This window comes from Schistocerca piceifrons, chromosome 8 (assembly GCF_021461385.2).
Source record: "Schistocerca piceifrons isolate TAMUIC-IGC-003096 chromosome 8, iqSchPice1.1, whole genome shotgun sequence".
NCBI lineage: Eukaryota > Metazoa > Arthropoda > Insecta > Orthoptera > Acrididae > Schistocerca > Schistocerca piceifrons.
Genome location: NC_060145.1, coordinates 249,719,029 through 249,791,117, shown reverse-complemented (window position 1 = coordinate 249,791,117; position 72,089 = coordinate 249,719,029). Strand labels below are relative to the sequence as shown.

Below are 72,089 nucleotides of genomic sequence, written 5' to 3'. Positions count from 1 at the left end.
TCTGCTACCTTCTGAGTGGGCTACTGAGTCTTAATCGAAACCTGTTTCTTATGTCATAAGATGCAATCTCTCTGAAACTACATTTTGGACTTACCTCGGTTTTCATGGAGATCTTTTGTTCATTTAATATCATCGGAATGCCTGATAAGTACATGTAGTGACATAAGGTTTCCAAATTCTACCAGCTGTTCAAATGGTCTTTATAGGCAGGCGGCTTATAATCTTATTTCAGTTTCTTTTGCCGAAAGGCAAAGCTTGATGGCATCACCCCACACATCCTGGAGAACAGTACAGCATACTAGATAAGCTTTGCCATTGATCAAAGACTCATTAGTAGTAGTTACTTGTGCCTACAGTTGCCATAATAATTAACCTTGCCATTACCCGTTGATTCACCATTTGATTCTGTAAATAACGGATTTACTTTTGACTAACCTGCATGCCTCAGACAGATAACAATTTAAAAAGTCTTCACCTGAAATTAGTGCGCCTTTGATCGGCCTGTGCACGGCTGCATGGTTTTTGGACTTACTGCAGAAAGCTCGTGTGCACAAAATACATGTGGCAGCATTTACAGGACACTACTTTAGGGTATTTTGCCGTAGATGACTCCTACACAGTATGAGACGTGCCACTGCATAATTAGCTATCAGTCAGTCGATGGTTATGAAAGGAACTGATAATGAGTTTTACGTGTCCTATTTATAGTGCTACACATTTTAAAGTGACCAACGGATTAATGCAACACCACTTTTGCTTAGCCCGGACCACCGACGGAAGGTTTGAAAGACGAACCAGAGCTGGTGCCCAGACAAAATGTGCGAATCGATTAATTGCTTTTGCAAAAGATTTTAACTGGGCTGAAATTAACATTCAGCTAATAGTACCATTTGTAAGCACACCGTTCGAACTCTACCCGCAAAAACAATCACCCTCATTCGGATTTTACGTGCAAAAACAGACACCGGACTGGAGCGAGATTAATTGTTCAAATTTGGTCCACTGATATATGTGGCCTGCGTCTAAGACAACAGCTTGAAGAAAATCTTGTTTGGATTATACATGCACGAAACACATTTTTCTGGGCGGTTTTTCAAGCGGGCCACTTCTATATTTAACAAGGGTACGATTCGGTTCAAACTTTGCATGAAGTCAAAAGAAAAGAAATTTTTTTCTCTAGTAATCTTTATCCGTCATCGAGATACACTGATTTAAAGTCGAGCTAAATGTAGCATGTAAACTTCGTTCTGACTTGAATTGAATGCGTGAAAACGTATCTGGCAGCTTCAAAGACATTCAAGTCAAAACATCTCGACACATTCGCGCTTTTTTACGAGTTTTTCGCACTTCTCCAGCGCACTGAACTCTCTTAGCTGCTAAGTGTTGGCATTCCTACATCTTGCAATTCATAGGCTAAAAGTCCCCGATTTTGTTCACGAAATCCAGGAGATTCTCCAAGCGTTGTAAACAATATATAATATCGTATGTCTGAAGAGCACGCACGTATAATAGCTAAAAACTTCTTTTAAGGGGATAAAATTTCCTGGGAGTGTATTTGTTAGAGGTGGGGGGGGGGGGGGGGGTCACGCTAGAACCATCTCTTTATTCCTGGGTGGAGAGGGCTGGTTTTTTCGCCGAGGGGACCACTTTTTCCCCAGGTGCACCCACTGTTACATTTATAGTGAGAGGTGTAAAAGCAAATAGACATACATATATGTGTGGCTCGAGAGTGGGATGTATCTGCAGTAGAAAGCATCCGAGAGTGGCGAAACATCTATAAAGTCCCAGAGTAGGGATCATTCATCCTAAACTTTCATAACAGTGTTGGTTAACGTGATGGCATGTTTCATGTTATACGACATGGCATAATGTATCATTTTACCTTTTATGACACTATGCATTATATTACTGACAAGTAAACAAGCGCTAAATGACAAGTTATTTTGATTTAAATGTCTTTGAAGCTGCCAGATAAGTGGAAAAGCTAGTTCCATTCTTTCATACCCCTTACTCTGCACAGGACTTATTCCACTTTTTTGCGCTGTGATAGGAGGATTTTTTCATCCTGATAGTTACTTATACACAAACTCATTTGGAGCTGCTAACCCGCTTGTTAGACATCGGAAGTGTCAGCATTAGTGTTAAATTATACGGTGAACTATATTGGTAGGGTGGTTGTCCACTCTTGAATGACTTGTGCACAGGGCTAAAAACATAAATACTCAAAACATCATTGCGAAATTCTTTCATTTATGTAAGTAGACGTAGTATTAACTATGATAATCATTAATTTCTAAGTATAACTTCCAATTCATTCTGACGTAAATAAATCGCATTACCAAAAGGAGTTGTGAGACATAGCCGAAAGATGGTAGGCATGATTCTACATCTGAAAGGTCTCTGCATATCTTCATCGCACGACCGTTTGATCCTTTTTACTGCAGTGAAGCCTTGGTCCTCCTCTAAACTCCCCCCTCTCCTTTCTGTCTTCAGAGTTACCTTCACCACCAACTTAACTGTTCCATGATGTCATCTGATAAGTAGTATCAATCTGCCTCTTCGTTTCATTAAGTTATAGCCTAAGGCTAATTTCTTCCAGATTCAATGAGGTAGACCTACTTCTTGAAACTTACTGGCAGATTACAGCTATGCGTAGGACAGTGCCTTAGACATGGAACTTTTGTTTTCACGAGCCCGTTTGGTAGGTATAAGATGGGGTACTGGCCGAAGTACAGCTGTGAGGGCGGCTGGGTGTCCACGCTTGGGTAGCTCTGTCGGTATACCAGTTTCGAACCACAATCCCACATACAGTTTTAATCTGCCAGGACGTTTCAGACCGGTCCACAGTCCACTACAGAGTTCCAATTCATTGTGTGGATAGTATTCTTCATTCGTTACTTGAATACCCATTTAATTTGCATTTTTTTTGTACTGTCACATATCAAAATTTTCTTTATTTACGTACACATAAAGGCGAGGAAAATTAGCTCCTAAATAATCGTTGAAATTCATTGTGAGAACTTTCAGCTGCTTACTTTGCACAGTGCGACCAGTTTCTGTCATAGACTATTTTCAAGCTTTGACTCAACGAGGAAATACAAAACGTTAGAGACTGTACAATTTCGTAGGTTAGTGTAAGATTATGAACATCGTACTTACAGGGATCAGTTGCAGGAATGTTATACAGTGATGTAAATGGCTGGAAGGGCTGTTACGGGCCATCCATGGTCAATAAAATTGTCAGCAGTACAATAACTGCAAAGAGCAATGGCCACCAGAAAGCTTATTCACATCGAACGTCAATAACACACTACAGACGAAAACAGATCAAGCAGTACATGGAAAACAGGCTTAATAGTGGCATGTTAAAGAGAAAACAGTACAACATATGCTAACAAGTGAAACTATAACCGAACAAAAAAGTAGTACAATGTAGCCTTTGGTTGAAAGTAAACAACGTACATCTGTGAAACAGTGCCTAGTATTAACTGTACAACACAAATAAAAACAAAGAAAGGCAAACTGGCCAAAATGTTTAGTAACAAATTTGTAATGACTGTAGTATATTAAATTGAACTGAGTGCTTATAAAAATATTGTAATTTTAACCAGCATAACTAAAGAAGATGGGCGATTTCCTTAAAATGAAATTTTAATGATCCGTTATGAGGATAGGCAAATTTAAAAAAAAAGGGAAGGCAACAGGTGAACAGGGTAGAAGAATCGAAGGTATGGGCATGGAGAAAAAAAAAACCGAAAACCAGAAAGGAAGGCGACGCAAATTAGCAGTCATATATGACTTATACATTAATTAAGTAGATAAATATACTTGTACTCCCGGCAAAATCACCGTGGGGTTAAAGTTGGACCGGGAGGGGGGGGGGGGGGCAACGGAGGGTGACAAATAAAAAAAATTTATTAACCAAGTGACTGTGTCTATAGAACCATGCAGAGAACGAATAAACAGTAAAAAGATAAGAAGATGAGGGCGGTGAGTGGTGTGCTTAGAAGGAACGACAAGAGGGTAGAAATATAAATTACGAGAGATATCTTCAGTCTCAATACGGTAGACGCCTTGACATTCATCAGTGTTGTAACTTTGTTGGTATCGAGTTCCCCGTCAAGACCCAGGACATACCTAAATTTGGTGTGCAGAATACAGGAATATCGGTTCATGTTTATGGCCTGAAGGAGAAAAGCAAGGCAGACGAGCAGGACAAGCATATAGTCGTCGGCCCCCTCCATTTCTCAAAATCTGCCCGTGAGTTGAAGTTGCATGTAAACGTGCTCTTATTTTCTGATAAGAAAAATGAGTAGAAAGGCTATTATTATTATGTTTGGATCAAAGGTGTGTCCTGACTTCTGTTCTGTCAACTGAGTAACCACAGGTGTAGAAAGCATATTTGCTTAGGTGCCTCATTGCCTTTCTCTCAGTAGAGTGCACTTCCAAGGATCCGGTAGATGTTATCATGTTTACTGTGGAAAACAAATTCATTAAGTCTAAAGGTACCCACCACCAGGAGCGACGCATGTTTCTAATGTACGCCGACTTTGAATGCCTGCTGGCTCCAGGAACCCATTTTGAAGGTGACCCTACAGCCTTGTATATTACCTTTGTAGAAAAACACATAGCTGGCTGCTGCGGCCAAGCGGTTCTAGGCTCTTCAGTCTGCTATGGTCGCAGTTTCGAATCCTGCCTTTGGTATGGATGTGTGTGATGACCTTAGGTTATTTTGGTTTAAGTAGTTCTAAGTCTATGGGACTGATGGCTCAAATGGTTCAAATGGCTCTGAGCACTATGGGACTTAAATTCTGAGGTCATCAGTCCCCTAGAACTTAGAACTACTTAAACCTAACTAACCTAAGGACATCACACACATCCATGCCGGAACAAACTGCAGTGCCTAGAACCGCTCGGCCACGCCGCCCGGGTATGGGACTGATGACCTCAGATGTTAAGTCCCATAGTGCGTAGAGCCATTGGAACCATTTTTTGAAAAACACATACCATACCTGGTAATGTACCAGATTGTATCGTCCTATGATTCAAAACTTAACCTCTATAAATGTTATGTCGGGGGATAATTCTGTGGTTTTCCTGACACACTACATTTTATGCAGGTGCCAGTCCAGAAACCTGTTGAAACGGTACCTCACGAGGAAATGCATATCACGTGAGCTGCATTTCCCAACGAGGAAAAGTTTCAACTTGTGACTAGCAAGGGGTTTTCCCATATGAGTAACTGGATAGAATGGCAAGACTCAACGAAATCAGGCTACCTGACATAACTGCGTTCTCCCACAACCTTATGGCTGATGCCATAATGTATGCAGAGTATGAGCATGCCGTAAATGTCTGGCGGAAGTTTAAAATCATCACTTTAGGAGAGTACACTCGTCTTTATATGGACGCAGACGTGTGTTTGCATGTGGACGTTTTCGAGATATCCAGAGTCTATGCATGGCCATATATTATCGGGATCTCGCTTTTTATTACACGGCATCTGGGATGTCTTTGGATGCAATGCTGAAGAAAATGAAAAGTGCAGTATTGAATTATTGACTGATGCTGACATGCTCCTTTTCTTTGAGCGAGAGATCTGTGGAGGATTTTGTCAGTGCGTCCGTTGGCGTGCCAAGGCAAATACCACATGGATAGGTGACAGATTCAACGCGTCGCTTGATTCGAGTTACATCATGTAAAAAAAATGGTTCAAATAGCTCTGAGCACTATGGGACTTAACATCTATGGTCATCAGTCCCCTAGAACTTAGAACTACTTAAACCTAACTAACCTAAGGACATTACATCATGTACTTAGACGTAAACAACCTATACAGGTATGCCATGCTACAACCAATCTCGTTTGGTGAGTTTCGATGGGTGCCCGAAGGCGAATGGAGGGATTTATGTAAAAAAAATCAAGAGTATGGTGGCTGATTCTGATTTAGGGTATGCGGTGGAGGCAGAATTCACATACCCTATTAGTTTTCATGATGCGCATGCCAGTTTGCTGCTATGTCCAGAGTAACTACTTCCACGAGGAGGCTTCACCCCAAAACTGATAACTATGCTGGGGAACAAGCAGAGACACATTATTTATCATCTTAATCTTTGGTTCGGGATGAAGCTGGTTAGAAACACGCAGGCTGTCCCCTTCAAGATGTTCTCTGGCTGACTATGAAGCAGAGAACTTCCGCTAAGTGTGACTTTGAGAAAGACTTTTATAAATTAATGAATAATTCAAATATTGGCAAAAAAGGAGAATTTGAGGGAACAGCGTGAAATTTTGATTAGAACCGAATAGGGTTTGCCAGACCAAATTTTAAGTGGGTCACCATATTCAATAAGATCTTCGTTGGTCCGGAGATGGCGAAGACTGCAGTAGAGTTTGACGTGGTAATGTGCTTACTAGTCCTATCAAATTTCTACAAGTACTGCTTTCATAGGAGTTTACCAAAACTCATTTTGCAGATCCTAAACTGCTTTATACAGACACAGATAGCTCCATCAGTTTATTGAAGTAATGACGTACCACGGTAATCAATTGGACACGTCCTCATAAACGGCCAATAATCCTTATGGTACTGATCCACAGAACAAGACTGTTATCGGCCTTATGAAAGACGAAGCGAATGTATCGCTGGCTGTGGAGTTTCTAGTTCTGCGATAAAGAAATATGCGTATCGAACGCTGGAACATCCCTCCTGTAGGATGTGCGTCGTTTCACACAGAGAGACCTCTCTATTGGAGACTATTTGCAGTGCCTATACAGTGGTGTTCGTGTTACTGCACCACAGTTGCCACATATGGTACAGCAGATTAGTAAACGATATAGAGGACGCGAAGTGTACTCTGTGCTGCAGTTTAGAAATTAGGCTATCGCTTTATAACGATAAAAGGGGTATTTGTGATGATGAAACTGAAACTCTCCTGCACTCACAATATTCAGTTGTAGTGAGAGAAGTGTTGGGGCTCTGACCGGGTGAGAGGAAGAGAATAAGTGAGAGAGACGGTGTGTGTGTGTGTGTGTGTGTGTGTGTGTGTGTGTGTGTCTGTCATGTTGAAACGGTACAGTAGTTACCACTCCAGAAGCAGCAAGTTTTATTGCTCGCTCACTTTGGGAATACAAACTGAGGCAGCTCCGCCTTCAATTTATTGCATGACACAGCCGGTCGTGGGTGCAGTTTGTCCGTTATCCTCCTCTCATATAGTGGGTTTTCTGTGTAAAGTAATGGTAGAATTTGGTGGTACACATTTGGCCAAAAGCAGTTCCGTCTTACCCATAAAACAATAATGTGCATGCAGATTAGCATACAAGACAGCCAAACTATAAGTTGTAAAAAGAAATGGAATCTCTGTAAATTGGAATAATTCCTGTAAGGGCTGTAAAGTTGAATGATTATGTTTAAAATAAATAGGTTACGAATGATCATCAATTTTTAACATACCCTGAAATCACAATGAAGCCAATTTAAGAGAATTCATTTAGAGAAGGAACAGAGTTTTAAAAATAACAAAAATATGTAGAACGAAGGGACGCACACATCAGCGTGTGAATCCTTCAGCCCCTTGCTTAGTAAGTGCAAAATAGGACACGTCTTGTTCTCTAGGTAATGCACTCACGTATCCCTCCCCCAGTTGTTGCGCCATTTCCATTCAGGGCTAGTTGCAATGTCTAGCTCTTTTATTAATGCCGATGTCAGGTGTCGGTTTCCGCCTGGTTGTGGACCAGTATAGAAAGAAGAAATCCTCAAAAACCGCGAGGGCTATGTTGTCAGAGGGGTTTAAGAAAGAACAGGTAAAAGCGTAGTTTCCTCTCCTCCCCAGTAATTTCCACAGGATGGTAATCTTTCATCTGGCGTCCCTTTGCCATGATTCCCACAAAGCAGACGGTAATCTTTCAATGTAAAGATTTAATTATTATATGTAACATGTACACATGTTTATATACACACACCGTGTGTGGAAATATATGTAGACAACATGTGCGGAAAAAAGCAATAAAGTTTAACAATTGTAAACAAAAGCATAAACAAAAAGTATTTGTATATTTATTATTCACACATAGCGTATGTGTTCGTGTATAGATAAATATATATGGATCTATACACCACGTTTGCCATTAAATAAAACATCTTTTGTAAGTTTCACCTGCTGATAGCTATCCAAGAATGATTAGTTTTTAAATGTACACGGTCCACCTATGCTAATGGGAGTGTGGAATTTAGTTGTAGGATAAAAAAGAATGTCAGCATTATACACTCCTGGAAATGGAAAAAAGAACACATTGACACCGGTGTGTCAGACCCACCATACTTGCTCCGGACACTGCGAGAGGGCTGTACAAGCAATGATCACACGCACGGCACAGCGGACACACCAGGAACCGCGGTGTTGGCCGTCGAATGGCGCTAGCTGCGCAGCATTTGTGCACCGCCGCCGTCAGTGTCAGCCAGTTTGCCTTGGCATACGGAGCTCCATCGCAGTCTTTAACACTGGTAGCATGCCGCGACAGCGTGGACGTGAACCGTATGTGCAGTCGACGGACTTTGAGCGAGGGCGTATAGTGGGCATGCGGGAGGCCGGGTGGACGTACAGCCGAATTGCTCAACACGTGGGGCGTGAGGTCTCCACAGTACATCGATGTTGTCGCCAGTGGTCGGCGGAAGGTGCACGTGCCCGTCGACCTGGGACCGGACCGCAGCGACGCACGGATGCACGCCAAGACCGTAGGATCCTACGCAGTGCCGTAGGGGACCGCACCGCCACATCCCAGCAAATTAGGGACACTGTTGCTCCTGGGGTATCGGCGAGGACCATTCGCAACCGTCTCCATGAAGCTGGGCTACGGTCCCGCACACCGTTAGGCCGTCTTCCGCTCACGCCCCAACATCGTGCAGCCCGCCTCCAGTGGTGTCGCGACAGGCGTGAATGGAGGGACGAATGGAGACGTGTCGTCTTCAGCGATGAGAGTCGCTTCTGCCTTGGTGCCAATGATGGTCGTATGCGTGTTTGGCGCCGTGCAGGTGAGCACCACAATCAGGACTGCATACGACCGAGGCACACAGGGCCAACACCCAGCATCATGGTGTGGGGAGCGATCTCCTACACTGGCCGTACACCACTGGTGATCGTCGAGGGGACACTGAATAGTGCACGGTACATCCAAACCGTCATCGAACCCATCGTTCTACCATTCCTAGACCGGCAAGGGAACTTGCTGTTCCAACAGGACAATGCACGTCCGCATGTATCCCGTGCCACCCAACGTGCTCTAGAAGGTGTAAGTCAACTACCCTGGCCAGCAAGATCTCCGGATCTGTCCCCCATTGAGCATGTTTGGGACTGGATGAAGCGTCGTCTCACGCGGTCTGCACGTCCAGCACGAACGCTGGTCCAACTGAGGCGCCAGGTGGAAATGGCATGGCAAGCCGTTCCACAGGACTACATCCAGCATCTCTACGATCGTCTCCATGGGAGAATAGCAGCCTGCATTGCTGCGAAAGGTGGATATACACTGTACTAGTGCCGACATTGTGCATGCTCTGTTGCCTGTGTCTATGTGCCTGTGGTTCTGTCAGTGTGATCATGTGATGTATCTGACCCCAGGAATGTGTCAGTAACGTTTCCCCTTCCTGGAACAATGAATTCACGGTGTTCTTATTTCAATTTCCAGGAGTGTATTTTAGCCCAGATTTGAAAAAAATTGTAAATATTCTCATCCAGTGTTAGAGAAAAAAAACTGTAAAAATATTCTCAACCAGTATTACTGTTGTAGCGTGTAACTCAAAAGTATCTCTGGATTGAAATATTGAGTCAGATTGTATCTCAAGAACTGAAATGTACTTCAAGAACTGAACTGTATCTCAAGAAATGAACTGTATCTCAAAAATCAAACTGTGTCTCTATTATTCTGGCGTCCTCTGTGTACACTTCGCATGCAGCACCTTTAAATAGAACTGTCGACGTTCGTCATCATACAAACCCTGAGCGTCTGCAACGATGTTCACACCTTGAGATACCATTGTGGTATGCTCTGGATACGGATGGAGCAAAATTTGTTCATTCATACAGCTCGTTGCACAACACCGGTGGCCATGTAGTAGTTAATCACATGCTCATGTAGAACTAGAGCACACATTGCAGTGAGTTCTGGGAAATTTGCTGAAGATTCAAGTTCAAATCGTACACTTGTAGGTCCAGATTTAATTGTATCATTCTGTTTTCAGCAGTCTATTATGATGATTGGCGCCAGCTCTTTGAATTCCTGTGGACTGAGTCGACATCCTTCGCCTTCATCGTTTGAAGCATGTAACCACACATACATGTCATACGCTAGACTGTACAGATTTTCAGCGCACTGCAGGTGTAAATTATTATACCTCTAAAATTCATAGTTCAGGTAGACTCTGCCATTAGTGAACTTGCAAATACCAAACTTGATGGAATCATTTGCTATATTCCCTCTTCCATTGGTCTGAAATGGAAGTATGATAAACCTGGGCGTCTCCAGATGAGAGGAGGTTTCAATAGACTGTATTTGTCTACTTGCAGTCGGTCACACTGGGAACTCGAAAACCTCTCATGAAGGAAAAGAGTTTGTAAAAGATTCAAACACTGCTCATCCAATACTGTGATGTGTGGCGCCTCCAATATTACTTTATCGATGGTGATCTCGTCCTCCTTTTGAGCTCCTAGAATGTATAAATTGTTATCTGTTGCACTCAGTACCAGAATAAGTTCCAGTCTGGTTCAGAACAATTCGCCTCATCTCCTCAGAGGATCATATCAGCAGTTTTAAAGGTATATACGCTGTAAATCTCTTGTACTCTTCCACTATTCTATCTGCTGGTTCGTCAATGAACCATCCAGCATTTGCTGGATAAAGTCAACCGTTGCACTCGTTGTTTTTAGCTTAGATTTATGTGTATTGACGTTCGCACATTGCGAAGTTATTTCTACAGGCTGTTTTAAAACTTGATTTAAACCGTCAGTGTAGTATGCATCACGTTCTTTTTCCACAATTCCTTTTCCACCCATAATTTCCAGACAGAGTTTATTGTTAGCCTCTGTGATACTTGGAATGCTGTTGTAAGTCTCTAGTCCAATCAGCACAATACTCCTCTCCCCAGTGCTTAAATCAATCGGTGGAAAGTAATTTTCGCGTAATTCTGAGGATCGTTCTTTTAAAGGCACAGTATATGAAAACCCATCTGAACCTCAGCTAAAACCTCGACTGACGGGTGGATACTTAGTGCATCTCCTACTATATACGCTTCTTCCTAAACGTTAAGAGGAACATGATGCGCAGATGTCCGCATAAGTAAGTATCAAAGTCCCAGTAGAAATGAAAATTGTATAACACTCATCTTCTGTCGGTGAAGTATTGTTGTAACTCTTCTGGTTGCTGCAAGTCTCCAAATGAGTAGAAATATTAGACGTTATTTGTATTTTTCTTAACTTACGCCACCCAGTAGGTTCCTGGTCCTCCAGAAACATCTAAATTCACAATCCCACATTCTCCAGATTTACAAATAGTCTTTGGGAAGGTATCCCGCATGGAAACACCATGGAATTTGGGAATTCGGAATATTTTTCTGACAAATTTGAGCAGATCTGTATTTGTAAGCGGTCTCTGCGGTAGAATAGCTAATAGGCCATTTTTTATTTACGAAGAGATCTAATCCTTTCTTGTACGGTTTCAGGTATAGTCCTTTTCCGATAGTTGCTGCTTCATCATGCCGTTATGTCTTCTTGCTTTATCTAGCTACTCGTGCGAGTTATGAGCGTTCTTGTCTGTTTTGGCAATACCTGCGGCATCACCAGCTAGTGAACCCATCGCTGATACACCTGCTAGCGTAGGAATGAGGAAGGGAATAATTCCATTTTATGTTTTGGGGACAGCCCTGGGTGCTTCAATGGGTCCTTTATGCTTCAGGGCGCTTTTAGTTGCATACATCGCTGTCCGGATGTAGTTTCTTTCTTTAACACCTAGTCTTCTTCTTCATCGTTATCTTCTTCTTCCTTAGTGCACGACCTGCATCATTCATAACTTGCTTGAAATTCATCATCCCTAAGGCCGACTTAATTTTACCAAGCATTTTATCAACTACAAATGCTGCAATGCGCTGTCCTACACAAATATTCTATCTCGTTCTTATTGCCTTGGCTTTATCAGCTAAAATTCGATCGGCAGCGTGACGTGCTGGGAGATCTTTATGTTTTGCACACGCATTGTCGTGTGTTAAACACTCGTTGTCAAGCAGGTTAATCCCCATACCACCATGAGACAGACGTTTTTGAAGCTTTGTGCGAGGTCAACAGCAGTTGTACCATGGAATGTGCAATTTGATGGGAATTTGTCTAGAATACCACCGCCTCCCCGCCTCCTATAAGCGTCACCTATTACGCCTGTTATGCTATTGTGCTGGTTGTACTCTGTGTACCCCATATATAGCAAATCATCAGCATCAATCAAGCTGGTTTGTGTTGCGGGAAAATCAGGCCATTTAACTAGTGTCATATTCCCTTGACGTCTGATGACGTATGAGGAATAAATGTGGTTCTAAGCTATTCTGCATTTCCTCGGTGTGAAAGCATCCTGTAATTTCAGTGGCATTGGTACCCTTTAAGACGTAAATTCTGGAATTTGTTCTCTGTACTTTGGAAAATGTGAATATCTCACTCGCCCAGTTTGGGAGGTATGACTTCTTAAATGCTATCTTGTGTTTTGAGATACGTACCAGATTACCCATATTAAATTTCTGTTTACATGGATCGAGCACTTTAATACGATAGTATATAGTATCCATCAATCCACTATCAACAACATCGATTGATCTCATTTTTATTGTGCTGAGTTTGGTTCGATTACTGTGCAGTTATTTATGGAATGATCTATTTGTATGAGCTGTCAAGATTAAAATGCAGCCGTATTTAACCTTTTATGGTCCTGTTCAGACATTCTATGTTACCCGTTTTCATGCGGGAGGTGTATTCCATAGCTTTGCATACGGTCTTGAAATAGCTGTTTTTCGGTTTGGAAGTTGTCCGAGCATCGATTCGTCCTTCTCTACAACAAATGCTCAAATACATCCGCGACATTTGACCCTACTTTCGTTTTAACGGGTAATGCCCAGGAAGGTTTGGAGTATGTAGCAATAACATTTAAAATACGTTTCAATACATTATTCTAATGTTAATGCTCCCTCATATCTACAAGCTTAGCCTGCCATAAGTCATCCAAACCTTTAATCATAACATGCTGACGAGATAAGTTTTGTATGTTGGTTTTTGTAGTTCTCTCGCCATACTCATTCGATTATACCTCGCTCCTTATCCTATGAAATTACTGAGACAACCTCATTGGAATGAGATGTGCTGCCCGCAGCAGCTTATGCCATGAGCAGCCATAGTTGATCTGTTGTTGGTGTCAGTAAAGCGTATATACTGAGGCTGATTCCTGACTCTTTTAGGCCGGATGAGAATACCTTCAATACTGATCATCTAATTATAAAGGTTTTATAATGTCTCTGTATTTCGCACGGCGTTGGTTTCCTGCATTCCTGTGTGCACTTGTCAGTTGTAGCATTTCACTATAAATCTCAAGATCTTTGGGTAAAAATTTTACTGTTATTGAGAGTTTTAGGAAAATGAAGTTCAGCAGACCTTGTGTCCTTTATGGTTTTTCGTCATTGACACCGAATGATTTGTCTATTCTAGCATTGCTGTGATGACTAATGAAACTTGGAACAGCATCGTCGTCATTGTGTAATTTCACTAAGAGTTCATCGAGAGATTCAGTAACTGGTTTAAACTTTCTTTCAGCGTCTGCTATCAGTCCAAATGTCCTAACCTTTTCTCGAACGGCCTTCTGTGCGGAGATGGCCTTAAGTTTAGTAGACATATTGCTATATATTAATAAGCGTGCTGCTTCACAGGAATACATTTCGCTCAACATTTATAGTTAAGTCATGTAATTTCTTTTCAATTACATCAGCTTTTCTAGCTCAGTTGTATATCTTCTATCTCAGAATGGTGCGGGTGTATGTCTCCAGTTCCTTAACGTAGCCTCTAATTCATTGATCGGTCTTACAAGGGTCTGGACATAAGTCTCTAGGTCCTTACATTTACGTTAAAGAGACTGAAATTTTCCATGTATTTACAGACGCCTTCTCTTTCTGTCCTCTCGGGCTGATTGTCTCACATACGTGCGAAATTGTCTATGGTGTGATGTATAATGACATGCCCATTAATTTCTTTCATAGCTATGTACATAGAAACTCCTGAAAGTTCAGTCTGCACCTGCCGTCATTCAGTTTTCTTGATTTATTTAGAACAACAAATCCATACTGTGTATGATTCTAGCAATCTGCACACATTTTTACAAAATCATTGCATGACATGTCACTTCCAACAAGTGCCTGGTAAATATGCTTTAGATTAAAAAATGGTTAAAATGGCTCTGAGCACTATGGGACGTAACTGCTGAGGTCATCAGTCCCCTAGAACTTAGAACTACTCAAACCTAACTAACCTAAGGGCATCACACACATCCATACCCGCGGCAGGATTCGAACCTGTGGCCGTAGCGGTCGCGCGGTTCCAGTAGCGTCTGGAACCGCTCGGCCACATCGGCCGGCTTTAGATTCAAATTGACTTAATGCTTAAGCTTAATACGATTTGCAGTATCCCTCACCAACTTCATCAGGATCCTGGAGTATGTCTGAACAAAATACATCAATACCCGTACGACGACCAAAACAGAAATATCGTAGAAATTAAAACTGGTGTTCCACAGAAACATTGTCAAATAAGAAAACAGTGCTTGGCTTTACTATTTCTGGTGTGGTAATATGACTGCTTGACTGCTTTGGCTGAATGTCGTGTATGTCTCACCATCAACACTCTGCAGTATCTTTTGCAGTAGCTAGTACTTGGGTTGAATCATGTTTTTGAAACTACATTACATGCTCAAAGCGGGCCCTATCTGGATGTGTTAGTAGTGAAATGAGAACATATGTCTCCCCGTAATTGGATGGACTCACTATCATAGTTCTTATGTTATCAGGAAGAAGGATCCCATTCTTCTTCTTCTTCCAGTCTTCTTCCACACCATCACAGGACCAGTCACCTACAACAAAGTCTTGATGCTTCACTCACAATGCCATGATACCAACTACATCAGATCATGATGTGGAATTCTTTTTATGGAAAAATGAACGCTTATAATAATAGGTAATATGTGTAGCTGTTGTAGCACAATCATTCCACCCACAGAGCTACGATGGGTTATAAAGTAAAAAATAATACGCAGGACTTGTGATTATACTGTATGTATGTACATAAATTATTCAAAAATCGCACATTGGCTGGAATACATCTAAGAAATGAACAGGTTCTTTTTCCACCTTCATTCTTGAACAGAATTTTCCAAATAATGGTTTCTTTTATGTGTGGAATTCAGCTTGAATTTCTCTGCAACTTATTGGTCGTCCTTTAGTTTCTTACGGTACTGTGTTGTGACATAGGTGTAAATCATCAGCACACTCAGAGGTAACCTATAGTCTCTTTATACACACGTTTATCACACGGGAGCTCATGACTCAGTGTCTCCAGCACAACGTTTAGCACTGCCCATAATCTGAACAGGCTTGTGACAGTGAGGTGTCACAGATAAATGGATCGTCATAAAGATCTCACCATGCTTGTCACTCCATCGTACAACGATGTCATAGATAGCATCAGTCGGCACAGTAAACGTCCAGAGATGGAGAACACATGGCAGTTATCTGTTGGATGATGTAGTGTTCTGTTCTTTCACTCTTAATAATACCACCTACACTTTTAATTTCACCGGTTATTCTGAATTTCACATATGCTAAGTCAGTCATTCCAACAACCATTTCTTTTTCGATTACTACACATTTTTCATGCAGCCAATTCGTCTTGAAAGGCGACTCTGGTGGGACTATTTAAATGATTGAGAATGTAGGCAAAAACTAGTGTACTAACAACATTTATTTTCCCAAAACAGACATAAATTATGCTAAACAAGTAATTGATTGAATACTGTAAACAACTAGCAGGTAGCTTAAGACTACGTTGGGTGGATCCTGGGTGGCAGAGACAGTTTGACTAGATGAACAGTAAGTCAAGTACTCTGGCCCTAGAAATGTCGTTAACGCAAGCTGAATTGATTTGACGCTGAGAAGACATTGACTGATCAACTCTAGTGAAGTTCCGTTACACAGGTGCAGCTGAGAGCAAGTGGCGATTGAGATCTGTACGCCCTGACAATGCCAGAGGTGGCAGTATGATACCCTGTTTACTTCATGCGGCGATGTAACTTACCGCTGGCGAGATTTGTGTGGTGGAGGTGAGACGTGGAGGCGGCACCTGTGAATCGATCGCGGCCACGAAAGAAAAGCAAAAATCTCATGGTCTAGTGATCAGGCAGACGGATCGCAATTACTCTCTATAAGAGCCCTGAAATCATTGTAGATTTCAGTGTGACACACACCTGTTTGCTGGTCGTACCAAGGACCAATTTGGCTCACTTATACGACAGAGCGCACAAGCATACCAAACGTCAAGACTGGTAAACAACAAACGAATAAGTGTGCCCTCAGGAAACGAGGCCGGCCGTTGTGGCCGAGCGGTTCTAGGAACTTCAGTGCTCAACCGCGCTGCTGCTACGGTCGCAGGTTCGAAACCTGCCTCGAACATGGCTGTGTGTGATGTCCTTAGGTTGGTTATGTTTAAGTAGTTCTAAGTTTAGGGGACTGATGACCTCAGATGCTATGTCCCATAGTCCTTAGAGCCATTTTAAACGGCAAAGAGCAGTCCAAGACGTTTGAAGCCACACTGTCGGTACAGTAAGACCTTCACTACGGGCTCCCCAGTCCAAACTACTCGCAATTTAAGTCAGTCTCAGGAAATGTCCCAAGTACCAGCCACACATGCCAGAGCCTCTACTAGAAGTGCTTATCAGACCAAAGTCCTGCACCTGAGAGCTTCACACCTTGCCAGAGACAACAAAATCCGTTTTCCCGCAAAGTGCACAAACGACACAACCTTCACAACGTCTTGACCCAATCGCAGGGCTCTACAGTCGCTAAATATACTCTCCCACATGACAGCACAAACTCATGTGGTACCAGGGCAAGAGTTAAGAAAGCTATGTCTCAAAAGAAAAAAAAAATTAATTGCTTAATAAATAAATAAATAAAAATAAAAAGAAACCGCCAATTACTGGATTTTTTAAAGTTTCTGTGGAGGGGGAAGAGATGATTCTCTCTGAAGTCTTGTCTCTTCCCTCTGTAACAAGCGAACCGATACAATCACATAGATCTTTATCTAAATCGCCTGTGCCTCGGAGTTTGTTAGTTCTAGCTATGAGGTGTAATAAGGATTCAATCTCCAAACATTTCTCAGACGCCGGATTTTTCTTATGCAACCAAGGTGGCCAGGGAAGCGGTTCACTGGCCTATTTGCACTATTGGTGAACACAAAAACTTGTGAATTTTTATTACCTGTTGCTCCACACACACGCTGCAAAGTTTACAACTCCATTGTGCAGATGTGTTCCTTTAGACCGTCACCCCAATCCTGGCTTCTACTGGCACCATGGCAGGTAGCATGACATTGTTCTGTTGGAGTCCTGTATCGATGAGGGGCTGCTCTGTCTGCCCTGTATGGCTGTGGGCCTGTCTGGAAAGATTCACTAAGAGATGGGCTCGTCGCCAATTGCTTTCAACTCCCAATGAGCCGTTTCTACGAGCTAAGAATCATAAAACTACCTCATGCTTTTAGCAACCCACCAGGCTCCATCAGTGTCTGCTGAGGCTGTGAACTTTGTAGAGCCTCGCTCAAGGTGCGTCAGGTTGTAATGAAATTTATAATAATTTTCTGTATGTGAAAAATAGGTGACAGAGTAACTTGTCCTCTCTCAGTGCTTCCATGCACTTCCTGTTTATGAAGGGGTATAGTTGTCCAATGTGATACAGGAGTCGATTTAGAAGAGATATGGGATCCAGTGTTAAAATTAGAAATTAAGAGAGCTTTGGAGAACTTAAGATCAGATAAAATAGAAGGGATAATTAACATTCTATTTCTAAAATCCTTGGCGGAAGTGGCAAGAAAACGACTATTCTCATTGGTGTGTAGAATGTATGAGTCTGGTGACATATCATCATCATTTCAGAGAAATATCATTCATGCAACTCCAAAGACTGCAAGAGATCACAAGTGCCAGAACTATCAAACAGTCAGTTTAACAGCTCATGGATCCAAGTCGCTGACTAGAATAACGTACAGAAGTACCGAAAGGAAAATTGAGAATGTATTGGATGACTATCAGTTTGTCTTTAATAAATATAACGGTACCAAAGGGGTAATTCTGACATTGTAGTTGGTAATGGAAACAAAGCTAAATAAAAATAAAGACACTTTCATGGGATATGTCAGCCTGTAAAAGGCGTTTAATAATGTAAAATGGTGCAAGATGTTCGAAATTCTGAGAAAAATTGGGGTAAGCTATAGGAGCAGACAGATAATATATAATATATACAAGAGCCAAGAAGGAATAATAAGAGTGGACGGTTAACAACGAAGTGATCGGATTAAAAATGGTTTAAGACAGGAATGTCTTTCACCCTACTATTCAATCTGTCCATCGAAGAAGCAGTTATGGGGATGAAAGAAAGGATCAGGATTGGAATTGAAATTCAAGGTGGAAGGATATCAATGAGACGATTCACTGATGGCATCGCTGTCCTGAGTGAAAGTGAAGAACAATTACGTGATCTTGTGAATGGAGTGAACTGTCTAATGAGTTCAGAATATGGATTGAAAGTAAATCAAAGAAAGACGAAAGTAATGAGAAGTAGCAGAATAGAGAACAGCCAGAAACTTAACATGAAGGTTTATGGACATGGAGTAGATGAAGCAATGATGGATGGAGAAAGGAGGACGTCAAAAGCAGACTAGCACTGGCAAAAAAGGGATTTGCTGGCCAAGAGAAGTCTACTAGTATCAGACATCGGTCTTATTTTGAGGAATAACTTTCTGAGAGTGTATGGTTGGAGCACAGCAACTGATGGTAATGAAACATGGACTGTGGGAAAACTGGGACAGAGAGGATCAAAGCATTGGAATGTGGTGCTGCAGATCAATGTTAAAAATTAAGTGGTCTGATGAGGTAAAGAATGAGGACGTTGTGTGCAGAGTCAGAGAGGAAGGGAATATGTGGAAAATACTGACAAGAAGAAGAGACAGGATGATAGAAAATCTCTATTAAGGCACCAGGGAATGATTGCCTTGGTACTAGTGGGAACTGTAGAGAAAAAAAATTTATAGAGGGAGACAGAGACTGGAATGCATCCAGCAAATAACAGAGAACGTAGGTTACAAGTGCTACTCTGAGATGAAGAGATTTTCGCAGCATCAAACCAGTCAGAAGACTCATGATTCAAAATAAAAAAAAGAAGGGTTCTGTATGACACAATTCATCCTATTCCAACTGTGTAAACCGCACTTTAACACTTCTCAGCAGATTTTCCATCTCTAACTCAACATGCCAGGCACTATCCATTGATGATTTTATACCAATATTTAAGCGCTTTGAACCAGTAGCTATTAAAATGTAAGTTGAAGTGAAAAACAGTAGAGCACTAGGTGGGACTTAGAGCTTCTCAACTACAATGTCTACGCCTTGTTCTTCTAACAATGCCATCGGAATCTTCTGAGATGGCTTGTATGTTGGCAGCCATTACTGACCTATACCATGTAGGATAGGATTACCTGCACACTTCTGTGATACATGGACAGGCTAGGTGTATTCATCATTCAGTGCTATAGACAACAACACATCATTGTCCTGTTCCAGCATGCTGACTAGGTGCGCTACAGTATCCTATGGTACAGATGTTAGTGCTTGTCCTGACATGTTGAAGGTCACTGCAGACCCTGACAAGTTGGTGGTTGTTACTGTTCCTAGTCTGGACATGTCCGAGGTCATCACTGAACAAGGAAGAAGAAGGAGTAAGTATAGACACAGACAAAGACAATGGAGTTGAACAAAGGAAATTGCAGTGGAGCTAAATTAATACAAATACTTAATCCTACTGTTTTTCATATTATGGTGAGGCAATGTGCCCCACAATCTCGACTGCAGCTAGGGACATTTAATGATCCTTCTTCATACAGTGACTTACTGAGACTTCTTCTCTGCAATAGACAGACTACAACAGCCATCACGCTAACTGTCTGCCCTATATAGCCAATGTAGTGATCACATGATTGGATATAGTGTTCCTGCGCTCATATTGGCTCCTGAGGGATTTGGTGGGGGTGGACAACAGCGCCTTCTGGTGGTGATATTATAAACTAATTCAACAGAGACCAGAACACTCTGGAAATTTCAAAAAGGTAGCCAGTTCCAGCATGTGCATGAGTTGTGAAATGCATCTTGATCCCCTGTGTTGCTATTATTCGTTAAAAAGGTATTCATCCTACATTCATCCATTACCTTATCTTTCCAGTCTTCATTTAGGAGGTCGTGCGAGCAGTTCTCAGTTGCATTCTTGCATGTAATGTATTTATAAAGTCCTGTCTGTTTGTAAACAATATCTCCTCAAGTGAACACATTGCACAAACATGGGTGTTTCTGCCAGAGTGGGTGAAAGTCTTGCCTCTTGTGCTTCAAAAGACTCACTCGGCTTTTCTCAAATAATCTACAGTTCCATCACAGACATTTATCCACATGAGTTGCGAAGTGTAACTTAGCCCCATCCTGCTGCATCTTCATTATTTGATTAAGCATATTCATGTTCTTCATACACTCATTCAGTATTATCACTTTCCAAGCAGTTTGTAGGGAACTATGAACAGTCATCAGCTGTATGACTACAGCTTATATACCTGTTAAACTCCTTCTTCTTCAGCATACTCATCTCATTCACTTACATCTGTCCTCTCAGGAAGTTTGACACAAACTGAAGCTCAAGTGGATGAGGGGGGAAGTGCAGTAGTGGGGGGAAGGGTTGGTGGTGGTTGTATGGAGGGCCAACAGCATCCTCTGATGGTGGTGTAGTGAAGAAGATGAGCTGGTCTCCAGAACTTATGGTAGACATACAAAATTGGTTATCCCCACCAATGAATTTCAATTTCCTGTAATTTTATGAACTTACCACCAAAATTCCAATATTCTACCGTTTCCAGGAGTGGGGATGGGGAGGGGAGGAGGGAACGGGGAAAGAACCCATGTCTCATCTGGACAAAACCCATGATGTCATAGGAGGTGGGGGGGGGGGGACACCTAAATGTATGCATCCTGCACTAACAAAGTGTGCTGATTCCCCCTTTGCCCTACTACTAACTTGTGATATGAGGTAGTGAACCATCAGCTCATAGGCCAGTTTTTCATAGACAGAACACTGAATGTGCACAAGTATCACAGCCCCTGCAGACCAGGGAGAACCTGTGGTATCAGTATGATGGCTCTCCAACCTATACTGCACGAAGCACTACAGCATTCCTTCACCAAATTGTTTCTACATAGTTGTCTACTGATTATATACTGAAAAATGTTGGCATATTGCACTGATACAAACTGCAACTGATTCTTATAGGGAACTCTTTGATGCTACAAGATGGATCTAAAATCTGCTTCAGGCAGAAACAACGATGTATTTTACTATGTAGGTTTGTCAGCTGAGAACTATGCTTTGTGTCACAGAGTCTGCTTACAGATAACTTCCCACAACGGTGACATTATTGCAACCATCTAAACGAAGTTTGGTTGGTTGTGACAAGGACGCTCTTCTGCCTGTACCCAGCATTTGACGGTCATGGACAAATTTTTTTTTTTGGGGGGGGGAGGGGGAGGGGAAGCTGAAAGAAGCTGTTGGCCAGGACATACTAACCACACCTTTTGAAATCCACAGCTTATTACTTCAGCATGCTCGAACATTCCCGCTGATATGCTAGCAGGTATGCAGCAGTCGTTCCATATCAGACTGGAAACATGTATTGCTGCTGCTGGCGGTCAATTTGGACAAAACCTATGATGATCAATTGTCTAGTTACTAGTCAGAATCTACATAACTAATCTATGCACTTGTGTTGCTTCTTACATTGTGCTATCACAGGTATTGTATAAGTGTCGGTATGGGATCTTTTCAGAATACGATATCTCTTAAACGTCTTGTGCTAGAAGCCTCCTACAACCACTGCTGACATTCTAACTTACCCTAAGTTTAGTTTGTTAATGCTAACAGCCATTCTTTGTTTTGAAAATGTATGTTTGAACAAAAAACACTCTTTCCAAGGATTCTTACAATCCGCTGATTGCCGGCCGCAGTTCTGGGCGCTTCAGTCTGGAACCATGCGGCTGCTACGGTCGCAGATTCGAATCCTGCCTTGGGCATGGATGTGTGCGATGTCCTTAAATTAGTTAGGTTTAAGGAGTTTTAAGTCTAGGGGACTGATGACCCCAGATTTTAAGTCCCATAGTGCTTAGAGCTGTTTGAATCCGTTGATTGGCTAACAGCACGAGTCCCTGACTGTTAATCCATTCTGTGTTTCAATTTCCACAGTGTTTGCAGGGCAAGTTTTAGGTTTGTCAGCCTCCATACATGTATACTGGTGATCTTTTACTTAGCATGACAATGCATCTTATGCACATTGCATGTAACATATACTGATTCACAGGTATGAACAATATTTAATTTTATGTTTACTCTAAAACGTGCTTTTTCAATTGCAAAGGACACTATATTCAAATTATATGATTGTAATTTTTTTTTTATGTTTACCATCGTGGTTTTGAAAGATAGGCGACGTCGGCCGAAACCAGTCATAAAAAATTTGTGTCTCTGTCAGACAGAAGGTAAAGCAATGTCAAACAGTCAATAACGATTCTCGGTAAACGAAATGTTTCTTCGAAGAAGTGACAATTTTCTTCTGCGGATTTTTCCTAAAAAACAGTTCGTCCCGGATTTGGACTAGCAAAGTAAAATTACTTACATTTTTGCTTGTTTCGAAACAGCCTATAAGCATCGTCGGCATTTCAGTTTCAGAATTAAGAAAGTATCAATTCCATTTCGTAGATTTTAATTTACATACATTGTACAACACTAGGCTTATGAAGTTACTCAAGTTCTTGGAGGTAAGAGCTGCTCTCAAGCAAGCTGTGACGTCTCCAGCTCCTTCGTATTTTATTTACTATTTTTCCAGCATTTCATCTACACTCCTGGAAATTGAAATAAGAACACCGTGAATTCATTGTCCCAGGAAGGGGAAACTTTATTGACACTTTCCTGGGGTCAGATACATCACATGATCACACTGACAGAACCACAGGCACATAGACACAGGCAACAGAGCATGCACAATGTCGGCACTAGTACAGTGTATATCCACCTTTCGCAGCAATGCAGGCTGCTATTCTCCCACGGAGACGATCGTAGAGATGCTGGATGTAGTCCTGTGGAACGGCTTGCCATGCCATTTCCACCTGGCGCCTCAGTTGGACCAGCGTTCGTGCTGGACGTGCAGACCGCGTGAGACGACGCTTCATCCAGTCCCAAACATGCTCAATGGGGGACAGATCCGGAGATCTTGCTGGCCAGGGTAGTTGACTTACACCTTCTAGAGCACGTTGGGTGGCACGGGATACATGCGGACGTGCATTGTCCTGTTGGAACAGCAAGTTCCCTTGCCGGTCTAGGAATGGTAGAACGATGGGTTCGATGACGGTTTGGATGTACCGTGCACTATTCAGTGTCCCCTCGACGATCACCAGTGGTGTACGGCCAGTGTAAGAGATCGCTCCCCACACCATGATGCCGGGTGTTGGCCCTGTGTGCCTCGGTCGTATGCAGTCCTGATTGTGGCGCTCACCTGCACGGCGCCAAACACGCATACGACCATCATTGGCACCAAGGCAGAAGCGACTCTCATCGCTGAAGACGACACGTCTCCATTCGTCCCTCCATTCACGCCTGTCGCGACACCACTGGAGGCGGGCTGCACGATGTTGGGGCGTGAGCGGAAGACGGCCTAACGGTGTGCGGGACCGTAGCCCAGCTTCATGGAGACGGTTGCGAATGGTCCTCGCCGATACCCCAGGAGCAACAGTGTCCCTAATTTGCTGGGAAGTGGCGGTGCGGTCCCCTACGGCACTGCGTAGGATCCTACGGTCTTGGCGTGCATCCGTGCGTCGCTGCGGTCCGGTCCCAGTTCGACGGGCACGTGCACCTTCCGCCGACCACTGGCGACAACATCGATGTACTGTGGAGACCTCACGCCCCACGTGTTGAGCAATTCGGCGGTACGTCCACCCGGCCTCCCGCATGCCCACTATACGCCCTCGGTCAAAGTCCGTAAACTGCACATACGGTTCACGTCCACGCTGTCGCGGCATGCTACCAGTGTTAAAGACTGCGATGGAGCTCCGTAGGCCACGGCAAACTGGCTGACACTGACGGCGGCGGTGCACAAATGCTGCGCAGCTAGCGCCATTCGACGGCCAACACCGCGGTTCCTGGTGTGTCCGCTGTGCCGTGCGTGTGATCATTGCTTGTACAGCCCTCTCGCAGTGTCCGGAGCAAGTATGGTGGGTCTGACACACCGGTGTCAATGTGTTTTTTTTTCCATTTCCAGGAGTGTAGTTTCATCATCTGATTCAGCGCTTTATGTACAGGGTGGGCACAAAGTCTTGCCATGATTATAAAAATTTATAACAGAATAACCGTTTGACATAGTAAGTTACATTTGATGCCGTTACATAGATTAGTGTTACTAGTTGTTGTGACCAATAGATGGCGATAGTGCTCCACAACACCGAAGAGGCCTGTTAGGTCACGTTAGTTGCTGGCGAAATGGCGTCGAAGCAGAAGAAAGCGCAATGTGTACTTTGCTTTCACGAAACGAAATCGACAATTTGTTCAGCGTAAATTTCGGACTTCTTATGGACCCAGCGCTCCTGACGTTAAATCAATAAAGCGATGGTATGCATAGTTTAACGAAACAGGCAGCGTTGAAGATCGTCCTCGAAGAGGCAGGCCTCGTGTGAGTGATGTAACTGTTGATCGTGTTCGGAGTCAAAAAATATTCAGATGTGTGTGAAATCTTATGGAACTTAACTGCTAAGGTCATCAGTCCTTAAGCATATACACTTCTTAACCTAAATTATCCTAAGGACACACACACACCCATGCCCGAGGGAGGACTCGAACCTCCGCCGGGACAAGCCGTGTTCGGAGTCCGTCTAAATCAATTCCTCAAGCATCACGGGAACTTCAAATACCGCAAGCAAGTGTGGTGAAGATTCTTCATAAAAGGCTTAGGTTGCATGCTTACAAAGTGCAAATCGTGCAGGCCGAATGATTTGATGACACGTGCTGAATTTGCAAATGAGATTCTCAACTGGATTGACGGCGCTAACGATTACTTAAATCGCATATGCTTTACCGATGAATCCACCTCTCATGTCAGTGGAATGGTAAATAGGCATAATGTCCGCATATGGGAATCAGAGTCTCCACATGCTACTGTGCAGTTACAGCGAGACAGCGAAAAAGTGAATGTTCGGTGCGGCCTCCTGCATAACAGGGTTTTGGACCGTTTTTCTTAGGGGAAAATCCGTTACCGCTAACATTTAATTAGACGTTCTGCAACAGTTCATTGTCCCACAGTTAGAAGAATATCAACCATGGATACTTTTCCAGCAAGATGGAGTACCTCTCCACTCCGCTTTGATGGTGCGTGATTTCCTGGATGAAACATTTCCGGATCGGTGGATTGGAAGAAACGGTCCAACACCATGGCCACCCCGCTCTCCAGACATTACACCCCTTGACTTTTTTTTCTGGGGCTATGTTAAGGACAGAGTCTTCGTCACACGAGTTGCTGACTTCGGCGAACTGAAGGCTAGGATACAAGCTGCTGTGGGCACTGTGACAGAACACATGTTACAAAACGCTGGGTAGGAACTAGAATACCACCTCGACATTCTCCGAGCTACCAAGGCAGTACACGTTGAGGTTAACTATGCGGGCTTAGCAAAAGCTAGTAACACTAACCTATGTAGCTGCATCAAATGTATATTGTTATGTCAAATGGTTATTCTGTTATAAATTGTTATAATTCGGGGCAAGACTTTGTGCTCACCCTGTGCTTCTACGTATTATATGGTGCTCCACATTGATGCTCATTCGAACTGAGCACCTTACGGTCATTGCTCCTAATCATTCCTTGATTTCCATCTTGAACATTGCCAAATCATAGTCGTCGTACTTCTGTTCCCTTTATGATATCTGAGGATAGTGATCACATGGCTTAACGCGGTTGACTGGTGACATTTCCGTATCGAACCCATAAGCACACAAGCACACAAGGCGCAGGAATTGTGTACTATCCAGAGTTCCTCGTACTAAGGGTGGACGTCGGTGATTACAATCAGATCACACATAAATGCAATCATTTTCATATTAAGTCACTTCATTCACATATTTACCAATACGAACACAAACGCAAACACACACACACACACACACACACACACACACACATACACACACACTTCTAAAGGTCATGCCATGGCCCACACAGCGTATACGACTGTATACAAATGTGTACAGCGAACTAATTTGTACCTCACAACAGAATGAAGTTGAGTGTTGCCACTGACAAACGAAACATGAGCCAGAAACAAGGACAGAAGCGAGAGATTCGATAGGTATGCCTCGTTCTGCTTGGTTGCCAGTTCATTAACAGAGTTGTCGGTTCAAATGGCTCTGAGCACTATGGAACTCAACATCTGAGATCACCAGTCCCCTACACCACACACATCCATGCCCGAGGCATGATTCCAACCTGCGACCGTAGCAGTCACGTGGTTCCGGACTGAAGCGCCTAGAACTGCAGGGCCACCTCGGCCGGCAACCGAGTTGTGGTGAGTTACTTGGGATCCGATACTATTTTTGGATGTGCATACATCCTTATTAAAGAACAATTTTCTGTAGGTAAAATTTAGTCGACCATTTCATAAATCCTGTTGTAATTACGAGATCTGAAAATTAGTTAAGCCAATTCACAACCTCTGAAGTAATATAACCATTTATAAATTGTTTTCTCAAGCAGATAATAGCTACCAGTCGCAAAATGTCACAAAAATATTAAATTCCTTGATTAACAAGGCATCCATTAGAGTAAGCAGTACCCTGCACAGCATTATAGAAGAAACAAAGATGCTACTGGATGATTTATAAGGGGGCCAACGACTGTGTGCTTAAGACAAAAACTGGACTATGAAACAGCTGTAAGAAGTCAGTGAGTGAATCAGTAGCATCTGAAGGAGAAAGGATCTGTGTGCTGAGTTCTTCATGAAAGTAAGAATAATGAAAATAATTTAAGCCTTTCAGATATACAGTGTTCCGTCACTGTTGCAGAAAGTAGCAGAATCCCTTAGAGTACTTGTGTAATTTCATGTGCCGACAGTTGTAAACGAGGCTTTGGCGAACCTGTTTGAAAGGAGAAATACACAGCAAGAACCAGTCGCTTCTGTCGCGCATCATTACAGATTACACATGCAGTAGAAGCTCGTCCGAAGTGAACGGCTTTCGTTTGAAAATTTCACGCAATTCTTCCATTAATTAATGCGGCAATCTTTTCCTTATTTAGAGTGGGTACTCGTCTGCTAAAGGCCAAATAACAGTGAGCACTTTTTTATGTATCGTAGATCAATTTTGTAATAGTTTTCAGTGCTTCTGCGTGCTTTGTAACTCTTGTTTTTTGTTATCGTTTCAGCAATGTGTCGGCAAAACCAGATACTTCAAAGGAAGCAGTGAATTAATATCGTTTCACGCTCTCTTACCTAACGCATAGTTAAGAGCCGAATTATTATGGCTCAGTATCCTTGGTCGTAAAGGGAATTTTACAGGTATCTTCCACTATTCAGCTTCGGTGCAATTGACGTTTTCAGACAGAACTACGATCACGTAAGATACATTCTACTGAATAGCACAACCACTCAGCAGAGAAATAAATCAACTCGCTGGTTTAAAAGGTTGCTATGTGTTTGAGAAGATTATAGTACTTCATCTACAGCCTGAAGAACTGCACCGTCTCTGCTACGCTTACAAGGCACTATAATGTAAAAAGAAACTAACCTTGCGAGCATAAAAATTTGTATAAAATGTAAGTATAACATTGGTGCGTTTTAGAATGTTTATTGGTGTGGTTTTTGAGTGAAATTAAAAATATTTCCAGTAATTAACTCTGCATTCTGAAGAAATATTTGTGAAAGCTCTTGTCGAATATCATACTGAATTTATTGTTTTCTTCGCAAAGCGCAGTTAGTTCAAAGAAATGGTTCAAATGGCTCTGAGCACTATGGGACTTAACATCTATTGTCATCAGGCCCCTAGAACTTAGAACTACTTAAACCTAACTAACCTAAGGACAGCACACAACACCCAGCCATCACGAGGCAGAGAAAATCCCTTACCCCGCCGGGAATCGAACCCGGGAACCCGGGCGTGGGAAGCGAGAACGCTACCGCACGACCACGAGATGCGGGCAAAGCGCAGTTAGTGCGAGGTACAGTCTAGTCATCAACATTTGCTACTCTAAAAGAGCGTCTGGAACATTTTTAGATCCTCGAGCGCTATTCAGCATTCCGCGATTGTTTCATATAGCGATGGAAGTTATAATGTTAATTTGATAAAAAAATTCACAAATACGAAGAAATGAATAGCAAAAAAAAGATATTCTCCCTACACATAACTACACTAACTTTGGCATTTCTATCATCCTTATTGAGAATGTATACTTTTATGAGTGAACTGTGCCGCAAAAGGTATTAGTTTTATTTTTAAAAATAAAGGTAATATTAAATCGCTTAACATATAGAGTTTGTGATGTTAGTCGAATATCTCTTTGCGCAATATATAGTGTGTTCCTGGAGCCACTCTGTATTAATTATGGACGTGTGGGCTATCGCATTGTCCTGCTGGAATTGGTCAGGTTCGTCGGAATGAACATCGGACATGAATGAATGCAGAAGATCAGACAGGATGCTTACGTATGTGTCACCAATCAGAGTCTTATCCAGAAGTATCAGAGGTCCCATATCATTCCAGCTGCACACGCCCCATACCATGACACAGCTTCCACCAGATTGAACTGTCCCCTGCTGACATGGACGATCCATGGATTCATGAGGTTTTCTCCATACCCGTAAACGTCCATCCGCTCGACCAATTTCAAACGAGACTCGTCCAACAAGTCAGCATGTTTCCACTCGTCAATGTCGGTGTTGACGCGCTCAAGCGACGCGTAAAGCTTTGTATCATGCTGTCATCAAGGATACACAAGAGGGCCTTCGGCTCCGAAAGCCCATATCGATGATGTTTCATTGAATGGTTCGCACGCTAACCCTTGTTGATGGCCCAGCATTGAAATCTGCAGGAATTTGCGGAAGGATTGCACATCTGTCACGTTGAACGTTTCTCTTCTGTCTTCGTTGGTCCCATTGTTTCAGGATTTATTTCCGGTCGCAGTGATGTCGGAGATTTGATGTTTTACCGGATTCCTGATGTTCACGATATACTTTGAAATAGTCGTACGGGAATATCCCCACTTTATCGCTACCTCTGAGATGCTGTGTCCCATCGCTCGTGCGGCGACTGTAACAGACTCACTTAAATCTTGATAACATGTCATTGTAGAGGCAGTAACCACTCTAACAACGCGCCAGACACTTGTTGTGTTATACGGGCATTGTCGACCTCAGCGCCGTATTCCGCCTGTTTACATATCTCTCTATTTGAACACGCATGCCTAGACCAGTTTCTTTGGCGCTTCAGAGTGTTTTCAAATGTGACCCACCCCTCAGGCCTACTTTTACTTCATTGTAAAAATACGTACAGTTCGTTCAAACCAATGTCATCCACTAATGGTAGATGGTGCTGTAATCGACGTATACCAAGTGTGCCAGTTTTCGCAGTTAAGGATCGACGAATTTGGTACTTGGTTTCATTTACGTTGTAAGTATAAATCTTCGTGTTCGAACTGTTGATGTTTAAGTTCGAAATTTAGTTCACAGTTACAAATTTGGTTGTACAGCACGATATGGTTAGCCGTTTCAGTGTCTAATTAGAGACTACATTTATCGTGATCCAGCAACAATGACGTCAGTGTAATAGTTTTTCTCCCATCGGGATGCGTGGTATCAGTGAGTCCTTTTGCCTCTCACCTTTGGGGGCCTTGATTTCGGCGAGTCCCCTTGCCTTTCACCACTGGAGTGCCTGATTTCGGCGAGTCCCCTTCAATTTTCCCACTGGGGTGCTTTATTTCCGCGAGTTCCCTTGCCTCTCAACTATGGGGTACTTAGTCCCCTTGCCTCTCACCATTGCAGTACTTGATTTCAGCGAGTTCCCCAGCCTTTCATCTTTGAGGTGCTAGATTTTGTCGAGTCCCCTTACCTCTCACCATTGCAGTACTTGATTTCAGCGAGTTCCCCAGCCTTTCATCTTGGAGGTGCTTGATTTTGTCGAGTCCCCTTGCCTCTCACCATTGCAGTACTTGATTTCAGCGAGTTCCCCAGCCTTTCACCTTGGAGGTGCTTCATTTTGTCGAGTCCCCTTGCCTCTCACCATTGCAGTACTTGATTTCATCGAGTTCCCCAGCCTTTCATCTTGGAGGTGCTTGATTTTGTCGAGTCCCCTTGCCTCTCACCATTGCAATACTTGATTTCAGCGAGTTCCCCAGCCTTTCATCTTGGAGGTGCTTGGTTTTGTCGAGTCCCCTTACCTCTCACCATTGTAATGCTTGAATTCGGTGAGTCACCTCGTCTCTCACCATTGGGGTGCTTCTTGCAGCATCGCCATAATTAAAAATATAATGCCCTTCTCTGCAATAGACAGACTACAACAGCCATCACGCTAACTGTTCCAGAGGGGAATGACGCCGAGGCGTTCCGTGTTCGTGCTTATAAGGGATCCGTGATTGCAATGGGACGCAGCGTGGTGGAGCGCTGAGCGATGGCTCTGGCTCTGCGCACTATGGGACTTAACATCTATGGTCATCAGTCCCCTAGAACTTAGAACTACTTAAACCTAACTAACCTAAGGACAGCACACAACACCCAGTCATCACGAGGCAGAGAAAATCCTGACCCCCGCCGGGAATCGAACCCGGGAACCCGGGCGTGGGAAGCGAGAACGCTACCGCACGAGCTGAGCGATGGAGCGATATTTATATACCCGTGGCAGGTGCACATGTCCCTATCACTTCATGGAGATTTTACCTCATTACAGTGGTTCTACTTTGTATTCCGACGTTAGCCGCTTAGCGACCAGCACAAGAGTTACCTCGTTGGACGGAAACACACACCAAAATTAGTCACGCTGATGGTTGCCTCCGAAATCGAGCATTCCGATGGTTTGAGGACTCACCGCAATCAACCCCATACGAAACATAAAACTGCCTTACCATACAAGTAGCTTATTTGCGAGAAATGTGAATGTCTAGTCTTATTATTTGTACTGTTCAGTCACATTTGCAAAACTCAAGTAGTATTTGAACTTCAGTATGAACCGTTTAAACAAAAACGTTTACATTTGCGTCGTAAATGAGCTGCAGAATCAAATGCGTTGATTGTTAATTTCAAAAACAGCACACTTAATATTTATCTAACAGCACCATTTACAACCAGTGGAAAACAATGGTTTGAGTAAATCAAACATGTTTTGTGGCGCAGGATCAAAATGTCCAATAACAAGGGGACAGGGGGTGCTCCCACTTTGAAATGCAAAGTTAACCCTAGCCACGCAATTTGAATGGTTAGGAGATGACCAGTTGTAGCACACACGAACATTTCTTTAGTACGATGCGTCGTTTTTTCAAATATGAAGGTGTCTCAAGTTAAAACAAACATAAGTCACAGAACAAATAAATAATTATCTATGGTTGCTACTAGTGTAGACGTCTTTCTTGACACTACACGTGGGTTTTGGACCTGCCTGCGCCGCTGCTGACTTCAATGGTAGTACGGTTACAGTTCTGACGCGTTACACATTCTTGAAACCGTACACGCTTCACATAGCAATGGCGTCTTGAATGTCGTCGCTGGCTTTATTCAGAGGCAAAATGGTCTTTCAGATGCCTACCACTTCGCCCTGAGGTGACCGTTGGAATCATCGTCGATGTTACGATGATTATTGGTTTCTTTTTGCTTGCTTTACTGAACGACATTTATGATAGTTTCGACCACTAGAGGGCACATCTAATTTAGACCATAATGTACAGTATGAAGAGCGGCCGCTGTGTCAGAGAAGAGTCTGTCACACCTTCTGGCAACCCTAAATGAAATGCGTCACTGAGAAACATTGGTGAGAAACTGGCATGCCGTCTTCGAACATCCGCTGCCGTTACCAAGTGCAGAGGTATTCCTCAGGAATAGATCGAGGCTCTCTTATTTCAGGTCACGGGGTTTAAGGCTCTGATATCAATGTATTTCACACAAAACTGAATCTCTAAGTGAAGGCCCATGTGCGGTTTGGTAATGTCAATCAGTTGAGTTTTCCCATGGATTTAGTCTGTGATATAAAGTCTCATGTATCCGTAATGGTGCCGCAATATTCACAAGCGCTGGTGTACTATCATTGCTGCGAGTCCTGTCTGTATGTTGTTTGCAGACAAGGCACCTTACCTTGAACGCGTTCCTTCATTCACCTTCTCCAACACCTAGAAAATTTTCCGTATATATTTATACAAGCCTGTACGTCATTGCTCGGAACGTGTTAGTCTGATAGCGAGAACGGGTTACAATCTCTTCGTCTTTCAAATGCTCACAATCCTAATATTTGTGTTGTAAGCGTTAATTCCGAATTTTGTTGTCAAATGGCAATTTCAAAACCAAATTTTCTTTGTTTTCAGAGTAGTCATGGCCTATCTCGACTTCCTATTCTTTGTCAGTCTCTTCAATGGACGTCACAGTAGCCCTTACATCCAATATGCTCCATTATTTGATGGGTATATTTTGTCTTCTCATGCAATTTTTGCCCCCTACAGTCCTGTAAACTCTTAATAGATATCCTATTATCCTACTCTTCTACTGGTCAGGGTTTTCCAAATATTCCTTTCCGCTTATTCTGAGGAGAACCTCATTTATTACCTTCCCATTCCAGTCAATTTTCACTATTCCTTCCTAACACCACATCTCAAACACTTCAGTTCTTATATCTTCTGCTCCACTTACGATCTACGATTCACTTCCACGAAATGCTTTGCTCCACACGTATGTTCTCCTAATTTTCTTCTTAAAGTTATTGCTTACGTCTGAATCTAAGAAGCTTTTCGTGAAGAATTCTCTGTTCGGCTTTTTTTTCTTGTTATACACACCTTGCTTTATCTGTCATTCTTTACTTTGCATCAAAGGTAGGAGAATTCCTACGCTTCATCTATTATGTGGTTCAAAGATTGATATTAAGTTTATCGCCAATCTTGTTTCTGCTACTCTCATTACTACCGTCTTTCTTTCATTTACCAGTTAGACCACTCCTTTCAGCAACTCCTGTAGTCTTCCCCACTTTCACTGGGGATTGTAAAGGTACCAGCAAATCTGATCACTGATATTCTTCACCCTGAATCTTTCTTTTATTTCCGTCATTGTTTCTTAGATTTACAGGTGGGGTGGAGAGAGTCCACCCTTGCTTGCACACCTTTGAATCCAACACTTCTCTCTCAACGAAATGTGGCCTAATGAAAGTGTAGCACAGCGATGCGGAGCATAAAATTTGTAAATTAAAAAAAATTCTTGGTCTTGAGTTATTATTATTACCTCCTTTGGTTCTTGTACATACCATATATTACCCCTACAGCTTGTTTGCTTTGCTACAGTGATTCTCCCCCCCCCCCCCCCACCCCAGCTGTAGTATCGACAAGTAAAGGAAGCTTCAGCAGCCTTACCTCATTATTTTAAAGAGAAGAAAGCATACCAACTGGACATCAGCCCGAGAAATCGATCCCACGCTATAATTTTGCTTATAATTCTGATTGATAGTCAGCAGCTATGGCCTGCTGAGTGTATAGCTTTTAAACTTCGCGTGCGTCAGGTGTTTGTCACTCAATACTACCTCCCCCCCCCCCCCCGTCCCGCCCCCGCACACCACCACCCCTGCCCCCCGTCCCCCTCCCTCCTCTGTACTGTGACAATTCGAGCCGTCCTACTCGCTGGATGTTGAAGGCAGGAAAGAGGAAGGGGCAGGGAATGATTTCTGCCCAACACGTTTTGAAAGCTTATAGTGGAACACATGTTGTTTTTCGCGAAATACACTTAAGTACTATGACTACGTAATAGCTCAACTTCACGTATATGCAGGGTGGGTCATTTTAATTCATAAAAGGGAATAACTCGGGAAAGAGATCAGATACAGCAAAATCCTTTAGACGGTAATGACGGTCACGCACTGCTGCTAATGGCCATGGCCTTGACCGTTATTTTCAAAGTGATTTGGTTCAAATGGTTCAAATGGCTCTGAGCACTATGGGACTTAACATCTGTGGTCATCAGTCCCCAAGAACTTAGAACTAGTTAAACCTAACTAACCTAAGGACATCACACACATCCATGCCCGAGGCAGGATTCGAACCTGCGACCGTAGCAATCGCGCGGTTCCGGACTGAGCGCCTAGAACCGCTAGACCACCGCGGCCGGCAAAGTGATTTGGAGCTTAAAGTGCGTTTTAAAATAAGAACCCTAACAATTGGTTTAAGAGTGAAACGCGCGGCAAATTTTACGTAATGTGATAGATTATTCAAGATTCAATAAGGTCAAAATGCAGTGTTAGATTCTATTTGGAAGGGGCGATGTAATGTACTTATTTCTGCCAGTAAACACGTTAACTAAAGCTTACAGTTCAAATCTCTCTACGTTCTTTCCAAATCCAACGTCACAAATGGTTTCCATGAAACAGAAGTCAACCTTCGAATGACCTTCGATAATTACCCACCACTTTCGTATCTAATATTCTGTTTTGCTGTATCCCTCCTCTTTTGCAAGTTAATCCCTACTAGAACTAAAAATATATTTGCTTATTTGACCTTCACTAAACATTGCCATAACCTTTTACAATGTATCTTTTTATACATAAAATTTCCCGTGCATTTAAAATCTTAAATAAATTATTATGGTTTCTATTTTTAAAAAATCGCTTTACCTTCCAAATCACCTCGTAAATTACGTTCAAGGTCACGGCCATTAGTGCCAATGCGTGACCCTCATTGCCACCTACAAGTTTTAATCAAAACATTTTGCTGTATCTCATCCCCATCTTGAGTTATTCCCCATTATGCATTAAAATGGTCCACACGCTCGCGCACTCACGAGCGCCTGTTTGTGTTTGTGTGTGTGTGTGTGTGTGTGTGTGTGTGTGTGTGTTCGTAATTAGATAGTGTTATGTTATTTCTTTACTGACATACTGATTCGTTTAATTCATCTACACTCCATTTCTAAATCGCTTTATAAACGTTTCCAAAGCAAAGAGATCTCTGTCATCAAACACAGATTAGAAAACTCTACTCTGACACAAGAAACAGAGCACGTTGGCAATGCCAAAACAGTATTTCACTGTATGTTTCTAGTCATCTTGCTGGTCACTGCTGTAGCCACTTCGAAACCAAGTGTACTGGAACATCGGTCGAAAGATTGGTACATATGACTGCCTAATGAGAAGAGACTGCATTTGAAGGATGTTGTTACATTCAGCGACGTTTTCTCGATGACAAGAAGTTGTGCCGACATGTTAAATCCGTGGACCAAATCTCTGAATGTACGTAAGACAAATATATCTTCCGGTTGACAACTTCTAGTTCCGGGCTTGTGGCATCGGTAATACAGAAAATACAGTGCCATCAGATCAGTGTTTTAATAATTTACAGTTCTTCTTGACGGTGCTAAAATACAGATTTCCCTTCTTTCCATCCTTTGACAAGGCGACAGCTCATTTCGTATACTCCTCTATTACGGGCAGTGAAATTGCTATTGAACGCAGTGAAATTGCTATTGAAATATATTGTGTTTTCACAGCAGGCTTCATTATAACTCACTTTCTTTTCTTTACATCCCTGCCCCTTTGTACCAATGAATCTGTTCGACGAATGTGGTATTGTGAAACGGCAACCTCATTATCGTCATCGTGATCATCACGTAAAGAAGTATCGAATGTCAGAACAATATTTTTCTCAATATCGAGCACGTCTCCATTCATAAAGTTGTCTATGATTGTTGCAACGAAAGTGAAAGGTGGAAATAACAGCTCAAAGCCCCGCATTCTTTCATTTGCGTTTGCAAGTTAGTCGCAAAGCCGTATACAACGATGCTTACCAGTCACCACTTTCAGGGCCAGTCGTTCTTTGTTGCACTATCGCACTATAAACAAAAACTTCGCACCCAAATCAATGAACATTACTTTGCTGCGTGCATTTAGCGACTACGGTGAAGTGCAGCGCGTGAAAACAATCAGTGGGCACAAAGTTTAAAGCTGCACATTCACCAGATCATAGCCGCGTACTAGTAGAATTGTGGTCAAGATTTCGGTGCAGGCTCGATTGCTGGGGCTGACAACTTGTACGTGTGCTCTCTTCTCCTTCAAATACGAGGTCAAGTTGATTATGTTCCCTTGTTTGTAACTTCGTAGCAGGGTAGGACTTACGCTAATGTATACTCTGAACCGTCAGAACAAACTGTGGTATCCGATGGCTCTAATTACAGTCCAACTACTTACGAAAGTCCAGAGTGGGCTGTATGACAGTGAAACTTGGTAGATACTGTGATGTGAGGTGTCTGTGGATGTGGCAGTACATATCACTAACAAGGGAACCTCCCCATCGCTCCCCCCTCAGATTTAGTTATAAGTTGCCACAGTGGATAGACCTTGAAAAACTGAACACAGATCAATAGAGAAAACAGGAAGAAGTTGTGTGGAACTATGAAAAAATAAGCAAAATATACAAAATGATTAGTCCATGCACAACATATGCAACATCAAGGTTACAGGGAGCCCACGAGCGCCGTGGTCCCGTGGTTAGCGTGAGCAGCTGCGGAAGGAGAGGTGCTTGGATCAAGTCTTCCTTCGAGCGAAAATTTTAATTTTTTATTTTCAGACAATTATCAAAGTTCAGGCACTCACACATAATCAGCTTCGCTCTCCAAAATTCTAGGACATTTTCAGATTTGCTTGAACATACGCAGGATTTGACGATCTACACTCGGAAAAATTTGAAAATGTGAAAACATATGTTTTGACAGAGCACAGGGAAAAGTGTGCGACTGTGAGACTTTTGGATTCATTTGTTGCAGTTTATGTGACAAACACTTATGTTTTCATCACTTTTTTGGGAGTAATTATCACATCCACAAGAAAACCTAAATCGGGCAACGTAGAAGAATCTTTTTACCCATTCGCCAAGTGTACAAGTTAGGTGGGTCGACAACATATTCCTGTCATGTGACGCACATGCCGTCACCAGTGTCGTATAGAATATATCAGACGTGTTATCCTGTGGAGGAATCGGTTGACCTATGACCTTGCGATCAAATGTTTTCGGTTCCCATTGGAGAGGCACGTCCTTTCGTCTACGAATCGCACGGTTTTGCGGTGCGGTCGCAAAACACAGACACTAAACTAATTACAGTGAATAGAGACGTCAATGAACGAACGGACAGGTCATAACTTTGCGAAAATAAAGAAAGATTTTTTCACTCGTGGGGAGATTTGAAGCAAGGACCTCGCGTTCCGCAGCTGCTCATGCTAACCAGGAGACCACGGCGCTCCTGAGATCGCACTGTCCTTGATGTTGCTTATCTTCGCGTGGACTATTCAGTTTGTATATTTTGCTTATTTTTTTCATAGTTTCACACAACTTCTTCCTGTTTCCTCGATTGATCTGAGTTCAGTTTTTCAAGGCCTATCCACTGTGCCAACTTAAAATTAAATCTGAGGGGGGTGCGATGGGGAGGTTCCCTTGTAAGATGAGAAATGAAAGCCCTCGTGATCAGAAAACTGATTGAAGCTCCCTACGCAATCATACGATTTTAGTTTCGAAAGGTAATGAAAGAAGTCGCGCAGTGGATAACATCCTACTGAATCTAAATTTAGCAGGTGTAGACCAATCTCCAAAGATTAATAGTCATGCATGAAATACACAGGTCAACCACCATATGACACTATATTTTTGTTGAGGGAGGCATCTAAGTGTTGTTGTTGTTGTTGTTGTTGTGGTGTTAGTCCAGAGACTGGTTTGATGCAGCTCTCCTTGCTACTCTATCTTGAACTAGCCTCTTCATCTCCGAATAAGTACATCCTTCTGAATCTGCTTAGTGTATTCATCCCTCTACGATTTTTACCCTCCACTCTTCCCTCAAATAGTAAATTGGTGATCCTTTGATGCCACAGAACGTGCCCTATCAACCGAACCCTCCTGCTAGTCAAGTTGTGCCACAAATTCCTCTTGTCCTCAATTCTACTCAGTATCTCCACATTACTTAGATGCTCTACCCATCTAATCTTCAGCATTCTTCTGTAGCATAACATTTCGAAAGCTTCTATTCTCTTCTTGTCTGCACTGTCCGTGTTTCACTTCCATACAAGGCTACACTCCATACAAATACTTTCGTAAAAGATTTCCTAAACTTCTATCTATACTCGATATTAAAAAATTTATCTTCATCGGAAACGCTTTCCTTGCCATAGCCAGTCTATATTTTATATCCCCTCTACTTCGACCACCACCAGTTATTTTGCTTCCCAAATAAAAAAAAAACCCTAATTTACTGCTTTCAGTGTCTCATTTCCTATCTAATTCCTTTAGCATCACTTATTTAATTTGACTACATTCCATTATGTTTGCTTATCTTTTGTTGATGTTTGTCTCGTATCTTCCTTTCAAGACACTGTCCACTCCGTTCAGTTGCTCTTCCAGGTCCGTTGCTGCCTCTTACAGAATTACAATGTCGTTGACTAACCTCAAAGTTTTTATTTCTTCTCTATGGCTTTTAATTCGTACTCCAAATATTCCTTTTGTTTCCTTTACTGCTTTGTCAGTATAGTGATTGAATAACATCAGGGATAGGTTACAATCCTGTCTCACTTCCTTCTTAACCACTTCTTCCCTTTCATGCCCCTCGACTCTTATAACTGCCATCCGGTTTCTGTACAAATTGTAAATAGCCTTTCGCTTCTTGTATTTTACGTCTGCCACCTTCAGAATTTTAAAGCGCGTATTCCAGTCAACATTGTCAAAAGGTTTTTCTAAGCCCACAAATGCTAGAAACGTAGGTTCGTAGCTTTCTCTTTCCTTAACCTATCTCCTAAGACCAGTCATAGAGTCAGTGTTGCCTCGCGTGTTCCAACATTTCTACGGAATCCAAAGTGATCTTCCCCGATGTCGGCTTCTACCAGTTTTTCCATTCGTTTGTGAAGAATTCGTAGAATTTGTATTAGTATTTTGCTACCGTGACTTATTATACTGATACTTCGGTAACTTTCCCATCTATTAACACCTACTTTCTTTGGGCTTGGAATTATTATATTCTTCCTTAAGTCTGAAGGTATTTCGGCTGTCTCATACATCTTGCTCAACTTCAGTCTGGAACCGCGCGACCGTTACGGTCGCTGGTTCGAATCCTGTCTCGGGTATGGATGTGTGTGATGTCCTTAGGTTAATTAGGTTTAAGTAGTTCTAAGTTCTAGGGGACTGATGACGTCCGATGTTAAGTCCCATAGTGCTCAGAGCCATTTGAACCATCTTGCTCACCATATGGAAGAGTTTTGTTACGGCTGGCTCAGCCAAGGCTATCAGTAGGTCTTTCAAGGCTACACATTCTTCTTCTACCGTATTTCTTTCCCTTGTTCTTTTTAACCGTTCCCTAATGCTCAGTCTGAAACTTTCTACAACCTCTGGTCCTTTCAGTTTATCCAGGACCAATCTGCTTCAGATTCTACCTTTTTGGAGTTTCTTCAGTTTCAATCTACAGTTCATAACCAATAGATTGTGGTCAGTGTCCACATCTGCCCCTAGAAATCTTCTACAGTTTAAAACCTGGCTCCTAAATCTCTGTCTTACCATTGTATAATCTATCTGGATCCTTCCAGTGACTCTAGGTCTGTTCCACGTATACAACCTTCTTTCATGATTATTACGCCAAGTGTTAGCAATGATTAAGTTATGCTCTGTGCAAAATCTACCAGGAGCCTCCCTCTTTCATTCCTTACCTACCACTTTTCTTTCTCTTCCTTTTCCTATAATCGAATTCCAGTCCCCTATGACTGTTAAATTTTCGTCTCCCTTAACTATCTGAATAATTTCTTTTATTGGATCATACAGTTCTTCAGCTTCTTCATCTTCTGCGGAGCTAGTTGGTATATAAACTTTTACTACTGTCGTAGGCGTGGTCTTCGTTTCTATCTTGGCTACAATAACGCGTTCACTATGCTGTTCGTAGTAGCTTATCCGCGTTCCTGTTTTGTTATTCACTATTATTTTGTATGTATAACCGTGGATTCACCTGATCAGAAGTCTTGCTCCTCCTGTCACCCAACTTCACTAATTCATAATATAATTTTAACCTATCCATTTCCCTTTTTAAATTTTCTAGCCTACCTGCCCGATTAAAGGATCTGACATTCCATGCTGCGATCCGTAGAACGCCGGTTATGTTTCTCCTCATAACGTCGTCTTCCTACGTCTTCCTGAGTAGTCCCCGCGCGGAGATGCGAAAGGGAGACTGTTTCACCTCCGAAATATTTTACCCAAGAGGATGCAATCATCATTCAACCGTTCAGTAAAGCTGCATGCCATCGGGGAGAATTAAGTACTGAATGAAAATGCGTGCTCCTAATACTTATAAAAGAAACCATTTATTTCCCTTAATGCTCATTCAAGGGGGAAAACCTTCAACAAGAAGGCAATGAATCAAAGCTAAAGAGAAAGTAATGTTCAATTTTGAGTTCTGGTAATGAATATTGCCAATGGCCAAACAGAAAGCATATCATACAGTGATAATTATAAGTGGACGTAGAAGAACAAACACTGTTCAAATATGCAAAGTGCATCCTGAAAATCAAACAACTAACTTGAGTCATCACTTACCGAACCGACTAACTCCGCAGAATTAACACGTACCACGTCCTCTCAACTATACCACGGAAAAGCGTTTCTGCCTGAGCCGCACCAAATAACTTCCAGTGCACGTGACTGCGTGCACGCCGGCCGTGTGCGACAGTTAACAGCGTTCGTGCCTCATTTGCGTGTGTACTTCCCGAGTGGCTGCACCAAGACAGTAGTTCTTGGAGGCAGAAGGCAGAGTGTGTCTATACCAAAAATTCTAACTTCCCTCTAGTTTTGGAGAAGCTCCAATTCATCGATCAATGACAGTAATAATTGCGAGCACTTTCCGACTTCTAGCCCAGCTTTGCCCAGAATACAACCACAATCCCAATGAAATTTCAAGATATCGACAGCGCTCCTGCAAGTGGAAAATGTTTTGTTTTATTCTTTATGGGGTGGCAGGAAGAAGCTGATCATCTTTCTAGCCACGTTCTACAACATCCATTGAGACGCGGTGTCTTTCAGTTCCCACGACAGGTTCCCAAGTGCCGCTTTTTTAAGTGAATAAGACATTCCTTCACGAAACCCTCACATCTTCGTTCCAGCGCATGCTAGTTAGAGAAGGCGCGTCCTCCCATCGTGTTAACAGGGCCAGCCCAGATCCGGAGGGTACAGCGAGGGTGGGGGCAGCTTCGGCTTCCTCTGCCGTCTCTCTCTGCTGGGGTGATGTGCCAAAAAAAGAAAAAAAACAGCTAATCAGTTCCTAACTTGACTATATGTGGAATTATGGAAATAACATCTCAGTTACTCATTAATTATGTTCACAGACCTGCGGAGTAGTATGGGAGCATAAACGTATCAAAAAATATTTAGTGTGGTGCTACATGAATAATTACGCCATCTCACAATATGCTAATGCAGAACGGATTTATCATGGAAAATAATTTGTTCTAATTTTAGTGTATTGTTACATGAATAATTACGCCAGCTTACAATATGCTAATGCATTAATGCAGAACCGGTTTATGCTACAAAACAATTTGTTCTAATTTTGACCAGAAGGTGTACACTTTTTATATGACAGTATGACATTCACACTATCATTTGACAAACCATAACATGACCGAACAGATTAAGAAGAGACTCTGTGCCCTGTTAGTGAAACTAATTTACGTGAATGGAAGCAATTGCAGTGCTGCATTGAGACAATGTCACCTACTGAAAGGTATGAGAAAGGGCCGGCTGTCATTAAACGGTTTAAAGAAAACAATAATGAAATTCTAAAACACGGGTGAGATTTGTGTGGCACCTGGAAGAGGTATCGTATTCCTGTCGAAGTTGTTGACGAGTTGCTGTTTCCTTAACTGACAATGCAGCATGTGCTACAGGTCATGCTCGAGCATTATCCATCGTATGGAGAGAAAATTTTGCTATATTTTACTGTGTTACCTGCACGAGATCCGGACGGTGCACGAACGGAAGAAGTTATTATGCCCAGCAACTTTCTGAATTTGCTCTTCGGTATGTGGCTGTATCGAAGTTGATTACATGTAACCAGGCAGTATTCTGTGGAATTACAAGGCACATTTTACACTACAGGACGCAGTGAATACACAGAACTGCCGAATTTTTGGCGCTGTTAAGCCACATGTTGTGGACAACGACTCACTGCAATCGCCATGTATGACTGTGTGGTGCTAATTCACATGCAGCTGTTTTCACGATCTGTTCTCCTTTGAAAATAAAACACCCAGAACGCCTGTCACGCGCACCATGACATCCACAGGTTATCGAGACTTCCTTGCACAGCATGTGATTCCGACACTGGAAGAGAGAAACTGTTGGGAAACACGGGTTTCATGCAATAAGCGGCAACCCCTTACGTCCTTCACCTAGTGAAAGATCTGCTAAACGTAGTGTTTCACGAGTGTGTTATCTCCAGAAGTTTTCCAGGTGCATGGCCTGGAAGGTCACATGATCTGAATCCATGCGACTTTTGTATCTGGGGCTATCTGAAGGAACGCGTTTATCAGGAATATATATTTGAACTCTGCCTGGTCTAAAGGCCTTTGTACAGGAAAACATTGCTGAGATTCAAATGGAACGGCTATGAGCAACTGTTGATATGTAGCTTCACGGGTTCAGCGTCTTCTCGACATCTCCGGTGCTTACACTGAACAAAATGTATAAACGGCGATTAACAATAACATCAACATTATGTCATTCCCATTTGTTTAGCCATTTCTGCCCACACCCCATTTCTAATCCATTAAATATGGAACCGTTTCTATACGTCGTTCTTGCATTCAGAAAGTCAGATTTGCACCTGGTGGCCAGAACTGGAAATAATTTCTTTCTTGCGTAAATTAGTTCCGTTAAGACGCATTAGAATATCTACCAAGTTACGGCTGCCATGCGATAATTCCTGCCCACACTGGACCTCGGCGAGTAACTTCATTTTTATTATAATTACTCGGTATAATATTTCCAGTTCTGAAATGGCTGTACCGGCACGTTCCTAAATATAATAAATTAAAAAAGAATGTTTCCTTGTTAGAGCGAAAGACAGAGGTACTCAGACTTGTCACCACAATCAAAAAAAAAAAATGGTTCAAATGGCTCTGAGCACTATGGGACTCAACTGCTGAGGTCATTAGTCCCCTAGAACTTAGAACTAGTTAAACCTAACTAACCTAAGGACATCACACACATCCATGCCCGAGGCAGGATTCGAACCTGCGACCGTAGCGGTCTCGCGGTTCCAGACTGCAGCGCCAGAACCGCGCGGCCACTTCGGCCGTGTTAGCACAATCACAGCGGAGGTTTCTGCCACCACTGGCGTGTAACGAGGGTCCATCTACTGTCACCAGAGTCTTAGTAAAGACCTCAGCCCCATAACTGTTCATCAAATGTTCGCTGTTCTCTGAAGCCTACCGCGCGAGTGGCCGCGCGGTTTGAGGCGTCATGTCGCGGACTGCGAAGCTCCTCCCGCTGGAGGTTCGAGTTCTCCCTCGGGCATTGGTGTGTGTGTTGTTCTTAGCACAAGTTAGTTTAAGGTACTTTAAGTAGTGTGTAAGGCTAGGGGCCGATGACCTAAGCAGTTCGATCCCTTAGGAATTCACTCACACTTGTTTTCTCTGAAGCCTTAGATACGCACCGTTAATTCTAGAGCTATTGAACTCGTTTCTCGATGTGGATAGCTCTCCGAACGGTTTGCATGGCGATTTTCACGACCTTCTGTACTTTGCTTCGTGAATTCCGCTGTCAACGGGGCACAGGAACCTCACGTTTCTTCCACCGATCTTTGCGTCGCTGTCAGTGCCAGTAATCACAAACTGTGCACTCATCGCGGAACAGAAAACTTGTCCCTTCGATTCTGAGATTCTTAAACATCCTGCTCCATGTGTGATCTGAAATTCTTTTGCATCACTGTCGAGCACTTTTCCTAGGTTGAAAAATCTTGTGAAAGTACCTAGATTTTTCTTAGGTGTTGCCGCAATGTCAGAATTTCCCCCTTCTGGATCTGAAACTGAGCGTCATCTGAGTCAATACAAGAACCAATATACGAGGGCAGTTCAATAAGTAATGCAACACATTTTTTTTCTGAAACAGTGGTTGTTTCATTCAGCATTGAAATACACCAGGTTATTCCCCAATCTTTTAGCTACACAACACTATTTTTCAACGTAATCTCCATTCAATGCTACGGCCTTACGCCACCTTGAAATGAGGGCCTGTATGCCTGCACGGTACCATTCCACTGTTCGATGTCGGAGCCAACGTCGTACTGCATCAATGACTTCTTCATCATCCGCGTAGTGCCTCCCACGGATTGCGTCCTTCATTGGGCCAAACATGTGGAAATCCGACGGTGCGAAATCGGGGCTGTAGGGTGCATGAGGAAGAACAGTCCACTGAAGTTTTGTGAGCTCCTCTCGGGTGCGAAGACTTGTGTGAAGTCTTGCGTTGTCATGAAGAAGGAGAAGTTCGTTCAGATTTTTGTGCCCCAGAACACGCTGAAGTCGTTTCTTCAATTTCTGAAGAGTAGCACAATACACTTCATAGTTGATCGTTTGACCATGGGGAAGGACATCGAACAGAATAACCCCTTCAGCGTCCCAGAAGACTGTAACCATGACTTTACTGGCTGAGGGTATGGCTTTAAACTTTTTCTTGGTAGGGGAGTGGGTGTGGCGCCACTCCATTGATTGCCGTTTTGTTTCAGGTTCGAAGTGATGAACCCATGTTTCATCGCCTGTAACAATCTTTGACAAGAAATTGTCACCCTCAGCCACATGACGAGCAAGCAATTCCGCACAGATGGTTCTCCTTTGCTCTTTATGGTGTTCGGTTAGACAACGAGGGACCCAGCGGGAACAAACCTTTGAATATCCCAACTGGTGAACAACTGTGACAGCACTACCAACAGAGATGTCAAGTTGAGCACTGAGTTGTTTGATGGTGATCCGTCGATCATCTCGAACGAGTGTGTTCGCACGCTCCGCCATTGCAGGAGTCACAGTTGTGCACGGCCGGCCCGCACGCGGGAGATCAGACAGTCTTGCTTGACCTTGCGGCGATGATGACACACGCTTTGCCCAACGACTCACTGTGCTTTTGTCCACTGCCAGATCACCATAGACATTCTGCAAGCGCCTATGAATATCTGAGATGCCCTGGTTTTCCGCCAAAAGAAACTCGATCACTGCCCGTTGTTTGCAACGCACATCCATTACAGACGCCATTTTAACAGCTCCGTACAGCGCTGCCACCTGTCGGAAGTCAATGAAACTATACGAGACGAAGCGGGAATGTTTGAAAATTTTCCACAAGAAATTTCCGGTTTTTTTCAACCAAAATTGGCCGAGAAAAAAAATGTGTTGCATTACTTATTGAACTGCCCTCGTATAAATAAGAAAGTTTATCGTCGTTCTCTGTGAAGGAAAAAGCGAATACCAGCAGGAAGCCCCAGAAGCTGATGATGCAAGCCTTGTGCATCGCAACAAGGTGATAAAGTGCGTGTTGAGAAAGCGCCGTGCGTCTGGTCCTGAACAGGAGGGCGGGAGCGGCCGGGCAGGTGCTAGTGACGTCACGGGCCAGCGAGCGGGTTAACCAGCGCCGACCCCGGCAGCAGCGCGGACGGCTACGCGCCGTGGACGCAGCCAGCAGTGTGGTGCGTTGGGCTGGGGCGTGATCCCGCTGACAATGTGTAATTACCCGCACGCCTCTTATGGTGTCTGTCCTCGTAGGCTTCATCGGCCTGGTCAAGCGACTGCCCGCGCGTAGCGTCTCAGCTTTTGTTTTCTATCGAAACCCACTTACCAGCGACGTATAACTAACTGTCTGTGGAGCACAATAAATACGCGGCTACAGTCTGAAGGTGAGAGAGAATTCTGTGAAGAGCAGAAGCAAAGATATGCTGTTCGATTCTTACGAATAGCTGGGGGTCTACGGAGTTTACCTAGGTAAAAGTATCGAATTTTGCGCTGAATCTGGTGACTTTCAAAATCATTTCATAGTTAGGTGGAAAAAAAGTTTAAGTGAAATGGAAAAGTTAAGTGAAATGGAATAAGGCTAGGTTCTTTTCACAAGTAATGCAACACAATCTTTTCCTTGGCCAATTTCTGTTGGCCCTGTATTTAATGAAGTTCCGATTGGTGGTGACGCTATGAGTAGCCTTCAAAAAGGCGTCTTTAACGGAGATGCGTTATAAGCAGAGAGCTGTCATTCTTTTGCCAGAACACCAGATTGTCGAAAATACTCACAAGTGCTTTCAGTATGTCTACTGAGACATGGCAGTGAACAAGAGCACGGTGAGTCGTTGGGCGAGGCTTCTGTCGTCATCACAACGAGGTCGTGCAGTCCAGTCGCGCGTGCCGGCCCGCCGCAGACAGTTGTGACTCCTGCAGTGTTGGATCGTGTGGTCATTATCGTTCGAGGAGATCGACGTATCACAACTGGACGTCTCTGCTGGAAGTACTGACACACTCGTCTACCAGATGGGCTCCTTGCCGCCTAACAGAAGAACAAACGGAGGACCATCTGGGCGGAATTGCTTGCGCGTTATGAGGCTGAGCGTGACAATTTTTTGTCGAATATCGTCACAAGCGATGAAAATGAGTTCATCACTTGGAACCGAAAACAATCCATGTGTAAGTAGGCTGTTTAGGTTTTTATGTTGGTAACGCCACGTAGCGCTCTGTATGAAAATCACTGACTGCACTGTGTGCAGTCTGTAGCTGGTTGGATTCGTTGTTGAAATATTCGCTATTGTGGTGTTGGGCAGTTGGATGTGAACAGCGCGTAGCGATGGGCAGTTGGAGATGAGCCGCCAGCAGTGGTGGATGTGGAGAGGGAGCTGCCAGAGTTTTGAGAGGTTACTATAAGCGGACGATCTGGACGTGTGTCCGCCAGAAAAAGGAAATTTGTAATTATGGATGTCATGAATTGATAGATATATGTATGATGACTTTTGAACATTATTAAGGTAAATACATTGTTTGTTCTCTATCAAAATCTTTCATGCCTATCAGTAGTTAGTGCCTTCAGTAGCAAGAATCTTTTATTTAGCTGGCAGTATTGGCGCTCGCTGTATTCCAGTAGTTCGAGTAACGAAAATTTTTTGAGGTAAATGATTCATGAAAGGTATACGTTATTGTTAGTCAGGGCCATTCTTTTGTAGGGATTTTTGAAAGTCAGATTGCTTTGCACTAAAAAATAATGTATATCAGTTTAGTGATGATCAGAGTAAGTAAAGACAGAACTGTCTGAGTACGTTTAGTTTTACTCAGCTGCCTTTGTATCAAATAACGTAAGAGGTTTTCAGCACTGTCATTTTCATTTTTTTCTAAGGGGACGTTTCACATGGCAGTGGCACTCTAGATCCTCTCCGCCGCAGAAGAAGTTCAAGTTTGATACCCTCCCTCATGATGCAAAGATCAACTCTTAAGTGTACTGTGCTACCGCCAGAAACACTGGATAAATGACTTCTGCGTTTTCGTCGCCACACTAACGCACACGAACACCTCCTTCTTCATGACAACCCAAGGCCTCACCCAAGTCAACGAACCCGGGAGGAGCTCACAAAACTTCATTGAACCGTTGCTCTTCTTCCACCCTACAGATCGGATCTTGTGCCCTCCGGCTTGTATCTGTTTGGCCCAATTAAGGATACACGCCGTGGATATCAGTAGGTGGATGATGAGGAGGATACTGATGCAGCAAGAGTACCTCTCCGACTTCGACAGTGAAGTGGGACCCTGCGGTTAGAGGCCCTCCCAATGAGGTGGCATTGAACAGAAATTGTAAATAAAGGTTTTGGAGGAGGATATTAGTGTTTAATGACCCGTCGACAACGAGGTCATTACCGACGAAAAAGTATGGTTTTATAGGTAAATGAGAATGGAATTTTATGGTGTATTGCAATCTTGAATGAACCTGCTTTCAGGAAAAGAAATGAGTGGCAGTAGTTGCTGAATCCCCTCGTATGAGGCCGGCCGGAGTGGCCGAGCGGTTCTAGGCGGTACAGTCTGGCACCGCGCGGCCACTACGGTCGCAGGTTCGAATGCTGCCTCGGGCTTGGATGTGTGTGATGTCCTTAGATTATTTAGGTTTAAGTAGTTCTAAGTCCTAGGGGACTTATGACCTCAGAAGTTAAGTACCATAGTGCTCAGAGCCATTTGATCCTCGTATGACACCAAGGGTAATAGCAGAGCTGGAGATGAGATTGATGGACTCAGGAGGAGGGGTTACACAGAGTTAGTGTCTTTCCCATTATTTAATATCTGTTTTATTATTTGGTTTGAAAAACTCTTCCAGAAAAACATTTGTGAGACAGCAAGAGAAAGGATAAACAAATTTATAAGATTTGCTGACGACATGATGAAACTAAGTGAAAATGAAAAGACAATTAACGATATGTTAGTGGGCAGTAATACGGTCTCGTAAACTGACATGTGGCCTGAGTGCGTTGTGCTGTACACATGCCCCTCCGCATCCGCATCCAGTGATACCTGTGGGCTGAGGATGACACGGTGGCCGGTCGGTACCGTTGGGCCTTCATGGCCTGTTCTGGAGGAGTTTGGTTTCGGCAGTAGGTAGTAATAATCTGATGTGTCATCTATCTATGGGTAACGAAATTATCAAACAAGATATTCAGTAATTACTGCGATTATCGATTTTGCTGTCGTTGTGGTCTTCCATCTGAAGGCTCATTTGATGCATCTCTGCAAGCAAGTCAGTCCTATGTAGGACTTTTCACCTCTGAATACCCAACAGCCTTGTTGAACACACCGGTTCCAGTCAGCTCACCGAAGTTAAGCAACGCTAGGGTCGGTTGGTACGTAGATGGACGATCTCTAGAATGTATCACGCGCCACTGGGAATTTTCTCTTTGCCTTTACACCAGTGGGAAGGAGGGGCGGTGGCGTCAAGTTTCTGAATCAACAGACTTTGTGCCAATGCCTTGGATTAAATACCAAACCTCTCCATAGTGCCTCATGGAGTGAGAGAATGTTACACTGCTCATCGCGATCCGTCCGTCGGAAGGGAAGTTAAGCTCGGCAGCTGTTGTGCTGTTCGAGAGGAATATTCTATGTGCCAACACCTGGTTTCTCCCTCTCCCTCTCCCTCCTGTCATCATCATTTAGCACGAACATGGCACCACGCAACACAAACGCCCATTTCAGTCATCTACACATATCAGATATACTTGACACATATATCTCACACTTCGGGAAGAAAAGGTGCCTTGTTCTCGAAGGACAGGAAAATCTTTTCCAGACAGGCGGCTGAACCTGTCACTCGGGATCACACAGCAAATCATACCAATCATTTACTTTTTCTACCTCTGCATAACTACAACGTATGCTATAAATTTCACTTCCAGTTCGATTCAGTGCATGTTCATTTGTTCATTTTTCATTTTGTCTACCCATTCTGGCACCAGAACACAAGTTACACATACCTGTGTACAGCTACTTGACAAGGAGAAACAAAACTTATTCAGTTTTAAACAATCTTGAAAGTCAAAAACGGAGGTCTGGCATGCTATTCCTCTAATGAAAATTGAAATGGATCCCACATTGTATGGGCGAACTGTTTGTCTAGATTGACTCTCGTCGCGATGGAGAACAGCATGTAGGGCGTTCCAACGAAGCCAGTCTTCTTCATGACTTGACTCTCAGCATTTAATTAATGCTCTGTGCTTTATTTCACCTGTTTCGGTCTGTGACTTGTTGAAATGTTTCTGCGAGTGCCTGTAAAGTTTTCAGGAAACTTTTCTTTCATTTCAGATGTTGGAGTGCTGATAATATCCAGATAAGGAATGGTCTGGATACGTTAGTTGACGTATGTTTCCTACACTAGCTGATGTATCCCATACAATAATTAGGCAGTGCTACACCAGAAAAGTCCGCAGCTCGTGGTAGTGCGGTAGCGTTCTTGCTTCCCACGCCCGGGTTCCCGGGTTCGATTCCCGGTGGTGGTCAGGGATTTTCTCTGCCTCGTGATGACTGGGTGTTGTGTGGCATGGTGTAATTCTTGTATAATTTATTGCCAAAAAAAGTTTTTCAAATGAAAGCAAAGAAACAAAGTTATTTATACTCACTATCAATAAATTGTAATTGAAACTTCCTGGCAGATTAAAACTGTGTGTCCGACCGAGACTCGAACTCGGGACCTTTGCCTTTCGCGGGCAAGTGCTCTACCAACTGAGCTACCGAAGCACGACTCACGCCCGGCACTCACAGCTTTACTTCTTGCAGAACTAGCCCTCCTGAAAGAAAGGATATTGCGGAGACATGGCTTAGCCACAGCCTGGGGGACGTTTCCAGAATGGAAACATCCCCCAGGCTGTGGCTAAGCCATGTCTCCGCAATATCCTATCTTTCAGGAGTGCTAGTTCTGCAAGGTTCGTAGGAGAGCTTCTGTAAAGTTTGGAAGGTAGGAGACGAGGTACTGGCAGAAGTAAAGCTGTGAGTACCAGGCGTGAGTCGTGCTTCGGTAGCTCAGTTGGTAGAGCACTTGCCCGCGAAAGGCAAAGGTCCCGAGTTCGAGTATCGGTCGGGCACACAGTTTTAATCTGCCAGGAAGTTTCACATCAGCGCACACTCCGCTGCAGAGTGAAAATCTCATTCTGGAAATTGTAATTGCATGTTAATTCCTACCACTGCCTATCCTGAGTTGCAAGATCAAAGAAGCAAATAGAGACGGCAAAGAAGTGGTCTCTATGAGTGTCTGTGACAAAGTAATGTCCAACATCTGTGCAACAGGTCAACATCTGCTTGAGAAATGGATACCTTAGTTCTGTTTGTGGTACCATCTTCGACCATATACCCTTAGGTAATTGGTGCTGACTTCTGGTAAAGTCCTAAATGCTACTGTGACATAACCAAATTGTAGTACAGTTAGATACACTAACGCACAATATAGTTACATTAAGATAGAAGCAAACAGTACGTAAGTAGCAACAAAGTGAATCCAAACACAGATTACACTATCGTTGATGAACTACGCCCTGCAATCCTTCACGATGATTCTGCACAATATTTACAACATGTCCTCTTTCTATAGAAATCGTATTGCTGTTAAGAACTGCTCCTTAGAAGTCTACCTATCTGCTTAAGCTGCTCGAGTTGATTCACAGCAGCGGTAGTCAACCTACTGCCTCCTCCCCTACTAACGAGTGTTCCAGCTTCCACTGCGGGCGGTGTATGGCAGCAGGTTTTCATTGGTGATAAGGTATATTATTGGTGAGCCGGGCACATCGGCTGCTGGAGTGGAATGCTGAACCCCTTTGAGTATACAAAAATTTATTTCCACCACGTTAATGAAAACAGAGCACTGTCAATAACACAATGATTAGTTAGTATTTGAAAATTGTGGTGATCTACACAGATTATTCAGTTGTCTACCGCAATGAGAATAATTCAAAAAATTTTAAAAGAAAAACAGCCTTGTGGCCCCAACTTTAAACTAATAAAAATTACTTTACACAAATATAACTTTAACCAAGGATCTGAGCTTACTAGTCAGTTACTGGGCCTTGTGAATATGAACATTAACAATTTGTAAGAGCTATTGGGTTTTAAAAAACTACTCAAACAGCAATATCTCATAAAAACGTGAAAACTATTATGGAAAACATTCGGAAATATGATATTATGACAGCCTGAAAGATCTACACAACAATTAGCACATTCTCGACGTTTGGCGTTGACAGCGGCAGGATGCCTGAATTCCGTGCTCGAGAGCTGAAGTGACAACAACAGGCAGGAGGGCCTGCGCACACCAATAACGGCTTCTAGAACACACAAACCCAGTATTAATACACAATTCGCTGAAATACTAAAACGAACAGCCAAGCACTGGGTATCACGAAGTGCAGGAAGAGAAGTTAAGCATTGTAGTGCGACAACCGCAGTTACTATTAAAGCAACAGTTAATTAAAGTCTCCAATGACGTGAAATTTCACTTCATAGATTTATAAACGATAACTACTTCAAGGTGATAATGATTAGACAATTCGCATACAATCTTAAATACAAAAGCACCGTTTGACGGCGCAAAATTGTTACTATTATAGTTGTCAACAAATAGGAAGTTGGCAATTCCAATTTAAACTAGCGGCTGAAGTTTTATACAGAGAATAAAGTTTGATTCATAAGATTAACCACTTAACATATTAACAATAATAATAATAAAAAAGGGATCACAGAACATCGGCCACACTTATAATGCAACAGAACCAGGGCAGAGCGCAGTTACATGGACTTGAAATACCAAGTATCGCGGACCGACTACCAAGTGGTTTAAGGAATAACTAGCGAAAATCAAAGTGACTCGACGGAGCAATCACACCCAAAAGTTCCACCACGAAATGGCTCACCATTTAAAGTTAGTCAAGGAACTCGCCGTTAACATGCACGCCAGGGTAAACTCCCGCGCTCTCCTCAGGATTCGAGATAGACACGACTGTTGAACAGAGCCTATATTGACCGGTGACTGCTTCCGCACTCCAGTTGCGCTCGCCACCAGACCCAGGAGATCCAGGCGCAGGAATGTCAACACCGCACGTCGTCACAGTACACAAAGCGCCAACTGACTACTCGCGATGCACCGTACGCTATCTTCCCTGTGTCACTGCCGGCCGCTGTGGCCGAACGGTTCTAGGTGCTTCAGTCCGGAACCGCGGGATTGCTATGGTCTTAAGTTCGAATCCTGCCTCGGGCATGTGTGTGTGATGTCCTTAGGTTAGTTAGATTTAAGTAGTTCTAAGTCTAGGGGACTGGTGACCTCGGATGGTAAGTCCCTTAGTGCTCCGAGCCATTTGAACCATTTGAACCCTCTGTCACTGCCGCCGACCGAGTCTCCGTCACTGCCCCGACCCAGTCTCCTGCTTCCTCGCGAGCTGCTTCCGTCTTAAATAGAGGCGCTAGTCAACCAGGACGCCGCAAAGCGTGCAACTTTGACAAGAGCTTCGCAGGAAGTCACGGCTCAATTTGGTTTTCCTGAAGTTTCCCGCGACATTTTGAATTTCAAAAAATATACTGGTTGTATCGCCTGTGTATAGATTTAGTTCACATTACATGAATGAAACTAGATGGCGCTACAGTGCCACCGCAAAAAAAGACCCTTGTCCCAGAAAACTTCGTACATCTGCACACACACTACCCAGCTGTGTCTGACAAGCAGAAGCCAACCCTACCCCTATATACTGCGGGAAAATAGTACGCCTGGATAGACCGATTTTGATCCTATGACGGCATATGCCTGGGGGATAGTGCATGTACTGATAATGGTTTCAATGTCGTCCGCTAATGGACAGCGTAGTGGCATAGCTGCCAGAGCGCCATCTGTGTCCACCCTTTTTACAGAAGACTCCGTGTTGTGCAAACATGGGAACCAAGCAGGAAACCATGCCACAGAGAGGCGCTCACGCTTCCTACAGCCAACTAACGATAATGCTCGTCCACACACTGCCCGTGAAACTCGACGTGCTCTACAAGACGCGCAGCGACTTCCCTGGCTAGCATGATCTCGGGGTTTGCCTCCAAATGAGTACGTATGCAGTATGATTGTACGAGATGTGATCGTGCGACTTCTCAACCAACAACTCTGAAGAACTACGTGAACAGATCGAGCAGGAGTGATATAACGTATACCAGCACAGTATTCGCCATCTGAACGATCGACTGGAAGCCAGAGTCAGCTCCTGTAATGCCGCTCGTGGAGGCCACACCACGTACTAACATGGATGTTTCAACATGGTTTGATACCTGGTACCTCAGAACCGCTTGTGCTATTGATCTGTAAACGTAATCGTTTCGTGTTCTCCACATGCACTGTTGTAACAAGAAATCATCTGTGAATAGAAAACCTCTAAAAGCATGTATTAATTTTTTCCGGCGGTGTACAGTCTACAAATCGTGAGCCGGCCGCAGTGGCCGAGCGGTTCTAGGCGCTTCAGTTTGGAGCCGCGCGACCGCTACGGTCGCAGGTTCGAATCCTGCCTCGGCCTTGGATGTATATGATGTCCTTAGGTTGGTTAGGTTTAAATACACTCCTGGAAATGGAAAAAAGAACACATTGACACCGGTGTGTCAGACCCACCATATTTGCTCCGGACACTGCGAGAGGGCTGTACAAGCAATGATCACACGCACGGCACAGTGGACACACCAGGAACCGCGGTGTTGGCCGTCGAATGGCGCTAGCTGCGCAGCATTTGTGCACCGCCGCCGTCAGTGTCAGCCAGTTTGCCGTGGCATACGGAGCTCCATCGCAGTCTTTAACACTGGTAGCATGCCGCGACAGCGTGGACGTGAACCGTATGTGCAGTTGACTGACTTTGAGCGAGGGCGTATAGTGGGCATGCGGGAGGCCGGGTGGACGTACCGCCGAATTGCTCAACACGTGGGGCGTGAGGTCTCCACAGTACATCGATGTTGTCGCCAGTGGACGGCGGAAGGTGCACGTGCCCGTCGACCTGGGACCGGACCGCAGCGACGCACGGATGCACGTCAAGACCGTAGGATCCTACGCAGTGCCGTAGGGGACCGCACCGCCACTTCCCAGCAAATTAGGGACACTGTTGCTCCTGGGGTATCGGCGAGGACCATTCGCAACCGTCTCCATGAAGCTGGGCTACGGTCCCGCACACCGTTAGGCCGTCTTCCGCTCACGCCCCAACATCGTGCAGCCCACCTCCAGTGGTGTCGCGACAGGCGTGAATGGGGGGACGAATGGAGACGTGTCGTCTTCAGCGATGAGAGTCGCTTCTGCCTTGGTGCCAATGATGGTCGTATGCGTGTTTGGCGCCGTGCAGGTGAGCGCCACAATCAGGACTGCATACGACCGAGGCACACAGGGCCAACACCCGGCATCATGGTGTGGGGAGCGATCTCCTACACTGGCCGTACACCACTGGTGATCGTCGAGGGGACACTGAATAGTGCACGGTACATCCAAAGCGTCATCGAACCCATCGTTCTACCATTCCTAGACCGGCAAGGGAACTTGCTGTTCCAACAGGACAATGCACGTCCGCATGTATCCCGTGCCACCCAACGTGCTCTAGAAGGTGTAAGTCAACTACCCTGGCCAGCAAGATCTCCGGATCTGTCCCCCATTGAATATGTTTGGGACTGGATGAAGCGTCGTCTCACGCGGTCTGCACGTCCAGCACGAACGCTGGTCCAACTGAGGCGCCAGGTGGAAATGGCATGGCAAGCCATTCCACAGGACCACATCCAGCATCTCTACGACCGTCTCCATGGGAGAATAGCAGCCTGCATTGCTGCGAAAGGTGGATATACACTGTACTAGTGCTGACATTGTGCATGCTCTGTTGCCTGTGTCTATGTGCCTGTGGTTCTGTCAGTGTGATCATGTGATGTATCTGACCCCAGGAGTGTGTCAATAAAGTTTCCGCTTCCTGGGACAATGAATTCACGGTGTTCTTATTTCAATTTCCAGGAGTGTAGTTCTAAGTCTAGGGGACTGATGACCTCCGATGTTAAGTCCCGCGGTGCTCACAGCCATTATTCTACAAATCGTGAGAGGCACGCGTAGACGACAACAAACAGTACATGTTTCTTTTTTGCTGTCGCACTGGTCAGTAAGCAACTGCTTTGTCATAATGAGGTACATACAAAATATTGCGATATACTGTAAACCAAGATCTCAAAAGTATGACGTTCATCGGAATTTGCCAGATTATCTGATAATAGACTTCCTTTTTTTTTTTTGAGTCATCAGTCTTGCCACTGGTTTGATGCAGTCCATCACGAATTCCTTTCCTGTGCCAATCACTTCAGTTCAGAGTAGCACTTGGAAACTACGCCCTTAACTATTTGCTGGATGTAATCCAATCTTCGTCTCCCTCTACAATTTTTGCCCTCTACAGCTTCCTCTACTACCATGAAAGTCATTCGCTAATGTCATAGCAGATGTCCCATCATTCTGTCCCTTCTCCTTGTCGTTATTTTCCACATACTCTTTTCCTCTCCGATTCTGCGCAGAACCTCCTCATTCCTTCCCTTATCTGTCCAGCTAATTTTCAACATTCGTCTGTAGCACCTCATCACAAATGCACACTCTTTGCCCTACCTTCCTATTCATAAGGAATCCTACTCCAGTTATTCCATCTTCTGCTGCTGTTCATATTATCCTGTACTCATCTGGCCAGAAATCCTTGTTTTCTTTCCGTTTCACATCTCTGACACCCATTATATCTAGCTTGTGCCTTTGCATTTTCAGATTTTCTAGCTTCCCTACCACGTTCAAGCTCTTGACATTCCACGTCCCGACTCGTGTAAAGCTGTCTTTTTGTTAGTTATTCAATATTTTTCTGATGGTCACCTCCACCTTGGTAGTACCCTACCGGAGATCCGAATGGGGGTACGTTCCGTAATCTTTTGCCAATGGACAGATCATCATGACACTTTTTAATTACAGACCCCATGTTCTGTGGATACAAATTATGTGCCTTTAATGTAGTGGTTTCCATTGCCTTTTGCATCCTCATGCCGCTGACGCTGATCATTGCTGATTCTCCCGCCTTTAGGCGTAGTTTCCCACCCCAAGGGCAATAGAGTGCCCTGAACCTCCGTTCGCTCCTCCGTCCTCTTTAAAAGGACGGTTGGCAGAATGAGGGTGACTTCTTATGACGGATGTCTTGGGCTGCAAATGCTGTTTATTAGTCGAAATTTTTGGTTTCATAGATGTTACAAACAAACGACGTACCGTGTGGTTATTGTGTTATAAAACATGATCCAATGAGTCAATGAACCCAAGCTGATTGTGAGAACATCTTCCTTCAAATCATTGAAATCATAAGAGCAAGCCCACTGAATATTTTCAGGAAATAGTTAAAAAATTTCTAAACCGTAAAAAAATCATTGTGTAACTTAAGAAACAACTAGCTCCGAACGAAGATGGATTAGTTGCCACTTATCGCATTTCATAATTAGTTTCAAAAACAAACTATAATACTGGATCTATAACGCGCTCTACAGAAGAATTTAACAGTCATGTATCAGGAAGTACGTGACATTTTCTGAACATCCCCCCCCCCCCATGTTACAAACAAACGACGTACCGTGTGGTTATTGTGTTATAAAACATGATCCAATGAGTCAATGAACCCAAGCCGATTGTGAGAACATCTTCCTTCAAATCATTGAAATCATAAGAGCAAGCCCACTGAATATTTTCAGGAAATAGTTAAAAAATTTCTAAACCGTAAAAAAATCGATGGTCGAAGTAGAGAGGATATAAAATGTAGGCTGGCAATGGCAAGGAAAACGTTTCTGAAGAAGAGAAATTTGTTAACATCGAGTATAGATTTAAGTGTCAGGAAGTCATTTCTGAAAGTATTCGTATGGAGTGTAGCCATGTATGGAAGTGAAACATGGACGATAAATAGTTTGGACAAGAAGAGAATAGAAGCTTTCGAAATGTGGTGCTACAGAAGAATGCTGAAGATTAGATGGGTAGATCACATAACTAATGAGGAAGTATTGGGGAGAAGAGAGGTTTGTGGCACAACTTGACCAGAAGAAGGGATCGGTTGGTAGGACATGTTCTGAGGCATCAAGGGATCACCAATTTAGTATTGGAGGGCAGCGTGGAGAGTAAAAATCGTGGAGGGAGACCAAGAGATGAATACACTAAGCAGATTCAGAAGGATGTAGGTTGCAGTAGGTACTGGGAGATGAAAAAGCTTGCACAGGATAGAGTAGCATGGAGAGCTGCATCAAACCAGTCAACAACCCCCCCCCCCCCCCGGAAGTGATGACCTGGTAAAACAACGAATTTAGGAAATGGCAGTTGATGTTGGAAAAAAATTTGAAGCTATTCTTCAAAACTCATTCAGATACAGAGAAACTAAAGAATCTACAATTAATAATAATGAGCCTTTATTGACTGCGTATGTACTTTAGATTGATCAGAAGGCTCCATTAAAACCAATAGACTACATGAAGAAATGCTATTTGCTATAAACTCAGTACGGGTACAGCAGGATTATCACTTATATTTAAGAATGTGAAATTTTAGTTTATTAAAAAATAATATTGTTTTGAATAATATAGTTACATTTGTCACCGAGGTCCATCAATCTTAGGTCACTATCGGGGATTTGTTGGTGATTTGATGAAAGAAGTGCCATATGATTTCAGTATGTGCTTCATTGACAGCATCTTGTAAGAAAATTTCTGATACAAGTCTCCATACAACTACAATAATGCGAGCCGTAAATAAGATAAAATCCAGTTCAATGTTTGACTGCAGTGCGAGGGCATCAATGAAGATTTCATTAGGTTACTTTTGTAAAGCAGAAGTTCTATGGCTGCCGTAAGGAACATCTTTGGCCTCATTTGGTAGTATATTTTCAAGAGATTCAGTTACATAAATCAGCAGCTTCAAGGGGCTAATAAAACTCTCCTACTGACAAACTTGAACTAACTGGTTATAATCTGTTGGAGATAGAACTTTATCACTCTCCTGAATGACCATGTGCCAACTCAACGAATGCAGCCTGGACATTGAAAGATGATTTGCAGATATCTGAAAATTTAATGTGTCTGACTGGATGAAAACTCCTTTTAACTGAAATACTGAAGAAGGTAATACAACTATCGATGAGAATTGTTAGAATTTAGATGTGGTGAAAAAAGGAAACATAAATTTGATGGTGCTCGACATGAAAACCTATGGCAAAATAAGAAAAAGTACTATTCTTATATCCAAATATATGAAAAATAATATTCAATTTATTGATTTCTTTCTCTGCTTTATATCTTACGGAACCAGGCTTTAGTGCTGTTAACAGTATTATTTGTGAGAGAATGGAACTGCTGAATACTTCCGAATGAGATCTTCGTTTGTTTCTTACAAAAACTGAGGGACATATTTAGTATTTGGTTTCACGGGATTAACGTCAGGATGTCATTAATAATTTAATTATCAAGTAGTAAAAGTTATCAGACGTCTTGCATGTTCGCATGCAAAATGTAAATAAAATGATATATTTAAGTACAGTAACTTGCACCCGTGCTCTAGGGCTAGAGTTTTGCCAACTAACCAAAACGACGTCCCTCCTTGGCTCGAACCATAAAACTTTTTAAATTATGATTAAGAATCATCAACAATGTCATCCGAAGAGTTATGGTGTAAGAAGTCACCCTCATTCCCTGCCAAAGGGGGCGGAAGTGCAGACACAGGTTCCGGCACTCCCTAGCCTTTGAGATATGAAAGTGCCTCTGAAAGGCAGAAGTATCAGCAACGATCAACAGCATGAGGCAATGGAAACCACTGCATTAAAGACACATAACGTGTATCCACATGACATTTGGCCTGTAACTGAAAAAGTGTCATGACGATATCACCATCGGCAAAAGAATCCCACATTCAGGTCTCAAAGACTGTATAACCAATGAAAGGATGACTGTCTAAGAGTCGGAGCACGGAATGTTAGAAATATGAACCTGATGTGAAGATAGAAAAACTGGAAATGGAAATGCTAAGGCTGAATCTAGGTTCAGCAGGGATCAGTGAAGTGAAATGGAAAAAGACGAGGATTTCTGGTTAGATGATTACACGGTAATATCAACAGCAGCAGAAAATAGTATAACTGGAGCAGGATTAGTTATGTATGGGGCAGCCGACCGACGAAAGGAGGAAGTGCAGAAATATTCAGAGACACACAGGAACACAGAAATACAAGTTTGTCACTCCAAATAATGCGATGGATATAGTCTTCTGAAGGAAGGCACTAAGTGCCCGAAAGCGGTAAAGAAATTAAACCTCCTTTATGTATAAGTAATTTGTGCTTATTATTTCGTTGTATACAACTACTTTTGCAGATGATGGATAAAGTACTAAATACAAATAACTTTGTAATGAAAGGAAAAGGGAGTTCGGGGAGGCTAAGGTGAAATGGCTGCACGAAAGATGTGGTAAAATCGAAAAGGAAATGACTATCGGAAGGACTGACTCAGCATCCAGAAAAGTCAAAACAAACTTCGAACTGCTCTGATGACGTGGTAGGAGCAGAACAGGAGGTGATAGGGCAGAGTTAGGGGATACATTATTAGAACCGGAATTTAAAAGAGCTTTGAAGACATAATATCAAATAAGGCAGAAGGGATAGACATTCCGTCGCATCTTATAATATTATTAGTTGAAGTGGCTACAAAACCGATGGTTCATTTTGGTGTGTATAATGTAGGAGACTGGCGACGTACTATCAGACTTTCGGAAAAACTTCTTTCACACAGTTCCGAAGATTTGGAAGCGCCGACAAGTACGAGAATTATCACACAATCCGCTTAGCAGCTTATGCACGCAAGTTGCTGACAATAATAACATACAGAAGACTACAAAGAAAAATTAAGGGTGTGTTAGATGCCGATCAGGTTTGTAGGAAATGCAAACGCACCAGAGAGGTGGTTCTGGCGTTCCGCAACATGGAAAAAAAAAAGGATCAGGAGACGTCCATAGGAGTTTTCGACCCAGAAAAAGCTTTGGTGCAAGATGTTCAAAAATTCCGAAAAAGTAGGTGTAAGCTATAGGGAAAGATGGGTACAATACAATATGTACAAGAACCAAGAGGGAACAATAAGAGTGGAAGACCAAGAACGAAATGCTCGGATTAAAAATATATTCATGGTGAAAGTATATTAGTTATAAGATTCACCGGTGACATTGTTAGCTTTAGTGAAAGTGTGAAAGAATTAGAGGATCTGCTGAATGGAATGAACAGTCTGACGTGTACAGAATTGGATTAAGATTAAATGGAAGGAAGTTGAAAGTAATGAGGAGCCACATAAATGAGAACAGTGAGAAAATATACAAATTGTGGATCACGAAGTAGACGAAGTTAAGGAAGTCTGCTACCTAGGCAGCAAAGTAACCCACCACGGATGGACCGCCAAAAAGAACCTGTTCAACAGTGCTGCACATACATTCTGCTAGCGAGAGGTGGAAACACGTAATGCACTCAGGAACATTCAGAAAATTCATGTTGATTCGATTCGTTCAGTAATATGTGCCACCATATTCAGTAAAGAATGGGGGCAAAAACAGTTATTGAATTAAGTGGGCTAGAGGAAAGTTTTTTTTTCCATCAGTAATCTGACTGGTTTGATGTGGCCCGCCACGAAGCTCTTCATCTCAGAGTAGCACTTGCAGCCCACGTCCTCAATTATTTGCTGGATGTATTCCAGTCTCAGTCTTCCTCTACCGTTTTTCCCTCTAGTACCACTGAAGTCATTCCCTCAAGTCTTAACAGATGTCCTATCATCCTGTCCCTTCTCCTTATCAATGTTTTCCACATGTTTCTTTCCTCTCCAATTCTGCGTAGAACCTTCTCATTCCTTACCTTATCAGTCCACCTAATTTTCAATATTCGTCTGTAGCACCACATCTCAAGTGCTTCGCTTCTCTTCTGTTCGGGTTTTCCCACAGTCCATGTTTCAGTGCCATACAATGCTGTAATCCAGACGTACATTGTCAGAGATTTCTTCCTCAAAATAAGGCTGATATTTGATTTTAGTAGACTTCTCTTGCCCAGGGATGCCTTTTTTGCCATACCTGGTCTCCTTTTGACGTGTTCATTGCTCCGTCCGTCATTGGTTATTTTACTGCCTAGGTAGCAGAATTCCTTAAATTCATCAACTTCGTGACCACCAATCCTGATGTTAAGTTTCTCGCTGTTCTCATTTCTACTACTTCTCATTACCTTCGTTTTTCTCTGATTTACCCTCAGTCCATACTCTGTACTCATTAGACTGTTCATTCCGTTCAGCAGATCATGTAATTCTTCTCCACTTTTACTCAGGATAGCAATGTCATCGGCGAATCGTATCATTGACATCCTTTCACCTCGAATTTTAATTCCAGTCCTGAACCTTTCCTTCGGCTGGCTCTGAGCACTATGCGACTTAACTTCTGAGGTCATCAGTCGCCTAGAACTTAGAACTAATTAAATCTAACTAACCTAAGGACATCACACACATACATGCCCGAGGCAGGATTCGAACCTGCGACCGTAGCGGTCGCTCGGCTCCAGACTGTAGCGCCTAGAACCGCACGGCCACTCCGGCCGGCGAACCTTTCTTTTGTTTTCATCATTGCTTCCTCGGTGGTCAGATTGAACAGTAGGGGCGAAAGGCTGCACCCTTGTCTTACACCCTTTTCAATGCGAACACTTCGTTCTTGGTCGTCTACTCTTAATATTCCCTCTGTGTTGTCGTACATATCGTATTGGACCCATCTCTCCCAGTAGCTTACCCCTACTTTTTTCAGAATTTCTATCCACTTGCACCATTTTATGTTCTCGAACGTTTTTTCCAGATCGACAAATCCTATGAACGTGTCTTCATTTTTCTTTAGTCTTGCTTCTATTATTAACATCAACGTCAGAACTGCCTCTCTCGTGCCTTTACTTTTCCTAAAGCCAAACTGATCGTAATTTAGCGCATCCTCAATTTTTTTCCGTTCTTGTGTATATTATTCTTGCAAGCAACTTGGATGCAAGAGCTGTTAAGCTGATTGTGCAATAATTATCGCACTTGCCAGCTCGTACCGTCTTTGGAATTGTGTAGACGATGCTTTTCCGAAAGTCAGATGGTATGTCGCCAGACTCATATATTCAACACACCAACATGAATAGTCGTTTTGTTGCTACTTCCCCCAATGATTTTAGAAATTCAGATGGAATGTTATCTATCCTTCTGCCTTATCTAATCTTAAGTCCTCCAAAGCTCTTTTAAATTCTGATTCTTATACTGGATCCCCTACCTCCTCTAAATCGACTAAGTTTCTTCTTATATCACATCAGACAAATCTTCCCCTCACAGGCGCTTTCAATGTATTCCACGTATCCGCTCTCTCCTCTACATTTATTAGTGGAAGTCCAATTGCACTCTTAATGTTACCACCCTTGCTTTCAATGACACCGAAGGTTGTTTTGACATTCCTCTATGCTGAGTCTGTCCTTCCGACAATCGTTTCTTTTTAGATCACATCTTTCCTGCAGCCATTTCATCAGCTTCCCTGCATTTCCTATTTATTTCATTCCCCAGCGACTTGTATTGTAGTATTCCTGAGTTTCTGAGAACATTTTTGTACTTCCTCCTTTCATGAATCAACTGAAGTATTTCTTCTGTTTCCCATGGTTTCTTCGCAGTTACCTTCGTTGTACATATGTTTTCCTTCCCAACTTCTGTGATGGCCTTTTTTTTAGAGATGTCCATTCCTCTTCAACTGTACTGCCTACTGAGCAATTCCTCATTGCTGTATGTATAGGATTAGAGAACTTCAAGCGCATCTCGTCATTACTTGGTACTTCCATATCCCTCTTCTTTGCATATTCATCACTACTATATTGGGATCTGAGTCTGCACCTGATCCTGGGTACGCCTTACAATCCACTATCTGAGGTTTAGCACGACTTAATTTTGCGAGGCATCGGCATAGCCAAATGAACATAGAATTAGTCTGAAAACTTGGGCAAAAAGCAATTCGGGAATTTCGGATTGCTGTCATCCTAACCATAAACGCATTCGGTATCACTCATTTTGCAATATTGGATCGCATTATTTTTATCAGCAACTACATTCGTCGATCACATTATTTTGTAGATATCACGTTTCTTATTCTGTCTCAGACTAATAGAAAATGGTCATACTATTCAGACGTCGCTTTTCCTTTCACCCCTCACATCTCAGTTTGGCACATTCTTTCAAGGTCGTTGACAGTGTTTCCAGAATGCCTGTAACATACGTATGGGGTGTTATCAAGAAACTATAAAGTCATGGCCTTAAAAAACCTTCTCCTCGTCGTAGTGATTTCACTACCATCTACCTGATACCCTGTACTGTAAAGCATCATTCCGCTAGCACATCATTAAGTATTCACCGACGATATTTCTATAATCGTCAGAAAATTTTGTTTTTCAGATTTGTGTGATCGCAGTGATCCATGTTTAGGGACGAACTTGGTAGTCAATACACTTCAAATAAGCAGCCGAGTAAATATGTTTTAACTTGTTTGGAAGCTACTTTCTGTCGGCAAGCAATTAGTGGAACCAACTCCAGCTCTCAAGAGCAAACATGGTGACGTAACACTAGCTCCACCTTTGCAAACACTGACTCGTAAACCTTCCACTTGTATATATGCTGACATTTAAAGGTGAAGCTTATTTTGAATGGTTACTTCGAACCGATTCCTTTTCACGTTATAATTCCGCATTGCGCCTACTTTTTTGCCTCGAATATTAGCAGTTAGTGGGGCTATGTACAGCAGTACAAAATGTATTCATTCGTGTGCCACCTACACTCAAATCCTTATTAGGTAAATAATAAGAAGTTTAGTCAGTCACCTAGTCTGCTACACGTTCTTTAAAAGAACTAAAGATTACGTGGTTTTTAATAAATTCGAAGTCAAGGAAATGTCATCCCAAAAGTTTCTGTTGTAATTTAGAGCGACTCTAAAATATTACTGTCTGTGATCATGAATGATTCGTGAGAAAACGCCTATATCAGAAAGAAATACAGTATAATAAGAGCTTTCGGAACAATAGTATTATTTATTATAGCCACCTATAGGAAGCCTGATACACCCTTCACACCAAAATTTTACAAGCCACTGTAGGAATTTATCCTTTTACTGTCATTGTTCTACGTGGTTCGACTAACAAGAGAAAATTTTAAGTGAACTGAAAATTCAATAACTAAATATACAAATGACATAGCTACTGATGTACTGTCCTCAGTCATCTCGATCATCAATATTTACACTTAGATCCAGTATGTGGATTATATATATTTATATAAACAAATTTTTTGAAGAAATGCGATGCTGTTCTCGAGGAATCTTGTTAGTTTAATTTATAGAAGCCCAGAGTTCTGCTGTCTTGATAGTACATGGTGCTCAGGGGCCATGAGAGTAAAGGAGATGAAGACGTGTACCAACACGTAAGGACAATAATTTTGTTTCCTCACTCCATATGCCACCGTAACAGGGAACATTTGCATAATGTTCTCTCCGCCGTGCAAACTACAATCAATTTGCTCTGGTGTTTCGGCAGGTATTTGTAACCTCGGGTTCGTGATGTGTAGCTTGAGTCGGTCCAGATAAGTACTGCTCATAAAGTGTGTCACACGATGACCACTATTAACAGGACAGGCGGTTTGAGTACAGGTAAAAGAAATTTTAAGTAGAATTTTACGTGCGCACTGGATAGAGCGGTTCCAAATTAATCTAGTGTGATATTTGCTTTAGTGATATATATTAATAGATGAGGTAAAACAGGAGAATCTACATCTATACTCCGCAAGCCACGTTAAGGTGTGTGGCGGAGACTTCTTGTGTACCACATCCACTTCCCTCTATTTCGCTGGCCGGAGTGGCCGAGCGTTTCTAGGTGCTTCAGTCTGGAACCGCGCGACCGCTACGGTCGCAGGTTCGAATCCTGCCTCGGGCATGGATGTGTGTGATGTCTTTAGGTTAGTTAGGTTTAAGTAGTTCTAAGTTCTAGGGGACTGATGACCTCAGAAGTTAAGTCCCATAGTGCTGAGACCCATTTGAACTATTTGAACCCTCTTTTTCCTGTTGCAGTTCCTTGTGGTTCGAGGGAAGAACGGTTGCTGATAAGCCTCCATGTTGTGCCGAATCCCTCTAATTTTATTTTCAGTTTATTTTCACGCGACGCACGTAGGAGGAAGCTGTGGTTGACTCTTCTAGGAACGTACGCTCTCGGAACTTTAGTAGTAGATCATAACGTGATACAGAACATTTCTCTGGCAGTGTCTGCTCTGCTTTTTCTAAATGAACCTGTGACGATACGTGCTGCTCTTCTTTGGATATTCTGAATTTTCTCTATCTTTTCCATTTGGTATGGATCAAATACTGACGTGCAACATTAAAGTATTGATTGAAATAGCGTTTTGTAACCTATTACCTTTGTAGATGAATTACATATCCTAAGGATTCTTCAGATAACCTCAGTGTGACATCTGCCTTACACGCGATTAATTTTATGTGGTCGTTCCACTTCAAATCACTCAGTACGCATACTACTAGCTATTTTATGGAAAAAGCTGATTCTAGTGGATGTTCAGACGTTCTGTAGTCATACAATAAAGAGTCATTCTGTGTATGCATTCGCAGTACGTGTCAAGTGCCACTCCCTGCACGAAGCGTCAGTCCCCTATAGGTTTTTCTTGCATTTCGATACAATTTTCCAGCGTCCCGATTTCTCTGAATACAACAACATCATTTGTCAAAAGCCTCATGAAATTTCCGACTGTATCTACTCTTGAAAATTAATGGTCCTGTAACACTCCTCTGAGGCTCGCCCGTGGTTACGCTTACTACTGAAGACTTCTCAATATTCAGTGTGACGTGCTGTGTCCTGTTTGCTAGAACTTCTTCAATCGAATCATCGTCCCATCCATGCACTCGTATTTTGTTCGTTATGCGGCAGTGCGGAACTGTATTGAACGCCTTTCGGAAGTCAAGGAACACGGTATGTACCTGGGCGCCTAGTCAAGCCGGGATACGCACGGTGTTTTATGAACACAAGTTCTTCCACCTAGGAGATTTTCGGTCTCCCGAAATTGTACAACAGACCGACATCAGAGATACAGGGCTGTAGTTTTGAGGGTGTGTACGACGATCCTTCTTGAAAACGGGAATGAGCTATCAATAGGAAGCTTTCGCTCCTCAAGAGGCCAACGGGACACTGCTGCTAGAACAGTTGCAAGTTCTTTGGCATACTCTATGTAGAACAGAACTGGTGCTCCGTCAGGTCCAGTTGCCTTTCGTCTGTAGAGCGACTTCAGTTGTTTTTCTGTCCCACGATCACTTATTTAGACATATTACATTTTGTCGTTCGTGCGCCGATGTAAAGAAAACCACAATGTGGCTTTCCTCTGTAAAACAGTTTTGTAAAAAGTTTAGTATTTGAGCCTATCTTTTTCATTCTCTGCTTCAGTGCAATAATGGTCACAGAGTGTGTAGACAGACAGCTTCGATCAGCTGACAAAATCTTCTCGGGCTTCCATCCTGGTAGCTGCGTCAAAAATCCGCGACTTTTCGATGGGTGTCATTCCCATCATCTTCTGACGACACCTAGTCAATGGAAATTTCGTCAGAAGATGACACTCATCGAAACGTCGCGGATTTTCGACGCAGCTACTCGGTTTACTGATTTAACGTGAGACCGGAACTTCATAGGATTTTGTGTGAAGCTGGTAGCTGGAGTGTTACTTTCGTATTCGCTAAACGCTTCACCCATTATCCTCCTTACGGTAATAAGCATTACTCTAGCAGCGACTAAGTAGCTCTGCTGCGTGTTGGTAGCTGGTAGGTCTGCACGTTAGTCGCTGCTGGTGAACCGGGTATTCTCCCTGGTTTACTGTCCCTGCTAATACATAACGACAGAAACGAATATCGCACTAGACCAGTCTGGATCTGCTCTGTCGAATGAACACGTGAAGTTACGCATTAAAAATAATTTTGTTTGTAACAAATCGACGCTTTCAAAAATTGACTAGGTGTCGCACGAAAGACGTGATGAGTAGTATTTCTTTGCGCTGATTGCAGCTACATATTACGAAAACTAACTGAAAATGTCTGCTGAAACACCAGAGAAAATGGGCTTGACGTCTCTTATGGAGACACACGATGGAAACACGGTGAACCAAAACATTACGATCTCTGCCCGACTCGAGATCGAATGTCGTTTGGGGGCGCTGCTAACACCTTACGCGGTAGGAAAAGTACGTAAATAGAGGAGAATAAATATAGCGTCGAAGGAGGTAGATAAAGGCACAGGCAGTTATGGACGGCGTTCTCGGAACGGTGACGCTGGGCGGCTGTTCATGTCTTGCTGTCTTGAGCAGCTATGGAAGGCTGCTGAAGGACAGTGAAACGGCGATAGGCGATGTGTAGGCGTCTATGCCTCTTTACGGAATATGGCGGAAAGTTTGCCCGCTCTTGAAGGGGGACAGGAAGGAAGATGGGCATCAAGGATTTTAGACCATACCGTTGAGCGTACATGCATGGTCAAGTCACAATAATGTGGCTACCGCCTATGTACGAAAGGCAGATGGCAGCACTAGCGATGGAGAGCACACAAAGCGTGTCGGGAACATGCGAAAAACGGTGAGTCGTCCAAATCCGGAAACAGAGCGATCTGTCTGACCAAACGTACGAGATCATTGGCGTTCGGATCAAGAGAGGAGGCCTTTCCAAAACGACTAAGTTTAGACACTGTTCGAATGCCACCGTCCGTTAAAGTTTACAGTCTATGGCAAAATGGCGCCGTCCAAAACTGGCGCCGGGGCAACTGTGGTAAATGACGGGCCGTAGATGGAAGGGGTGAGCGACTGCTGTATGGGCAAATAGACGTAGAACTGTTGAGCAAGTGACCGCCCAGATATCCCAAGGGGCTACAAACATTGTCTCCTTAACAGCCGTTCAGCGAACAGTGCTGCGCATCGACTTCTGCAACAGACGCCTGGTTTATGCATCCACGCTGACTGCTGTTTATCGGCGACAAAGGATGGAATTTGCACGCCAGTACCATACTGGGCGTCCACTGAGTGTCAGTTGATCTTCCAGATGAATCACTTTGTATGTCTCATCGGACAGATGGCCTCTACCGTATACGGGATCAGCACAAGTATGCATCTGTCCTTGGGGACCATTTCCAACACTACGTGCAGTTTGCTTTTCCTCGGCGCAATTGCATCTTCCAACAGGACAGTGCAACGTGTCATCCAGTTCGCAGTGTACGTTCGAGTAGTACCAAGATTAGGGTACCGTATTTCCCTGGCCATCAAATCCGCCACATTTGACCCCAATCGAGAACGTGCGGGACCACCTGTATAGGGCTGCTCGCGCCATGGATTCCCTACCGCGACACCTAGTGAAGCTGACCACGGAACTGTAGTCAGCACTGCTTTACATCCCCGTCGCTACCTCCCAGAAACTCACTGAACCCATTCTTGTACGTCCGCTCTCCAAAAGGTTGTCACGTTATTGTTAACGGATCATGTCGTTCATCATGGTGTCGCGCAGTAGGCAACCCATAATTTTTCAAATGCTGACCAAACAATATCGTCTGTTGCGGAATCATCGAGATTGGACGGTAGGCCAATGGAAAAATATCGTGTGGTCGGATGAATGATTATTTTACATGTAGCACGCCACAGACACCGGCGGTGTGGGCAGTATTATGCCCCGGGAACATTTACTGTGCGTACATGGCACCTGTAGTAGTAATCGAAGGCACCGTCACAGCTGTGGATTACATAGCCATTAGAGCGGACCACATACATCCCTCCGTGTTTGATGTCTTCCATGAATAAGACATATACCAACAGCAGAACTTTTTTTGGACGCCAGTCTATTGACTGGTTTGATGAGGCCCGCCACGAATTCCTTTCCTGTGCTAACCTCTTCATCTCAGAGTAGCACTTGCAACCTACGTCCTCAATTATTTGCTTGACGTATTCCAATATCTGTCTTCCTCTACAGTTTTTGCCCTCTACAGCTCCCTCTAGTACCATGGAAGTCATTCCCTCATGTCTCAGCAGATGTCCTATCACCCTGTCCCTTCTCCTTATCAGTGTTTTCCACATATTCCTTTCCTCTCCGATTCTGCGTAGAACCTCCTCATTCCTTACCTTATCAGTCCACCTAATTTTCAACATTCGTCTATAGCACCACATCTCAAATGCTTCGATTCTCTTCTGTTCCGGTTTTCCCACAGTCCATGTTTCACTACCATACAATGCTGTACTCCAGACGTACATCCTCAGAAATTTCTTCCTCAAATTAAGGCCGGTATTTGATATTAGTAGACTTCTCTTGGCCAGAAATGCCTTTTTTGCCATAGCGAGTCTGCTTTTGATGACCTCCTTGCTCCGTCCGTCATTGGTTATTTTACTGCCTAGGTAGCAGAATTCCTTAACTTCATTGACTTCGTGACCATCAATCCTGATGTTAGGTTTCTCGCTGTTCTCATTTCTACTACTTCTCATTACCTTCGTCTTTCTCCGATTTACTCTCAAACCATACTGTGTACTCATTAGACTGTTCATTCCGTTCAGCAGATCATTTAATTCTTCTTCACTTTCACTCAGGATAGCAATGTCATCAGCGAATCGTATCATTGATATCCTTTCACCTTGTATTTTAATTCCACTCCTGAACCTTTCTTTTATTTCCATCATTTCTTCCTCGATGTACAGATTGAAGAGTAGGGGCGAAAGGCTACAGCCTTGTCTTACACCCTTCTTAATACGACCATTTCTTTCTTGGTCGTCTACTTTTATTATTCCCTCTGTGTTGTTGTACATATCGTATACGACCCATCTCTCCCAGTAGCTTACCCCTACTTTTTTCAGAATCTCGAACAGCTTGCACCATTTTATATTGTCGAACGCTTTTTCCAGGTCGACAAATCCTATGAAAGTGTCTTGATTTTTCTTTAGCCTTGCTTCCATTATTAGCCGTAACGTCAGAATTGCCTCTCCCTTTACTTTTCCTAACACCAAACTGATCGTCACCTAGCGCATCCTCATTTTTTCTTTCCATTCATCTGTATATAATTCTTGTAAGCAGCTTCGATGCGTGAGTTCTTAAGCTGATTGTGCGATAGTTCTCGCACTTGTCAGCTCTTGCCGTCTTCGGAATTGTGTGGATGATGCTTTTCCGAAGGTCAGATGGTATGTTGCCAGACTCATATATTCTACACACCAACGTGAATAGTCGTTTTGTTGCCACTTCCCCCAATGATTTTAGAAATTCTGATGGAATGTTATCTATCCCTTCTGCCTTATTTGACCGTAAATCCTCCAAAGCTCTTTTAAATTCCGATTCTAATACTGGATCCCCTCTCTCTTCTAAATCGACTCCTGTTTCTTCTTCTATCACATCAGACAAATCTTCACCCTCATAGAGGCTTTCAATGTATTCTTTGCACCCATCTGCTCTCTCCTCTGCATTTAACAGTGGAATTCCCGTTGCACTCTTAATGTTACAACCTTTTTAGAGATGTCCATTCCTCTTCAACTGTACTGCCTACTGCGCTATTCCTTATTGCTGTATCTATAGCGTTAGAGAACTTCAAACGTATCTCGTCATTCCTTAGTACTTCCGTATCCCACTTCTTTGAGTATTGATTCTTCCTGACTAATGTATTGAACTTCAGCCTACTCTTCATCACTACTATATTGTGATATGAGTCTATATCTGCTCTTGGGTACGCCTTACAATCCAGTATATGATTTCGGAATCTCTGTCTGACCATGATGTAATCTAATTGAAATCTTCCCGTATCTCCCGGCCTTTCCAAGTATACCTCCTCCTCTTGTGATTCTTGAACAGAGTATTCGCTATTACTAGCTGAAACTTGTTACAGAACTCATTTAGTCTTTCTCCTCTTTCATT

At 43.1% G+C, this 72,089-nt stretch overlaps 1 non-coding gene across 1 annotated transcript; it reads right to left on the bottom strand.

Moving 5' to 3' along the window:
• Positions 1-50,770: 50,770 nt before the first annotated feature.
• On the bottom strand, positions 50,771-50,845 carry Trnas-cga. Its single transcript has one exon. It is a non-coding gene; the product is annotated as a tRNA-Ser (tRNA).
• Positions 50,846-72,089: the final 21,244 nt, after the last annotated feature.